Source organism: Mytilus edulis, unplaced genomic scaffold, assembly GCF_963676685.1.
Source record: "Mytilus edulis unplaced genomic scaffold, xbMytEdul2.2 SCAFFOLD_133, whole genome shotgun sequence".
Lineage (NCBI taxonomy): Eukaryota > Metazoa > Mollusca > Bivalvia > Mytilida > Mytilidae > Mytilus > Mytilus edulis.
In genome coordinates this window covers 1-72,089 of record NW_027269032.1, presented here as the reverse complement: position 1 = coordinate 72,089, position 72,089 = coordinate 1, and the positions used below count along the sequence as shown (strand labels likewise).

At 31.8% G+C, this 72,089-nt stretch overlaps 1 protein-coding gene across 1 annotated transcript; it reads right to left on the bottom strand.

The window, feature by feature from the left end:
- Positions 1-60,222: 60,222 nt before the first annotated feature.
- Positions 60,223-61,710, bottom strand: LOC139509406 (uncharacterized; the record flags this gene model as incomplete). The annotated part of the gene is made up of 2 exons (XM_071296155.1): positions 61,284-61,710; positions 60,223-60,464 (listed from the first exon to the last, which is right to left on the bottom strand). Coding segments are annotated over exons 1-2 (669 nt in total), but the record flags the coding sequence as incomplete, so codon positions are not given.
- Between the last annotated feature and the right edge of the window lie 10,379 nt (positions 61,711-72,089).

Sequence of the window (72,089 nt, the reverse complement as noted above, 5' to 3'; positions counted from 1 at the left end):
AGTTTTTTTAAGATTTGTCAACTCTTTCTATCCTATTAGGTCCGAGACCACAATTGTCGTCCCTTGATTTTCGTTGTTCACGAATATAGTCCCTAGTGTTAACAGTGGGTTACTTGCCAATAATTTTTATACCTCTTCCAAATTTATTTCTCCATGTTTAATGCCTCAAATTGTAAGTAGGGGGGTGAAATTACACTGTAAAAAAATTTGGGTCCAGAATTTTACAGAAAAGTAGTGATTTGGTCCAGCTGAAAAAGGTTAAAAATTAGCACTTCGGAAGCTGTCAAAAGATTTCAAGACACCCTAAACACAAAATTGTCCATATTTTGAGTTAGAGGCGATGAAGTTTTCTATAATTTTGATATAATTTGTCCCAAAAGTAGTACAACACACTGTAAAAATTTCATTGAGAAAGCGCAGGTGGGAATTTTTTAATTTTCATTTATGTTCTAAAAGAAATGCACTACGAATTAATTGTGTTCTCGGACCTAAGAGGTGAAGTCTGTAAATATAGAATCTGTACTTTGGCATCTTCCCTAAATGATTTGGTGGTGTCAATTTGTCAAATAGCATGAAACTAAAGGATTTAAACTTTTATTTAATAGAATATCTGCAAAAATGACCAATTTTGGCATTTTATCGTCAAAATAGGCATTTCAAGGCTTTTTCAATACTGATGCATACATGGCATCCTGACTTTCTATCTGACAGGCTTTCATGTGTCAATACTTGTGTTTCTATGCCTTTATCTAGTTCTTTTACTTGTTTTTGAACTCAGAATCTACAGAAAAGAAGATTATCTCAGACAATATGTACAAAATGTGTTGTATAAATGACCCTTGTCTAACGCCCTGTTTGGATGAAGTCAAAAGTGGGGTTCTTGGTACATAAAATTTGAAGTCCACAATAAAGACCTCACTAAATTTGTATCAAAAGCACTTTACAATGTCTATTGTACCTGTTCCATCTCACATAATATCTTTCTTTTCTTCTGTAGGATAGCAAGTGGTTTAAATATAAGCCTGTTGAGACTAAAATTACAATCAAGTTTTTCATTAAAAAGGCAAAAATCTTTGTATCAGACCATACTGTCTGTAAGAAAAGTTAATTGCAAGAGCCTTTTTGTGCTCAGATTTGTTGTATCATATCACATGAGTATAGAAATGATAAAAAAGACACAATTTTTTATTTCTTATAGCCTCAATATGCATTTTTTAATGTAAATATGTGGCACGGCCTAAATTGACCCTTATTTTTTTCCAGTCTTACTTGGCTTAAGACCCTTTTAAACTAATATGATATGTTATTTGTGACTTTTCTTTCCATTTAAAGTACATTCAATACATATGTAAGGATTATTTATAACCAAAAAGCTTCACAAATTTAAAATTGCTGGAAAATATTACATCTTCATGTAAGGCCCCCTTTCATTGAAAAACCTCAATGTTTAGGCCCAGGCTGATATAAATTTGACTTTTGAATAATTATGCTAACTCTGATAAATCAAATGAGTACTCTATTGCTTTTAGTACATAATAAATGATATATTAGGGCATTTAAAAAGTATTTTTTTGCAATATTTTAATTTTCAAAGCCCAAAATGTTGATAGTTGAAATTATTCAATTTTAACGTCAAAATTTAACACGCAAAGATGAGTATAGAATTTAACATATTGTCTATAATATATATCCTATTGTTACGAAACTTTGCAAGTAGTGTTATAATTTATTAAGCTTTGGTCATACCAAGTTTTTTTAAGATTTGTCAACTCTTTCTATCCTATTAAATAGGTCCGAGACCACAATTGTCGTCCCTTGATTTTCGTTGTTCACGAATATAGTCCCTAGTGTTAACAGTGGGTTACTTGCCAATAATTTTTATACCTCTTCCAAATTTATTTCTCCATGTTTAATGCCTCAAATTGTAAGTAGGGGGGTGAAATTACACTGTAAAAAAATTTGGGTCCAGAATTTTACAGAAAAGTAGTGATTTGGTCCAGCTGAAAAAGGTTAAAAATTAGCACTTCGGAAGCTGTCAAAAGATTTCAAGACACCCTAAACACAAAATTGTCCATATTTTGAGTTAGAGGCGATGAAGTTTTCTATAATTTTGATATAATTTGTCCCAAAAGTAGTACAACACACTGTAAAAATTTCATTGAGAAAGCGCAGGTGGGAATTTTTTAATTTTCATTTATGTTCTAAAAGAAATGCACTACGAATTAATTGTGTTCTCGGACCTAAGAGGTGAAGTCTGTAAATATAGAATCTGTACTTTGGCATCTTCCCTAAATGATTTGGTGGTGTCAATTTGTCAAATAGCATGAAACTAAAGGATTTAAACTTTTATTTAATAGAATATCTGCAAAAATGACCAATTTTGGCATTTTATCGTCAAAATAGGCATTTCAAGGCTTTTTCAATACTGATGCATACATGGCATCCTGACTTTCTATCTGACAGGCTTTCATGTGTCAATACTTGTGTTTCTATGCCTTTATCTAGTTCTTTTACTTGTTTTTGAACTCAGAATCTACAGAAAAGAAGATTATCTCAGACAATATGTACAAAATGTGTTGTATAAATGACCCTTGTCTAACGCCCTGTTTGGATGAAGTCAAAAGTGGGGTTCTTGGTACATAAAATTTGAAGTCCACAATAAAGACCTCACTAAATTTGTATCAAAAGCACTTTACAATGTCTATTGTACCTGTTCCATCTCACATAATATCTTTCTTTTCTTCTGTAGGATAGCAAGTGGTTTAAATATAAGCCTGTTGAGACTAAAATTACAATCAAGTTTTTCATTAAAAAGGCAAAAATCTTTGTATCAGACCATACTGTCTGTAAGAAAAGTTAATTGCAAGAGCCTTTTTGTGCTCAGATTTGTTGTATCATATCACATGAGTATAGAAATGATAAAAAAGACACAATTTTTTATTTCTTATAGCCTCAATATGCATTTTTTAATGTAAATATGTGGCACGGCCTAAATTGACCCTTATTTTTTTCCAGTCTTACTTGGCTTAAGACCCTTTTAAACTAATATGATATGTTATTTGTGACTTTTCTTTCCATTTAAAGTACATTCAATACATATGTAAGGATTATTTATAACCAAAAAGCTTCACAAATTTAAAATTGCTGGAAAATATTACATCTTCATGTAAGGCCCCCTTTCATTGAAAAACCTCAATGTTTAGGCCCAGGCTGATATAAATTTGACTTTTGAATAATTATGCTAACTCTGATAAATCAAATGAGTACTCTATTGCTTTTAGTACATAATAAATGATATATTAGGGCATTTAAAAAGTATTTTTTTGCAATATTTTAATTTTCAAAGCCCAAAATGTTGATAGTTGAAATTATTCAATTTTAACGTCAAAATTTAACACGCAAAGATGAGTATAGAATTTAACATATTGTCTATAATATATATCCTATTGTTACGAAACTTTGCAAGTAGTGTTATAATTTATTAAGCTTTGGTCATACCAAGTTTTTTTAAGATTTGTCAACTCTTTCTATCCTATTAAATAGGTCCGAGACCACAATTGTCGTCCCTTGATTTTCGTTGTTCACGAATATAGTCCCTAGTGTTAACAGTGGGTTACTTGCCAATAATTTTTATACCTCTTCCAAATTTATTTCTCCATGTTTAATGCCTCAAATTGTAAGTAGGGGGGTGAAATTACACTGTAAAAAAATTTGGGTCCAGAATTTTACAGAAAAGTAGTGATTTGGTCCAGCTGAAAAAGGTTAAAAATTAGCACTTCGGAAGCTGTCAAAAGATTTCAAGACACCCTAAACACAAAATTGTCCATATTTTGAGTTAGAGGCGATGAAGTTTTCTATAATTTTGATATAATTTGTCCCAAAAGTAGTACAACACACTGTAAAAATTTCATTGAGAAAGCGCAGGTGGGAATTTTTTAATTTTCATTTATGTTCTAAAAGAAATGCACTACGAATTAATTGTGTTCTCGGACCTAAGAGGTGAAGTCTGTAAATATAGAATCTGTACTTTGGCATCTTCCCTAAATGATTTGGTGGTGTCAATTTGTCAAATAGCATGAAACTAAAGGATTTAAACTTTTATTTAATAGAATATCTGCAAAAATGACCAATTTTGGCATTTTATCGTCAAAATAGGCATTTCAAGGCTTTTTCAATACTGATGCATACATGGCATCCTGACTTTCTATCTGACAGGCTTTCATGTGTCAATACTTGTGTTTCTATGCCTTTATCTAGTTCTTTTACTTGTTTTTGAACTCAGAATCTACAGAAAAGAAGATTATCTCAGACAATATGTACAAAATGTGTTGTATAAATGACCCTTGTCTAACGCCCTGTTTGGATGAAGTCAAAAGTGGGGTTCTTGGTACATAAAATTTGAAGTCCACAATAAAGACCTCACTAAATTTGTATCAAAAGCACTTTACAATGTCTATTGTACCTGTTCCATCTCACATAATATCTTTCTTTTCTTCTGTAGGATAGCAAGTGGTTTAAATATAAGCCTGTTGAGACTAAAATTACAATCAAGTTTTTCATTAAAAAGGCAAAAATCTTTGTATCAGACCATACTGTCTGTAAGAAAAGTTAATTGCAAGAGCCTTTTTGTGCTCAGATTTGTTGTATCATATCACATGAGTATAGAAATGATAAAAAAGACACAATTTTTTATTTCTTATAGCCTCAATATGCATTTTTTAATGTAAATATGTGGCACGGCCTAAATTGACCCTTATTTTTTTCCAGTCTTACTTGGCTTAAGACCCTTTTAAACTAATATGATATGTTATTTGTGACTTTTCTTTCCATTTAAAGTACATTCAATACATATGTAAGGATTATTTATAACCAAAAAGCTTCACAAATTTAAAATTGCTGGAAAATATTACATCTTCATGTAAGGCCCCCTTTCATTGAAAAACCTCAATGTTTAGGCCCAGGCTGATATAAATTTGACTTTTGAATAATTATGCTAACTCTGATAAATCAAATGAGTACTCTATTGCTTTTAGTACATAATAAATGATATATTAGGGCATTTAAAAAGTATTTTTTTGCAATATTTTAATTTTCAAAGCCCAAAATGTTGATAGTTGAAATTATTCAATTTTAACGTCAAAATTTAACACGCAAAGATGAGTATAGAATTTAACATATTGTCTATAATATATATCCTATTGTTACGAAACTTTGCAAGTAGTGTTATAATTTATTAAGCTTTGGTCATACCAAGTTTTTTTAAGATTTGTCAACTCTTTCTATCCTATTAAATAGGTCCGAGACCACAATTGTCGTCCCTTGATTTTCGTTGTTCACGAATATAGTCCCTAGTGTTAACAGTGGGTTACTTGCCAATAATTTTTATACCTCTTCCAAATTTATTTCTCCATGTTTAATGCCTCAAATTGTAAGTAGGGGGGTGAAATTACACTGTAAAAAAATTTGGGTCCAGAATTTTACAGAAAAGTAGTGATTTGGTCCAGCTGAAAAAGGTTAAAAATTAGCACTTCGGAAGCTGTCAAAAGATTTCAAGACACCCTAAACACAAAATTGTCCATATTTTGAGTTAGAGGCGATGAAGTTTTCTATAATTTTGATATAATTTGTCCCAAAAGTAGTACAACACACTGTAAAAATTTCATTGAGAAAGCGCAGGTGGGAATTTTTTAATTTTCATTTATGTTCTAAAAGAAATGCACTACGAATTAATTGTGTTCTCGGACCTAAGAGGTGAAGTCTGTAAATATAGAATCTGTACTTTGGCATCTTCCCTAAATGATTTGGTGGTGTCAATTTGTCAAATAGCATGAAACTAAAGGATTTAAACTTTTATTTAATAGAATATCTGCAAAAATGACCAATTTTGGCATTTTATCGTCAAAATAGGCATTTCAAGGCTTTTTCAATACTGATGCATACATGGCATCCTGACTTTCTATCTGACAGGCTTTCATGTGTCAATACTTGTGTTTCTATGCCTTTATCTAGTTCTTTTACTTGTTTTTGAACTCAGAATCTACAGAAAAGAAGATTATCTCAGACAATATGTACAAAATGTGTTGTATAAATGACCCTTGTCTAACGCCCTGTTTGGATGAAGTCAAAAGTGGGGTTCTTGGTACATAAAATTTGAAGTCCACAATAAAGACCTCACTAAATTTGTATCAAAAGCACTTTACAATGTCTATTGTACCTGTTCCATCTCACATAATATCTTTCTTTTCTTCTGTAGGATAGCAAGTGGTTTAAATATAAGCCTGTTGAGACTAAAATTACAATCAAGTTTTTCATTAAAAAGGCAAAAATCTTTGTATCAGACCATACTGTCTGTAAGAAAAGTTAATTGCAAGAGCCTTTTTGTGCTCAGATTTGTTGTATCATATCACATGAGTATAGAAATGATAAAAAAGACACAATTTTTTATTTCTTATAGCCTCAATATGCATTTTTTAATGTAAATATGTGGCACGGCCTAAATTGACCCTTATTTTTTTCCAGTCTTACTTGGCTTAAGACCCTTTTAAACTAATATGATATGTTATTTGTGACTTTTCTTTCCATTTAAAGTACATTCAATACATATGTAAGGATTATTTATAACCAAAAAGCTTCACAAATTTAAAATTGCTGGAAAATATTACATCTTCATGTAAGGCCCCCTTTCATTGAAAAACCTCAATGTTTAGGCCCAGGCTGATATAAATTTGACTTTTGAATAATTATGCTAACTCTGATAAATCAAATGAGTACTCTATTGCTTTTAGTACATAATAAATGATATATTAGGGCATTTAAAAAGTATTTTTTTGCAATATTTTAATTTTCAAAGCCCAAAATGTTGATAGTTGAAATTATTCAATTTTAACGTCAAAATTTAACACGCAAAGATGAGTATAGAATTTAACATATTGTCTATAATATATATCCTATTGTTACGAAACTTTGCAAGTAGTGTTATAATTTATTAAGCTTTGGTCATACCAAGTTTTTTTAAGATTTGTCAACTCTTTCTATCCTATTAGGTCCGAGACCACAATTGTCGTCCCTTGATTTTCGTTGTTCACGAATATAGTCCCTAGTGTTAACAGTGGGTTACTTGCCAATAATTTTTATACCTCTTCCAAATTTATTTCTCCATGTTTAATGCCTCAAATTGTAAGTAGGGGGGTGAAATTACACTGTAAAAAAATTTGGGTCCAGAATTTTACAGAAAAGTAGTGATTTGGTCCAGCTGAAAAAGGTTAAAAATTAGCACTTCGGAAGCTGTCAAAAGATTTCAAGACACCCTAAACACAAAATTGTCCATATTTTGAGTTAGAGGCGATGAAGTTTTCTATAATTTTGATATAATTTGTCCCAAAAGTAGTACAACACACTGTAAAAATTTCATTGAGAAAGCGCAGGTGGGAATTTTTTAATTTTCATTTATGTTCTAAAAGAAATGCACTACGAATTAATTGTGTTCTCGGACCTAAGAGGTGAAGTCTGTAAATATAGAATCTGTACTTTGGCATCTTCCCTAAATGATTTGGTGGTGTCAATTTGTCAAATAGCATGAAACTAAAGGATTTAAACTTTTATTTAATAGAATATCTGCAAAAATGACCAATTTTGGCATTTTATCGTCAAAATAGGCATTTCAAGGCTTTTTCAATACTGATGCATACATGGCATCCTGACTTTCTATCTGACAGGCTTTCATGTGTCAATACTTGTGTTTCTATGCCTTTATCTAGTTCTTTTACTTGTTTTTGAACTCAGAATCTACAGAAAAGAAGATTATCTCAGACAATATGTACAAAATGTGTTGTATAAATGACCCTTGTCTAACGCCCTGTTTGGATGAAGTCAAAAGTGGGGTTCTTGGTACATAAAATTTGAAGTCCACAATAAAGACCTCACTAAATTTGTATCAAAAGCACTTTACAATGTCTATTGTACCTGTTCCATCTCACATAATATCTTTCTTTTCTTCTGTAGGATAGCAAGTGGTTTAAATATAAGCCTGTTGAGACTAAAATTACAATCAAGTTTTTCATTAAAAAGGCAAAAATCTTTGTATCAGACCATACTGTCTGTAAGAAAAGTTAATTGCAAGAGCCTTTTTGTGCTCAGATTTGTTGTATCATATCACATGAGTATAGAAATGATAAAAAAGACACAATTTTTTATTTCTTATAGCCTCAATATGCATTTTTTAATGTAAATATGTGGCACGGCCTAAATTGACCCTTATTTTTTTCCAGTCTTACTTGGCTTAAGACCCTTTTAAACTAATATGATATGTTATTTGTGACTTTTCTTTCCATTTAAAGTACATTCAATACATATGTAAGGATTATTTATAACCAAAAAGCTTCACAAATTTAAAATTGCTGGAAAATATTACATCTTCATGTAAGGCCCCCTTTCATTGAAAAACCTCAATGTTTAGGCCCAGGCTGATATAAATTTGACTTTTGAATAATTATGCTAACTCTGATAAATCAAATGAGTACTCTATTGCTTTTAGTACATAATAAATGATATATTAGGGCATTTAAAAAGTATTTTTTTGCAATATTTTAATTTTCAAAGCCCAAAATGTTGATAGTTGAAATTATTCAATTTTAACGTCAAAATTTAACACGCAAAGATGAGTATAGAATTTAACATATTGTCTATAATATATATCCTATTGTTACGAAACTTTGCAAGTAGTGTTATAATTTATTAAGCTTTGGTCATACCAAGTTTTTTTAAGATTTGTCAACTCTTTCTATCCTATTAGGTCCGAGACCACAATTGTCGTCCCTTGATTTTCGTTGTTCACGAATATAGTCCCTAGTGTTAACAGTGGGTTACTTGCCAATAATTTTTATACCTCTTCCAAATTTATTTCTCCATGTTTAATGCCTCAAATTGTAAGTAGGGGGGTGAAATTACACTGTAAAAAAATTTGGGTCCAGAATTTTACAGAAAAGTAGTGATTTGGTCCAGCTGAAAAAGGTTAAAAATTAGCACTTCGGAAGCTGTCAAAAGATTTCAAGACACCCTAAACACAAAATTGTCCATATTTTGAGTTAGAGGCGATGAAGTTTTCTATAATTTTGATATAATTTGTCCCAAAAGTAGTACAACACACTGTAAAAATTTCATTGAGAAAGCGCAGGTGGGAATTTTTTAATTTTCATTTATGTTCTAAAAGAAATGCACTACGAATTAATTGTGTTCTCGGACCTAAGAGGTGAAGTCTGTAAATATAGAATCTGTACTTTGGCATCTTCCCTAAATGATTTGGTGGTGTCAATTTGTCAAATAGCATGAAACTAAAGGATTTAAACTTTTATTTAATAGAATATCTGCAAAAATGACCAATTTTGGCATTTTATCGTCAAAATAGGCATTTCAAGGCTTTTTCAATACTGATGCATACATGGCATCCTGACTTTCTATCTGACAGGCTTTCATGTGTCAATACTTGTGTTTCTATGCCTTTATCTAGTTCTTTTACTTGTTTTTGAACTCAGAATCTACAGAAAAGAAGATTATCTCAGACAATATGTACAAAATGTGTTGTATAAATGACCCTTGTCTAACGCCCTGTTTGGATGAAGTCAAAAGTGGGGTTCTTGGTACATAAAATTTGAAGTCCACAATAAAGACCTCACTAAATTTGTATCAAAAGCACTTTACAATGTCTATTGTACCTGTTCCATCTCACATAATATCTTTCTTTTCTTCTGTAGGATAGCAAGTGGTTTAAATATAAGCCTGTTGAGACTAAAATTACAATCAAGTTTTTCATTAAAAAGGCAAAAATCTTTGTATCAGACCATACTGTCTGTAAGAAAAGTTAATTGCAAGAGCCTTTTTGTGCTCAGATTTGTTGTATCATATCACATGAGTATAGAAATGATAAAAAAGACACAATTTTTTATTTCTTATAGCCTCAATATGCATTTTTTAATGTAAATATGTGGCACGGCCTAAATTGACCCTTATTTTTTTCCAGTCTTACTTGGCTTAAGACCCTTTTAAACTAATATGATATGTTATTTGTGACTTTTCTTTCCATTTAAAGTACATTCAATACATATGTAAGGATTATTTATAACCAAAAAGCTTCACAAATTTAAAATTGCTGGAAAATATTACATCTTCATGTAAGGCCCCCTTTCATTGAAAAACCTCAATGTTTAGGCCCAGGCTGATATAAATTTGACTTTTGAATAATTATGCTAACTCTGATAAATCAAATGAGTACTCTATTGCTTTTAGTACATAATAAATGATATATTAGGGCATTTAAAAAGTATTTTTTTGCAATATTTTAATTTTCAAAGCCCAAAATGTTGATAGTTGAAATTATTCAATTTTAACGTCAAAATTTAACACGCAAAGATGAGTATAGAATTTAACATATTGTCTATAATATATATCCTATTGTTACGAAACTTTGCAAGTAGTGTTATAATTTATTAAGCTTTGGTCATACCAAGTTTTTTTAAGATTTGTCAACTCTTTCTATCCTATTAGGTCCGAGACCACAATTGTCGTCCCTTGATTTTCGTTGTTCACGAATATAGTCCCTAGTGTTAACAGTGGGTTACTTGCCAATAATTTTTATACCTCTTCCAAATTTATTTCTCCATGTTTAATGCCTCAAATTGTAAGTAGGGGGGTGAAATTACACTGTAAAAAAATTTGGGTCCAGAATTTTACAGAAAAGTAGTGATTTGGTCCAGCTGAAAAAGGTTAAAAATTAGCACTTCGGAAGCTGTCAAAAGATTTCAAGACACCCTAAACACAAAATTGTCCATATTTTGAGTTAGAGGCGATGAAGTTTTCTATAATTTTGATATAATTTGTCCCAAAAGTAGTACAACACACTGTAAAAATTTCATTGAGAAAGCGCAGGTGGGAATTTTTTAATTTTCATTTATGTTCTAAAAGAAATGCACTACGAATTAATTGTGTTCTCGGACCTAAGAGGTGAAGTCTGTAAATATAGAATCTGTACTTTGGCATCTTCCCTAAATGATTTGGTGGTGTCAATTTGTCAAATAGCATGAAACTAAAGGATTTAAACTTTTATTTAATAGAATATCTGCAAAAATGACCAATTTTGGCATTTTATCGTCAAAATAGGCATTTCAAGGCTTTTTCAATACTGATGCATACATGGCATCCTGACTTTCTATCTGACAGGCTTTCATGTGTCAATACTTGTGTTTCTATGCCTTTATCTAGTTCTTTTACTTGTTTTTGAACTCAGAATCTACAGAAAAGAAGATTATCTCAGACAATATGTACAAAATGTGTTGTATAAATGACCCTTGTCTAACGCCCTGTTTGGATGAAGTCAAAAGTGGGGTTCTTGGTACATAAAATTTGAAGTCCACAATAAAGACCTCACTAAATTTGTATCAAAAGCACTTTACAATGTCTATTGTACCTGTTCCATCTCACATAATATCTTTCTTTTCTTCTGTAGGATAGCAAGTGGTTTAAATATAAGCCTGTTGAGACTAAAATTACAATCAAGTTTTTCATTAAAAAGGCAAAAATCTTTGTATCAGACCATACTGTCTGTAAGAAAAGTTAATTGCAAGAGCCTTTTTGTGCTCAGATTTGTTGTATCATATCACATGAGTATAGAAATGATAAAAAAGACACAATTTTTTATTTCTTATAGCCTCAATATGCATTTTTTAATGTAAATATGTGGCACGGCCTAAATTGACCCTTATTTTTTTCCATCTTACTTGGCTTAAGACCCTTTTAAACTAATATGATATGTTATTTGTGACTTTTCTTTCCATTTAAAGTACATTCAATACATATGTAAGGATTATTTATAACCAAAAAGCTTCACAAATTTAAAATTGCTGGAAAATATTACATCTTCATGTAAGGCCCCCTTTCATTGAAAAACCTCAATGTTTAGGCCCAGGCTGATATAAATTTGACTTTTGAATAATTATGCTAACTCTGATAAATCAAATGAGTACTCTATTGCTTTTAGTACATAATAAATGATATATTAGGGCATTTAAAAAGTATTTTTTTGCAATATTTTAATTTTCAAAGCCCAAAATGTTGATAGTTGAAATTATTCAATTTTAACGTCAAAATTTAACACGCAAAGATGAGTATAGAATTTAACATATTGTCTATAATATATATCCTATTGTTACGAAACTTTGCAAGTAGTGTTATAATTTATTAAGCTTTGGTCATACCAAGTTTTTTTAAGATTTGTCAACTCTTTCTATCCTATTAGGTCCGAGACCACAATTGTCGTCCCTTGATTTTCGTTGTTCACGAATATAGTCCCTAGTGTTAACAGTGGGTTACTTGCCAATAATTTTTATACCTCTTCCAAATTTATTTCTCCATGTTTAATGCCTCAAATTGTAAGTAGGGGGGTGAAATTACACTGTAAAAAAATTTGGGTCCAGAATTTTACAGAAAAGTAGTGATTTGGTCCAGCTGAAAAAGGTTAAAAATTAGCACTTCGGAAGCTGTCAAAAGATTTCAAGACACCCTAAACACAAAATTGTCCATATTTTGAGTTAGAGGCGATGAAGTTTTCTATAATTTTGATATAATTTGTCCCAAAAGTAGTACAACACACTGTAAAAATTTCATTGAGAAAGCGCAGGTGGGAATTTTTTAATTTTCATTTATGTTCTAAAAGAAATGCACTACGAATTAATTGTGTTCTCGGACCTAAGAGGTGAAGTCTGTAAATATAGAATCTGTACTTTGGCATCTTCCCTAAATGATTTGGTGGTGTCAATTTGTCAAATAGCATGAAACTAAAGGATTTAAACTTTTATTTAATAGAATATCTGCAAAAATGACCAATTTTGGCATTTTATCGTCAAAATAGGCATTTCAAGGCTTTTTCAATACTGATGCATACATGGCATCCTGACTTTCTATCTGACAGGCTTTCATGTGTCAATACTTGTGTTTCTATGCCTTTATCTAGTTCTTTTACTTGTTTTTGAACTCAGAATCTACAGAAAAGAAGATTATCTCAGACAATATGTACAAAATGTGTTGTATAAATGACCCTTGTCTAACGCCCTGTTTGGATGAAGTCAAAAGTGGGGTTCTTGGTACATAAAATTTGAAGTCCACAATAAAGACCTCACTAAATTTGTATCAAAAGCACTTTACAATGTCTATTGTACCTGTTCCATCTCACATAATATCTTTCTTTTCTTCTGTAGGATAGCAAGTGGTTTAAATATAAGCCTGTTGAGACTAAAATTACAATCAAGTTTTTCATTAAAAAGGCAAAAATCTTTGTATCAGACCATACTGTCTGTAAGAAAAGTTAATTGCAAGAGCCTTTTTGTGCTCAGATTTGTTGTATCATATCACATGAGTATAGAAATGATAAAAAAGACACAATTTTTTATTTCTTATAGCCTCAATATGCATTTTTTAATGTAAATATGTGGCACGGCCTAAATTGACCCTTATTTTTTTCCAGTCTTACTTGGCTTAAGACCCTTTTAAACTAATATGATATGTTATTTGTGACTTTTCTTTCCATTTAAAGTACATTCAATACATATGTAAGGATTATTTATAACCAAAAAGCTTCACAAATTTAAAATTGCTGGAAAATATTACATCTTCATGTAAGGCCCCCTTTCATTGAAAAACCTCAATGTTTAGGCCCAGGCTGATATAAATTTGACTTTTGAATAATTATGCTAACTCTGATAAATCAAATGAGTACTCTATTGCTTTTAGTACATAATAAATGATATATTAGGGCATTTAAAAAGTATTTTTTTGCAATATTTTAATTTTCAAAGCCCAAAATGTTGATAGTTGAAATTATTCAATTTTAACGTCAAAATTTAACACGCAAAGATGAGTATAGAATTTAACATATTGTCTATAATATATATCCTATTGTTACGAAACTTTGCAAGTAGTGTTATAATTTATTAAGCTTTGGTCATACCAAGTTTTTTTAAGATTTGTCAACTCTTTCTATCCTATTAGGTCCGAGACCACAATTGTCGTCCCTTGATTTTCGTTGTTCACGAATATAGTCCCTAGTGTTAACAGTGGGTTACTTGCCAATAATTTTTATACCTCTTCCAAATTTATTTCTCCATGTTTAATGCCTCAAATTGTAAGTAGGGGGGTGAAATTACACTGTAAAAAAATTTGGGTCCAGAATTTTACAGAAAAGTAGTGATTTGGTCCAGCTGAAAAAGGTTAAAAATTAGCACTTCGGAAGCTGTCAAAAGATTTCAAGACACCCTAAACACAAAATTGTCCATATTTTGAGTTAGAGGCGATGAAGTTTTCTATAATTTTGATATAATTTGTCCCAAAAGTAGTACAACACACTGTAAAAATTTCATTGAGAAAGCGCAGGTGGGAATTTTTTAATTTTCATTTATGTTCTAAAAGAAATGCACTACGAATTAATTGTGTTCTCGGACCTAAGAGGTGAAGTCTGTAAATATAGAATCTGTACTTTGGCATCTTCCCTAAATGATTTGGTGGTGTCAATTTGTCAAATAGCATGAAACTAAAGGATTTAAACTTTTATTTAATAGAATATCTGCAAAAATGACCAATTTTGGCATTTTATCGTCAAAATAGGCATTTCAAGGCTTTTTCAATACTGATGCATACATGGCATCCTGACTTTCTATCTGACAGGCTTTCATGTGTCAATACTTGTGTTTCTATGCCTTTATCTAGTTCTTTTACTTGTTTTTGAACTCAGAATCTACAGAAAAGAAGATTATCTCAGACAATATGTACAAAATGTGTTGTATAAATGACCCTTGTCTAACGCCCTGTTTGGATGAAGTCAAAAGTGGGGTTCTTGGTACATAAAATTTGAAGTCCACAATAAAGACCTCACTAAATTTGTATCAAAAGCACTTTACAATGTCTATTGTACCTGTTCCATCTCACATAATATCTTTCTTTTCTTCTGTAGGATAGCAAGTGGTTTAAATATAAGCCTGTTGAGACTAAAATTACAATCAAGTTTTTCATTAAAAAGGCAAAAATCTTTGTATCAGACCATACTGTCTGTAAGAAAAGTTAATTGCAAGAGCCTTTTTGTGCTCAGATTTGTTGTATCATATCACATGAGTATAGAAATGATAAAAAAGACACAATTTTTTATTTCTTATAGCCTCAATATGCATTTTTTAATGTAAATATGTGGCACGGCCTAAATTGACCCTTATTTTTTTCCAGTCTTACTTGGCTTAAGACCCTTTTAAACTAATATGATATGTTATTTGTGACTTTTCTTTCCATTTAAAGTACATTCAATACATATGTAAGGATTATTTATAACCAAAAAGCTTCACAAATTTAAAATTGCTGGAAAATATTACATCTTCATGTAAGGCCCCCTTTCATTGAAAAACCTCAATGTTTAGGCCCAGGCTGATATAAATTTGACTTTTGAATAATTATGCTAACTCTGATAAATCAAATTAGTACTCTATTGCTTTTAGTACATAATAAATGATATATTAGGGCATTTAAAAAGTATTTTTTTGCAATATTTTAATTTTCAAAGCCCAAAATGTTGATAGTTGAAATTATTCAATTTTAACGTCAAAATTTAACACGCAAAGATGAGTATAGAATTTAACATATTGTCTATAATATATATCCTATTGTTACGAAACTTTGCAAGTAGTGTTATAATTTATTAAGCTTTGGTCATACCAAGTTTTTTTAAGATTTGTCAACTCTTTCTATCCTATTAGGTCCGAGACCACAATTGTCGTCCCTTGATTTTCGTTGTTCACGAATATAGTCCCTAGTGTTAACAGTGGGTTACTTGCCAATAATTTTTATACCTCTTCCAAATTTATTTCTCCATGTTTAATGCCTCAAATTGTAAGTAGGGGGGTGAAATTACACTGTAAAAAAATTTGGGTCCAGAATTTTACAGAAAAGTAGTGATTTGGTCCAGCTGAAAAAGGTTAAAAATTAGCACTTCGGAAGCTGTCAAAAGATTTCAAGACACCCTAAACACAAAATTGTCCATATTTTGAGTTAGAGGCGATGAAGTTTTCTATAATTTTGATATAATTTGTCCCAAAAGTAGTACAACACACTGTAAAAATTTCATTGAGAAAGCGCAGGTGGGAATTTTTTAATTTTCATTTATGTTCTAAAAGAAATGCACTACGAATTAATTGTGTTCTCGGACCTAAGAGGTGAAGTCTGTAAATATAGAATCTGTACTTTGGCATCTTCCCTAAATGATTTGGTGGTGTCAATTTGTCAAATAGCATGAAACTAAAGGATTTAAACTTTTATTTAATAGAATATCTGCAAAAATGACCAATTTTGGCATTTTATCGTCAAAATAGGCATTTCAAGGCTTTTTCAATACTGATGCATACATGGCATCCTGACTTTCTATCTGACAGGCTTTCATGTGTCAATACTTGTGTTTCTATGCCTTTATCTAGTTCTTTTACTTGTTTTTGAACTCAGAATCTACAGAAAAGAAGATTATCTCAGACAATATGTACAAAATGTGTTGTATAAATGACCCTTGTCTAACGCCCTGTTTGGATGAAGTCAAAAGTGGGGTTCTTGGTACATAAAATTTGAAGTCCACAATAAAGACCTCACTAAATTTGTATCAAAAGCACTTTACAATGTCTATTGTACCTGTTCCATCTCACATAATATCTTTCTTTTCTTCTGTAGGATAGCAAGTGGTTTAAATATAAGCCTGTTGAGACTAAAATTACAATCAAGTTTTTCATTAAAAAGGCAAAAATCTTTGTATCAGACCATACTGTCTGTAAGAAAAGTTAATTGCAAGAGCCTTTTTGTGCTCAGATTTGTTGTATCATATCACATGAGTATAGAAATGATAAAAAAGACACAATTTTTTATTTCTTATAGCCTCAATATGCATTTTTTAATGTAAATATGTGGCACGGCCTAAATTGACCCTTATTTTTTTCCAGTCTTACTTGGCTTAAGACCCTTTTAAACTAATATGATATGTTATTTGTGACTTTTCTTTCCATTTAAAGTACATTCAATACATATGTAAGGATTATTTATAACCAAAAAGCTTCACAAATTTAAAATTGCTGGAAAATATTACATCTTCATGTAAGGCCCCCTTTCATTGAAAAACCTCAATGTTTAGGCCCAGGCTGATATAAATTTGACTTTTGAATAATTATGCTAACTCTGATAAATCAAATGAGTACTCTATTGCTTTTAGTACATAATAAATGATATATTAGGGCATTTAAAAAGTATTTTTTTGCAATATTTTAATTTTCAAAGCCCAAAATGTTGATAGTTGAAATTATTCAATTTTAACGTCAAAATTTAACACGCAAAGATGAGTATAGAATTTAACATATTGTCTATAATATATATCCTATTGTTACGAAACTTTGCAAGTAGTGTTATAATTTATTAAGCTTTGGTCATACCAAGTTTTTTTAAGATTTGTCAACTCTTTCTATCCTATTAGGTGAAGTCTGTAAATATAGAATCTGTACTTTGGCATCTTCCCTAAATGATTTGGTGGTGTCAATTTGTCAAATAGCATGAAACTAAAGGATTTAAACTTTTATTTAATAGAATATCTGCAAAAATGACCAATTTTGGCATTTTATCGTCAAAATAGGCATTTCAAGGCTTTTTCAATACTGATGCATACATGGCATCCTGACTTTCTATCTGACAGGCTTTCATGTGTCAATACTTGTGTTTCTATGCCTTTATCTAGTTCTTTTACTTGTTTTTGAACTCAGAATCTACAGAAAAGAAGATTATCTCAGACAATATGTACAAAATGTGTTGTATAAATGACCCTTGTCTAACGCCCTGTTTGGATGAAGTCAAAAGTGGGGTTCTTGGTACATAAAATTTGAAGTCCACAATAAAGACCTCACTAAATTTGTATCAAAAGCACTTTACAATGTCTATTGTACCTGTTCCATCTCACATAATATCTTTCTTTTCTTCTGTAGGATAGCAAGTGGTTTAAATATAAGCCTGTTGAGACTAAAATTACAATCAAGTTTTTCATTAAAAAGGCAAAAATCTTTGTATCAGACCATACTGTCTGTAAGAAAAGTTAATTGCAAGAGCCTTTTTGTGCTCAGATTTGTTGTATCATATCACATGAGTATAGAAATGATAAAAAAGACACAATTTTTTATTTCTTATAGCCTCAATATGCATTTTTTAATGTAAATATGTGGCACGGCCTAAATTGACCCTTATTTTTTTCCAGTCTTACTTGGCTTAAGACCCTTTTAAACTAATATGATATGTTATTTGTGACTTTTCTTTCCATTTAAAGTACATTCAATACATATGTAAGGATTATTTATAACCAAAAAGCTTCACAAATTTAAAATTGCTGGAAAATATTACATCTTCATGTAAGGCCCCCTTTCATTGAAAAACCTCAATTTTTAGGCCCAGGCTGATATAAATTTGACTTTTGAATAATTATGCTAACTCTGATAAATCAAATGAGTACTCTATTGCTTTTAGTACATAATAAATGATATATTAGGGCATTTAAAAAGTATTTTTTTGCAATATTTTAATTTTCAAAGCCCAAAATGTTGATAGTTGAAATTATTCAATTTTAACGTCAAAATTTAACACGCAAAGATGAGTATAGAATTTAACATATTGTCTATAATATATATCCCTATTGTTACGAAACTTTGCAAGTAGTGTTATAATTTATTAAGCTTTGGTCATACCAAGTTTTTTTAAGATTTGTCAACTCTTTCTATCCTATTAGGTCCGAGACCACAATTGTCGTCCCTTGATTTTCGTTGTTCACGAATATAGTCCCTAGTGTTAACAGTGGGTTACTTGCCAATAATTTTTATACCTCTTCCAAATTTATTTCTCCATGTTTAATGCCTCAAATTGTAAGTAGGGGGGTGAAATTACACTGTAAAAAAATTTGGGTCCAGAATTTTACAGAAAAGTAGTGATTTGGTCCAGCTGAAAAAGGTTAAAAATTAGCACTTCGGAAGCTGTCAAAAGATTTCAAGACACCCTAAACACAAAATTGTCCATATTTTGAGTTAGAGGCGATGAAGTTTTCTATAATTTTGATATAATTTGTCCCAAAAGTAGTACAACACACTGTAAAAATTTCATTGAGAAAGCGCAGGTGGGAATTTTTTAATTTTCATTTATGTTCTAAAAGAAATGCACTACGAATTAATTGTGTTCTCGGACCTAAGAGGTGAAGTCTGTAAATATAGAATCTGTACTTTGGCATCTTCCCTAAATGATTTGGTGGTGTCAATTTGTCAAATAGCATGAAACTAAAGGATTTAAACTTTTATTTAATAGAATATCTGCAAAAATGACCAATTTTGGCATTTTATCGTCAAAATAGGCATTTCAAGGCTTTTTCAATACTGATGCATACATGGCATCCTGACTTTCTATCTGACAGGCTTTCATGTGTCAATACTTGTGTTTCTATGCCTTTATCTAGTTCTTTTACTTGTTTTTGAACTCAGAATCTACAGAAAAGAAGATTATCTCAGACAATATGTACAAAATGTGTTGTATAAATGACCCTTGTCTAACGCCCTGTTTGGATGAAGTCAAAAGTGGGGTTCTTGGTACATAAAATTTGAAGTCCACAATAAAGACCTCACTAAATTTGTATCAAAAGCACTTTACAATGTCTATTGTACCTGTTCCATCTCACATAATATCTTTCTTTTCTTCTGTAGGATAGCAAGTGGTTTAAATATAAGCCTGTTGAGACTAAAATTACAATCAAGTTTTTCATTAAAAAGGCAAAAATCTTTGTATCAGACCATACTGTCTGTAAGAAAAGTTAATTGCAAGAGCCTTTTTGTGCTCAGATTTGTTGTATCATATCACATGAGTATAGAAATGATAAAAAAGACACAATTTTTTATTTCTTATAGCCTCAATATGCATTTTTTAATGTAAATATGTGGCACGGCCTAAATTGACCCTTATTTTTTTCCAGTCTTACTTGGCTTAAGACCCTTTTAAACTAATATGATATGTTATTTGTGACTTTTCTTTCCATTTAAAGTACATTCAATACATATGTAAGGATTATTTATAACCAAAAAGCTTCACAAATTTAAAATTGCTGGAAAATATTACATCTTCATGTAAGGCCCCCTTTCATTGAAAAACCTCAATGTTTAGGCCCAGGCTGATATAAATTTGACTTTTGAATAATTATGCTAACTCTGATAAATCAAATGAGTACTCTATTGCTTTTAGTACATAATAAATGATATATTAGGGCATTTAAAAAGTATTTTTTTGCAATATTTTAATTTTCAAAGCCCAAAATGTTGATAGTTGAAATTATTCAATTTTAACGTCAAAATTTAACACGCAAAGATGAGTATAGAATTTAACATATTGTCTATAATATATATCCTATTGTTACGAAACTTTGCAAGTAGTGTTATAATTTATTAAGCTTTGGTCATACCAAGTTTTTTTAAGATTTGTCAACTCTTTCTATCCTATTAGGTCCGAGACCACAATTGTCGTCCCTTGATTTTCGTTGTTCACGAATATAGTCCCTAGTGTTAACAGTGGGTTACTTGCCAATAATTTTTATACCTCTTCCAAATTTATTTCTCCATGTTTAATGCCTCAAATTGTAAGTAGGGGGGTGAAATTACACTGTAAAAAAATTTGGGTCCAGAATTTTACAGAAAAGTAGTGATTTGGTCCAGCTGAAAAAGGTTAAAAATTAGCACTTCGGAAGCTGTCAAAAGATTTCAAGACACCCTAAACACAAAATTGTCCATATTTTGAGTTAGAGGCGATGAAGTTTTCTATAATTTTGATATAATTTGTCCCAAAAGTAGTACAACACACTGTAAAAATTTCATTGAGAAAGCGCAGGTGGGAATTTTTTAATTTTCATTTATGTTCTAAAAGAAATGCACTACGAATTAATTGTGTTCTCGGACCTAAGAGGTGAAGTCTGTAAATATAGAATCTGTACTTTGGCATCTTCCCTAAATGATTTGGTGGTGTCAATTTGTCAAATAGCATGAAACTAAAGGATTTAAACTTTTATTTAATAGAATATCTGCAAAAATGACCAATTTTGGCATTTTATCGTCAAAATAGGCATTTCAAGGCTTTTTCAATACTGATGCATACATGGCATCCTGACTTTCTATCTGACAGGCTTTCATGTGTCAATACTTGTGTTTCTATGCCTTTATCTAGTTCTTTTACTTGTTTTTGAACTCAGAATCTACAGAAAAGAAGATTATCTCAGACAATATGTACAAAATGTGTTGTATAAATGACCCTTGTCTAACGCCCTGTTTGGATGAAGTCAAAAGTGGGGTTCTTGGTACATAAAATTTGAAGTCCACAATAAAGACCTCACTAAATTTGTATCAAAAGCACTTTACAATGTCTATTGTACCTGTTCCATCTCACATAATATCTTTCTTTTCTTCTGTAGGATAGCAAGTGGTTTAAATATAAGCCTGTTGAGACTAAAATTACAATCAAGTTTTTCATTAAAAAGGCAAAAATCTTTGTATCAGACCATACTGTCTGTAAGAAAAGTTAATTGCAAGAGCCTTTTTGTGCTCAGATTTGTTGTATCATATCACATGAGTATAGAAATGATAAAAAAGACACAATTTTTTATTTCTTATAGCCTCAATATGCATTTTTTAATGTAAATATGTGGCACGGCCTAAATTGACCCTTATTTTTTTCCAGTCTTACTTGGCTTAAGACCCTTTTAAACTAATATGATATGTTATTTGTGACTTTTCTTTCCATTTAAAGTACATTCAATACATATGTAAGGATTATTTATAACCAAAAAGCTTCACAAATTTAAAATTGCTGGAAAATATTACATCTTCATGTAAGGCCCCCTTTCATTGAAAAACCTCAATTTTTAGGCCCAGGCTGATATAAATTTGACTTTTGAATAATTATGCTAACTCTGATAAATCAAATGAGTACTCTATTGCTTTTAGTACATAATAAATGATATATTAGGGCATTTAAAAAGTATTTTTTTGCAATATTTTAATTTTCAAAGCCCAAAATGTTGATAGTTGAAATTATTCAATTTTAACGTCAAAATTTAACACGCAAAGATGAGTATAGAATTTAACATATTGTCTATAATATATATCCTATTGTTACGAAACTTTGCAAGTAGTGTTATAATTTATTAAGCTTTGGTCATACCAAGTTTTTTTAAGATTTGTCAACTCTTTCTATCCTATTAGGTGAAGTCTGTAAATATAGAATCTGTACTTTGGCATCTTCCCTAAATGATTTGGTGGTGTCAATTTGTCAAATAGCATGAAACTAAAGGATTTAAACTTTTATTTAATAGAATATCTGCAAAAATGACCAATTTTGGCATTTTATCGTCAAAATAGGCATTTCAAGGCTTTTTCAATACTGATGCATACATGGCATCCTGACTTTCTATCTGACAGGCTTTCATGTGTCAATACTTGTGTTTCTATGCCTTTATCTAGTTCTTTTACTTGTTTTTGAACTCAGAATCTACAGAAAAGAAGATTATCTCAGACAATATGTACAAAATGTGTTGTATAAATGACCCTTGTCTAACGCCCTGTTTGGATGAAGTCAAAAGTGGGGTTCTTGGTACATAAAATTTGAAGTCCACAATAAAGACCTCACTAAATTTGTATCAAAAGCACTTTACAATGTCTATTGTACCTGTTCCATCTCACATAATATCTTTCTTTTCTTCTGTAGGATAGCAAGTGGTTTAAATATAAGCCTGTTGAGACTAAAATTACAATCAAGTTTTTCATTAAAAAGGCAAAAATCTTTGTATCAGACCATACTGTCTGTAAGAAAAGTTAATTGCAAGAGCCTTTTTGTGCTCAGATTTGTTGTATCATATCACATGAGTATAGAAATGATAAAAAAGACACAATTTTTTATTTCTTATAGCCTCAATATGCATTTTTTAATGTAAATATGTGGCACGGCCTAAATTGACCCTTATTTTTTTCCAGTCTTACTTGGCTTAAGACCCTTTTAAACTAATATGATATGTTATTTGTGACTTTTCTTTCCATTTAAAGTACATTCAATACATATGTAAGGATTATTTATAACCAAAAAGCTTCACAAATTTAAAATTGCTGGAAAATATTACATCTTCATGTAAGGCCCCCTTTCATTGAAAAACCTCAATTTTTAGGCCCAGGCTGATATAAATTTGACTTTTGAATAATTATGCTAACTCTGATAAATCAAATGAGTACTCTATTGCTTTTAGTACATAATAAATGATATATTAGGGCATTTAAAAAGTATTTTTTTGCAATATTTTAATTTTCAAAGCCCAAAATGTTGATAGTTGAAATTATTCAATTTTAACGTCAAAATTTAACACGCAAAGATGAGTATAGAATTTAACATATTGTCTATAATATATATCCTATTGTTACGAAACTTTGCAAGTAGTGTTATAATTTATTAAGCTTTGGTCATACCAAGTTTTTTTAAGATTTGTCAACTCTTTCTATCCTATTAAATAGGTCCGAGACCACAATTGTCGTCCCTTGATTTTCGTTGTTCACGAATATAGTCCCTAGTGTTAACAGTGGGTTACTTGCCAATAATTTTTATACCTCTTCCAAATTTATTTCTCCATGTTTAATGCCTCAAATTGTAAGTAGGGGGGTGAAATTACACTGTAAAAAAATTTGGGTCCAGAATTTTACAGAAAAGTAGTGATTTGGTCCAGCTGAAAAAGGTTAAAAATTAGCACTTCGGAAGCTGTCAAAAGATTTCAAGACACCCTAAACACAAAATTGTCCATATTTTGAGTTAGAGGCGATGAAGTTTTCTATAATTTTGATATAATTTGTCCCAAAAGTAGTACAACACACTGTAAAAATTTCATTGAGAAAGCGCAGGTGGGAATTTTTTAATTTTCATTTATGTTCTAAAAGAAATGCACTACGAATTAATTGTGTTCTCGGACCTAAGAGGTGAAGTCTGTAAATATAGAATCTGTACTTTGGCATCTTCCCTAAATGATTTGGTGGTGTCAATTTGTCAAATAGCATGAAACTAAAGGATTTAAACTTTTATTTAATAGAATATCTGCAAAAATGACCAATTTTGGCATTTTATCGTCAAAATAGGCATTTCAAGGCTTTTTCAATACTGATGCATACATGGCATCCTGACTTTCTATCTGACAGGCTTTCATGTGTCAATACTTGTGTTTCTATGCCTTTATCTAGTTCTTTTACTTGTTTTTGAACTCAGAATCTACAGAAAAGAAGATTATCTCAGACAATATGTACAAAATGTGTTGTATAAATGACCCTTGTCTAACGCCCTGTTTGGATGAAGTCAAAAGTGGGGTTCTTGGTACATAAAATTTGAAGTCCACAATAAAGACCTCACTAAATTTGTATCAAAAGCACTTTACAATGTCTATTGTACCTGTTCCATCTCACATAATATCTTTCTTTTCTTCTGTAGGATAGCAAGTGGTTTAAATATAAGCCTGTTGAGACTAAAATTACAATCAAGTTTTTCATTAAAAAGGCAAAAATCTTTGTATCAGACCATACTGTCTGTAAGAAAAGTTAATTGCAAGAGCCTTTTTGTGCTCAGATTTGTTGTATCATATCACATGAGTATAGAAATGATAAAAAAGACACAATTTTTTATTTCTTATAGCCTCAATATGCATTTTTTAATGTAAATATGTGGCACGGCCTAAATTGACCCTTATTTTTTTCCAGTCTTACTTGGCTTAAGACCCTTTTAAACTAATATGATATGTTATTTGTGACTTTTCTTTCCATTTAAAGTACATTCAATACATATGTAAGGATTATTTATAACCAAAAAGCTTCACAAATTTAAAATTGCTGGAAAATATTACATCTTCATGTAAGGCCCCCTTTCATTGAAAAACCTCAATTTTTAGGCCCAGGCTGATATAAATTTGACTTTTGAATAATTATGCTAACTCTGATAAATCAAATGAGTACTCTATTGCTTTTAGTACATAATAAATGATATATTAGGGCATTTAAAAAGTATTTTTTTGCAATATTTTAATTTTCAAAGCCCAAAATGTTGATAGTTGAAATTATTCAATTTTAACGTCAAAATTTAACACGCAAAGATGAGTATAGAATTTAACATATTGTCTATAATATATATCCTATTGTTACGAAACTTTGCAAGTAGTGTTATAATTTATTAAGCTTTGGTCATACCAAGTTTTTTTAAGATTTGTCAACTCTTTCTATCCTATTAGGTGAAGTCTGTAAATATAGAATCTGTACTTTGGCATCTTCCCTAAATGATTTGGTGGTGTCAATTTGTCAAATAGCATGAAACTAAAGGATTTAAACTTTTATTTAATAGAATATCTGCAAAAATGACCAATTTTGGCATTTTATCGTCAAAATAGGCATTTCAAGGCTTTTTCAATACTGATGCATACATGGCATCCTGACTTTCTATCTGACAGGCTTTCATGTGTCAATACTTGTGTTTCTATGCCTTTATCTAGTTCTTTTACTTGTTTTTGAACTCAGAATCTACAGAAAAGAAGATTATCTCAGACAATATGTACAAAATGTGTTGTATAAATGACCCTTGTCTAACGCCCTGTTTGGATGAAGTCAAAAGTGGGGTTCTTGGTACATAAAATTTGAAGTCCACAATAAAGACCTCACTAAATTTGTATCAAAAGCACTTTACAATGTCTATTGTACCTGTTCCATCTCACATAATATCTTTCTTTTCTTCTGTAGGATAGCAAGTGGTTTAAATATAAGCCTGTTGAGACTAAAATTACAATCAAGTTTTTCATTAAAAAGGCAAAAATCTTTGTATCAGACCATACTGTCTGTAAGAAAAGTTAATTGCAAGAGCCTTTTTGTGCTCAGATTTGTTGTATCATATCACATGAGTATAGAAATGATAAAAAAGACACAATTTTTTATTTCTTATAGCCTCAATATGCATTTTTTAATGTAAATATGTGGCACGGCCTAAATTGACCCTTATTTTTTTCCAGTCTTACTTGGCTTAAGACCCTTTTAAACTAATATGATATGTTATTTGTGACTTTTCTTTCCATTTAAAGTACATTCAATACATATGTAAGGATTATTTATAACCAAAAAGCTTCACAAATTTAAAATTGCTGGAAAATATTACATCTTCATGTAAGGCCCCCTTTCATTGAAAAACCTCAATTTTTAGGCCCAGGCTGATATAAATTTGACTTTTGAATAATTATGCTAACTCTGATAAATCAAATGAGTACTCTATTGCTTTTAGTACATAATAAATGATATATTAGGGCATTTAAAAAGTATTTTTTTGCAATATTTTAATTTTCAAAGCCCAAAATGTTGATAGTTGAAATTATTCAATTTTAACGTCAAAATTTAACACGCAAAGATGAGTATAGAATTTAACATATTGTCTATAATATATATCCTATTGTTACGAAACTTTGCAAGTAGTGTTATAATTTATTAAGCTTTGGTCATACCAAGTTTTTTTAAGATTTGTCAACTCTTTCTATCCTATTAAATAGGTCCGAGACCACAATTGTCGTCCCTTGATTTTCGTTGTTCACGAATATAGTCCCTAGTGTTAACAGTGGGTTACTTGCCAATAATTTTTATACCTCTTCCAAATTTATTTCTCCATGTTTAATGCCTCAAATTGTAAGTAGGGGGGTGAAATTACACTGTAAAAAAATTTGGGTCCAGAATTTTACAGAAAAGTAGTGATTTGGTCCAGCTGAAAAAGGTTAAAAATTAGCACTTCGGAAGCTGTCAAAAGATTTCAAGACACCCTAAACACAAAATTGTCCATATTTTGAGTTAGAGGCGATGAAGTTTTCTATAATTTTGATATAATTTGTCCCAAAAGTAGTACAACACACTGTAAAAATTTCATTGAGAAAGCGCAGGTGGGAATTTTTTAATTTTCATTTATGTTCTAAAAGAAATGCACTACGAATTAATTGTGTTCTCGGACCTAAGAGGTGAAGTCTGTAAATATAGAATCTGTACTTTGGCATCTTCCCTAAATGATTTGGTGGTGTCAATTTGTCAAATAGCATGAAACTAAAGGATTTAAACTTTTATTTAATAGAATATCTGCAAAAATGACCAATTTTGGCATTTTATCGTCAAAATAGGCATTTCAAGGCTTTTTCAATACTGATGCATACATGGCATCCTGACTTTCTATCTGACAGGCTTTCATGTGTCAATACTTGTGTTTCTATGCCTTTATCTAGTTCTTTTACTTGTTTTTGAACTCAGAATCTACAGAAAAGAAGATTATCTCAGACAATATGTACAAAATGTGTTGTATAAATGACCCTTGTCTAACGCCCTGTTTGGATGAAGTCAAAAGTGGGGTTCTTGGTACATAAAATTTGAAGTCCACAATAAAGACCTCACTAAATTTGTATCAAAAGCACTTTACAATGTCTATTGTACCTGTTCCATCTCACATAATATCTTTCTTTTCTTCTGTAGGATAGCAAGTGGTTTAAATACAAGCCTGTTGAGACTAAAATTACAATCAAGTTTTTCATTAAAAAGGCAAAAATCTTTGTATCAGACCATACTGTCTGTAAGAAAAGTTAATTGCAAGAGCCTTTTTGTGCTCAGATTTGTTGTATCATATCACATGAGTATAGAAATGATAAAAAAGACACAATTTTTTATTTCTTATAGCCTCAATATGCATTTTTTAATGTAAATATGTGGCACGGCCTAAATTGACCCTTATTTTTTTCCAGTCTTACTTGGCTTAAGACCCTTTTAAACTAATATGATATGTTATTTGTGACTTTTCTTTCCATTTAAAGTACATTCAATACATATGTAAGGATTATTTATAACCAAAAAGCTTCACAAATTTAAAATTGCTGGAAAATATTACATCTTCATGTAAGGCCCCCTTTCATTGAAAAACCTCAATTTTTAGGCCCAGGCTGATATAAATTTGACTTTTGAATAATTATGCTAACTCTGATAAATCAAATGAGTACTCTATTGCTTTTAGTACATAATAAATGATATATTAGGGCATTTAAAAAGTATTTTTTTGCAATATTTTAATTTTCAAAGCCCAAAATGTTGATAGTTGAAATTATTCAATTTTAACGTCAAAATTTAACACGCAAAGATGAGTATAGAATTTAACATATTGTCTATAATATATATCCTATTGTTACGAAACTTTGCAAGTAGTGTTATAATTTATTAAGCTTTGGTCATACCAAGTTTTTTTAAGATTTGTCAACTCTTTCTATCCTATTAGGTCCGAGACCACAATTGTCGTCCCTTGATTTTCGTTGTTCACGAATATAGTCCCTAGTGTTAACAGTGGGTTACTTGCCAATAATTTTTATACCTCTTCCAAATTTATTTCTCCATGTTTAATGCCTCAAATTGTAAGTAGGGGGGTGAAATTACACTGTAAAAAAATTTGGGTCCAGAATTTTACAGAAAAGTAGTGATTTGGTCCAGCTGAAAAAGGTTAAAAATTAGCACTTCGGAAGCTGTCAAAAGATTTCAAGACACCCTAAACACAAAATTGTCCATATTTTGAGTTAGAGGCGATGAAGTTTTCTATAATTTTGATATAATTTGTCCCAAAAGTAGTACAACACACTGTAAAAATTTCATTGAGAAAGCGCAGGTGGGAATTTTTTAATTTTCATTTATGTTCTAAAAGAAATGCACTACGAATTAATTGTGTTCTCGGACCTAAGAGGTGAAGTCTGTAAATATAGAATCTGTACTTTGGCATCTTCCCTAAATGATTTGGTGGTGTCAATTTGTCAAATAGCATGAAACTAAAGGATTTAAACTTTTATTTAATAGAATATCTGCAAAAATGACCAATTTTGGCATTTTATCGTCAAAATAGGCATTTCAAGGCTTTTTCAATACTGATGCATACATGGCATCCTGACTTTCTATCTGACAGGCTTTCATGTGTCAATACTTGTGTTTCTATGCCTTTATCTAGTTCTTTTACTTGTTTTTGAACTCAGAATCTACAGAAAAGAAGATTATCTCAGACAATATGTACAAAATGTGTTGTATAAATGACCCTTGTCTAACGCCCTGTTTGGATGAAGTCAAAAGTGGGGTTCTTGGTACATAAAATTTGAAGTCCACAATAAAGACCTCACTAAATTTGTATCAAAAGCACTTTACAATGTCTATTGTACCTGTTCCATCTCACATAATATCTTTCTTTTCTTCTGTAGGATAGCAAGTGGTTTAAATATAAGCCTGTTGAGACTAAAATTACAATCAAGTTTTTCATTAAAAAGGCAAAAATCTTTGTATCAGACCATACTGTCTGTAAGAAAAGTTAATTGCAAGAGCCTTTTTGTGCTCAGATTTGTTGTATCATATCACATGAGTATAGAAATGATAAAAAAGACACAATTTTTTATTTCTTATAGCCTCAATATGCATTTTTTAATGTAAATATGTGGCACGGCCTAAATTGACCCTTATTTTTTTCCAGTCTTACTTGGCTTAAGACCCTTTTAAACTAATATGATATGTTATTTGTGACTTTTCTTTCCATTTAAAGTACATTCAATACATATGTAAGGATTATTTATAACCAAAAAGCTTCACAAATTTAAAATTGCTGGAAAATATTACATCTTCATGTAAGGCCCCCTTTCATTGAAAAACCTCAATTTTTAGGCCCAGGCTGATATAAATTTGACTTTTGAATAATTATGCTAACTCTGATAAATCAAATGAGTACTCTATTGCTTTTAGTACATAATAAATGATATATTAGGGCATTTAAAAAGTATTTTTTTGCAATATTTTAATTTTCAAAGCCCAAAATGTTGATAGTTGAAATTATTCAATTTTAACGTCAAAATTTAACACGCAAAGATGAGTATAGAATTTAACATATTGTCTATAATATATATCCTATTGTTACGAAACTTTGCAAGTAGTGTTATAATTTATTAAGCTTTGGTCATACCAAGTTTTTTTAAGATTTGTCAACTCTTTCTATCCTAAGAGGTGAAGTCTGTAAATATAGAATCTGTACTTTGGCATCTTCCCTAAATGATTTGGTGGTGTCAATTTGTCAAATAGCATGAAACTAAAGGATTTAAACTTTTATTTAATAGAATATCTGCAAAAATGACCAATTTTGGCATTTTATCGTCAAAATAGGCATTTCAAGGCTTTTTCAATACTGATGCATACATGGCATCCTGACTTTCTATCTGACAGGCTTTCATGTGTCAATACTTGTGTTTCTATGCCTTTATCTAGTTCTTTTACTTGTTTTTGAACTCAGAATCTACAGAAAAGAAGATTATCTCAGACAATATGTACAAAATGTGTTGTATAAATGACCCTTGTCTAACGCCCTGTTTGGATGAAGTCAAAAGTGGGGTTCTTGGTACATAAAATTTGAAGTCCACAATAAAGACCTCACTAAATTTGTATCAAAAGCACTTTACAATGTCTATTGTACCTGTTCCATCTCACATAATATCTTTCTTTTCTTCTGTAGGATAGCAAGTGGTTTAAATATAAGCCTGTTGAGACTAAAATTACAATCAAGTTTTTCATTAAAAAGGCAAAAATCTTTGTATCAGACCATACTGTCTGTAAGAAAAGTTAATTGCAAGAGCCTTTTTGTGCTCAGATTTGTTGTATCATATCACATGAGTATAGAAATGATAAAAAAGACACAATTTTTTATTTCTTATAGCCTCAATATGCATTTTTTAATGTAAATATGTGGCACGGCCTAAATTGACCCTTATTTTTTTCCAGTCTTACTTGGCTTAAGACCCTTTTAAACTAATATGATATGTTATTTGTGACTTTTCTTTCCATTTAAAGTACATTCAATACATATGTAAGGATTATTTATAACCAAAAAGCTTCACAAATTTAAAATTGCTGGAAAATATTACATCTTCATGTAAGGCCCCCTTTCATTGAAAAACCTCAATTTTTAGGCCCAGGCTGATATAAATTTGACTTTTGAATAATTATGCTAACTCTGATAAATCAAATGAGTACTCTATTGCTTTTAGTACATAATAAATGATATATTAGGGCATTTAAAAAGTATTTTTTTGCAATATTTTAATTTTCAAAGCCCAAAATGTTGATAGTTGAAATTATTCAATTTTAACGTCAAAATTTAACACGCAAAGATGAGTATAGAATTTAACATATTGTCTATAATATATATCCTATTGTTACGAAACTTTGCAAGTAGTGTTATAATTTATTAAGCTTTGGTCATACCAAGTTTTTTTAAGATTTGTCAACTCTTTCTATCCTAAGAGGTGAAGTCTGTAAATATAGAATCTGTACTTTGGCATCTTCCCTAAATGATTTGGTGGTGTCAATTTGTCAAATAGCATGAAACTAAAGGATTTAAACTTTTATTTAATAGAATATCTGCAAAAATGACCAATTTTGGCATTTTATCGTCAAAATAGGCATTTCAAGGCTTTTTCAATACTGATGCATACATGGCATCCTGACTTTCTATCTGACAGGCTTTCATGTGTCAATACTTGTGTTTCTATGCCTTTATCTAGTTCTTTTACTTGTTTTTGAACTCAGAATCTACAGAAAAGAAGATTATCTCAGACAATATGTACAAAATGTGTTGTATAAATGACCCTTGTCTAACGCCCTGTTTGGATGAAGTCAAAAGTGGGGTTCTTGGTACATAAAATTTGAAGTCCACAATAAAGACCTCACTAAATTTGTATCAAAAGCACTTTACAATGTCTATTGTACCTGTTCCATCTCACATAATATCTTTCTTTTCTTCTGTAGGATAGCAAGTGGTTTAAATATAAGCCTGTTGAGACTAAAATTACAATCAAGTTTTTCATTAAAAAGGCAAAAATCTTTGTATCAGACCATACTGTCTGTAAGAAAAGTTAATTGCAAGAGCCTTTTTGTGCTCAGATTTGTTGTATCATATCACATGAGTATAGAAATGATAAAAAAGACACAATTTTTTATTTCTTATAGCCTCAATATGCATTTTTTAATGTAAATATGTGGCACGGCCTAAATTGACCCTTATTTTTTTCCAGTCTTACTTGGCTTAAGACCCTTTTAAACTAATATGATATGTTATTTGTGACTTTTCTTTCCATTTAAAGTACATTCAATACATATGTAAGGATTATTTATAACCAAAAAGCTTCACAAATTTAAAATTGCTGGAAAATATTACATCTTCATGTAAGGCCCCCTTTCATTGAAAAACCTCAATTTTTAGGCCCAGGCTGATATAAATTTGACTTTTGAATAATTATGCTAACTCTGATAAATCAAATGAGTACTCTATTGCTTTTAGTACATAATAAATGATATATTAGGGCATTTAAAAAGTATTTTTTTGCAATATTTTAATTTTCAAAGCCCAAAATGTTGATAGTTGAAATTATTCAATTTTAACGTCAAAATTTAACACGCAAAGATGAGTATAGAATTTAACATATTGTCTATAATATATATCCTATTGTTACGAAACTTTGCAAGTAGTGTTATAATTTATTAAGCTTTGGTCATACCAAGTTTTTTTAAGATTTGTCAACTCTTTCTATCCTATTAGGTCCGAGACCACAATTGTCGTCCCTTGATTTTCGTTGTTCACGAATATAGTCCCTAGTGTTAACAGTGGGTTACTTGCCAATAATTTTTATACCTCTTCCAAATTTATTTCTCCATGTTTAATGCCTCAAATTGTAAGTAGGGGGGTGAAATTACACTGTAAAAAAATTTGGGTCCAGAATTTTACAGAAAAGTAGTGATTTGGTCCAGCTGAAAAAGGTTAAAAATTAGCACTTCGGAAGCTGTCAAAAGATTTCAAGACACCCTAAACACAAAATTGTCCATATTTTGAGTTAGAGGCGATGAAGTTTTCTATAATTTTGATATAATTTGTCCCAAAAGTAGTACAACACACTGTAAAAATTTCATTGAGAAAGCGCAGGTGGGAATTTTTTAATTTTCATTTATGTTCTAAAAGAAATGCACTACGAATTAATTGTGTTCTCGGACCTAAGAGGTGAAGTCTGTAAATATAGAATCTGTACTTTGGCATCTTCCCTAAATGATTTGGTGGTGTCAATTTGTCAAATAGCATGAAACTAAAGGATTTAAACTTTTATTTAATAGAATATCTGCAAAAATGACCAATTTTGGCATTTTATCGTCAAAATAGGCATTTCAAGGCTTTTTCAATACTGATGCATACATGGCATCCTGACTTTCTATCTGACAGGCTTTCATGTGTCAATACTTGTGTTTCTATGCCTTTATCTAGTTCTTTTACTTGTTTTTGAACTCAGAATCTACAGAAAAGAAGATTATCTCAGACAATATGTACAAAATGTGTTGTATAAATGACCCTTGTCTAACGCCCTGTTTGGATGAAGTCAAAAGTGGGGTTCTTGGTACATAAAATTTGAAGTCCACAATAAAGACCTCACTAAATTTGTATCAAAAGCACTTTACAATGTCTATTGTACCTGTTCCATCTCACATAATATCTTTCTTTTCTTCTGTAGGATAGCAAGTGGTTTAAATATAAGCCTGTTGAGACTAAAATTACAATCAAGTTTTTCATTAAAAAGGCAAAAATCTTTGTATCAGACCATACTGTCTGTAAGAAAAGTTAATTGCAAGAGCCTTTTTGTGCTCAGATTTGTTGTATCATATCACATGAGTATAGAAATGATAAAAAAGACACAATTTTTTATTTCTTATAGCCTCAATATGCATTTTTTAATGTAAATATGTGGCACGGCCTAAATTGACCCTTATTTTTTTCCAGTCTTACTTGGCTTAAGACCCTTTTAAACTAATATGATATGTTATTTGTGACTTTTCTTTCCATTTAAAGTACATTCAATACATATGTAAGGATTATTTATAACCAAAAAGCTTCACAAATTTAAAATTGCTGGAAAATATTACATCTTCATGTAAGGCCCCCTTTCATTGAAAAACCTCAATTTTTAGGCCCAGGCTGATATAAATTTGACTTTTGAATAATTATGCTAACTCTGATAAATCAAATGAGTACTCTATTGCTTTTAGTACATAATAAATGATATATTAGGGCATTTAAAAAGTATTTTTTTGCAATATTTTAATTTTCAAAGCCCAAAATGTTGATAGTTGAAATTATTCAATTTTAACGTCAAAATTTAACACGCAAAGATGAGTATAGAATTTAACATATTGTCTATAATATATATCCTATTGTTACGAAACTTTGCAAGTAGTGTTATAATTTATTAAGCTTTGGTCATACCAAGTTTTTTTAAGATTTGTCAACTCTTTCTATCCTAAGAGGTGAAGTCTGTAAATATAGAATCTGTACTTTGGCATCTTCCCTAAATGATTTGGTGGTGTCAATTTGTCAAATAGCATGAAACTAAAGGATTTAAACTTTTATTTAATAGAATATCTGCAAAAATGACCAATTTTGGCATTTTATCGTCAAAATAGGCATTTCAAGGCTTTTTCAATACTGATGCATACATGGCATCCTGACTTTCTATCTGACAGGCTTTCATGTGTCAATACTTGTGTTTCTATGCCTTTATCTAGTTCTTTTACTTGTTTTTGAACTCAGAATCTACAGAAAAGAAGATTATCTCAGACAATATGTACAAAATGTGTTGTATAAATGACCCTTGTCTAACGCCCTGTTTGGATGAAGTCAAAAGTGGGGTTCTTGGTACATAAAATTTGAAGTCCACAATAAAGACCTCACTAAATTTGTATCAAAAGCACTTTACAATGTCTATTGTACCTGTTCCATCTCACATAATATCTTTCTTTTCTTCTGTAGGATAGCAAGTGGTTTAAATATAAGCCTGTTGAGACTAAAATTACAATCAAGTTTTTCATTAAAAAGGCAAAAATCTTTGTATCAGACCATACTGTCTGTAAGAAAAGTTAATTGCAAGAGCCTTTTTGTGCTCAGATTTGTTGTATCATATCACATGAGTATAGAAATGATAAAAAAGACACAATTTTTTATTTCTTATAGCCTCAATATGCATTTTTTAATGTAAATATGTGGCACGGCCTAAATTGACCCTTATTTTTTTCCAGTCTTACTTGGCTTAAGACCCTTTTAAACTAATATGATATGTTATTTGTGACTTTTCTTTCCATTTAAAGTACATTCAATACATATGTAAGGATTATTTATAACCAAAAAGCTTCACAAATTTAAAATTGCTGGAAAATATTACATCTTCATGTAAGGCCCCCTTTCATTGAAAAACCTCAATTTTTAGGCCCAGGCTGATATAAATTTGACTTTTGAATAATTATGCTAACTCTGATAAATCAAATGAGTACTCTATTGCTTTTAGTACATAATAAATGATATATTAGGGCATTTAAAAAGTATTTTTTTGCAATATTTTAATTTTCAAAGCCCAAAATGTTGATAGTTGAAATTATTCAATTTTAACGTCAAAATTTAACACGCAAAGATGAGTATAGAATTTAACATATTGTCTATAATATATATCCTATTGTTACGAAACTTTGCAAGTAGTGTTATAATTTATTAAGCTTTGGTCATACCAAGTTTTTTTAAGATTTGTCAACTCTTTCTATCCTATTAGGTCCGAGACCACAATTGTCGTCCCTTGATTTTCGTTGTTCACGAATATAGTCCCTAGTGTTAACAGTGGGTTACTTGCCAATAATTTTTATACCTCTTCCAAATTTATTTCTCCATGTTTAATGCCTCAAATTGTAAGTAGGGGGGTGAAATTACACTGTAAAAAAATTTGGGTCCAGAATTTTACAGAAAAGTAGTGATTTGGTCCAGCTGAAAAAGGTTAAAAATTAGCACTTCGGAAGCTGTCAAAAGATTTCAAGACACCCTAAACACAAAATTGTCCATATTTTGAGTTAGAGGCGATGAAGTTTTCTATAATTTTGATATAATTTGTCCCAAAAGTAGTACAACACACTGTAAAAATTTCATTGAGAAAGCGCAGGTGGGAATTTTTTAATTTTCATTTATGTTCTAAAAGAAATGCACTACGAATTAATTGTGTTCTCGGACCTAAGAGGTGAAGTCTGTAAATATAGAATCTGTACTTTGGCATCTTCCCTAAATGATTTGGTGGTGTCAATTTGTCAAATAGCATGAAACTAAAGGATTTAAACTTTTATTTAATAGAATATCTGCAAAAATGACCAATTTTGGCATTTTATCGTCAAAATAGGCATTTCAAGGCTTTTTCAATACTGATGCATACATGGCATCCTGACTTTCTATCTGACAGGCTTTCATGTGTCAATACTTGTGTTTCTATGCCTTTATCTAGTTCTTTTACTTGTTTTTGAACTCAGAATCTACAGAAAAGAAGATTATCTCAGACAATATGTACAAAATGTGTTGTATAAATGACCCTTGTCTAACGCCCTGTTTGGATGAAGTCAAAAGTGGGGTTCTTGGTACATAAAATTTGAAGTCCACAATAAAGACCTCACTAAATTTGTATCAAAAGCACTTTACAATGTCTATTGTACCTGTTCCATCTCACATAATATCTTTCTTTTCTTCTGTAGGATAGCAAGTGGTTTAAATATAAGCCTGTTGAGACTAAAATTACAATCAAGTTTTTCATTAAAAAGGCAAAAATCTTTGTATCAGACCATACTGTCTGTAAGAAAAGTTAATTGCAAGAGCCTTTTTGTGCTCAGATTTGTTGTATCATATCACATGAGTATAGAAATGATAAAAAAGACACAATTTTTTATTTCTTATAGCCTCAATATGCATTTTTTAATGTAAATATGTGGCACGGCCTAAATTGACCCTTATTTTTTTCCAGTCTTACTTGGCTTAAGACCCTTTTAAACTAATATGATATGTTATTTGTGACTTTTCTTTCCATTTAAAGTACATTCAATACATATGTAAGGATTATTTATAACCAAAAAGCTTCACAAATTTAAAATTGCTGGAAAATATTACATCTTCATGTAAGGCCCCCTTTCATTGAAAAACCTCAATGTTTAGGCCCAGGCTGATATAAATTTGACTTTTGAATAATTATGCTAACTCTGATAAATCAAATGAGTACTCTATTGCTTTTAGTACATAATAAATGATATATTAGGGCATTTAAAAAGTATTTTTTTGCAATATTTTAATTTTCAAAGCCCAAAATGTTGATAGTTGAAATTATTCAATTTTAACGTCAAAATTTAACACGCAAAGATGAGTATAGAATTTAACATATTGTCTATAATATATATCCTATTGTTACGAAACTTTGCAAGTAGTGTTATAATTTATTAAGCTTTGGTCATACCAAGTTTTTTTAAGATTTGTCAACTCTTTCTATCCTATTAAATAGGTCCGAGACCACAATTGTCGTCCCTTGATTTTCGTTGTTCACGAATATAGTCCCTAGTGTTAACAGTGGGTTACTTGCCAATAATTTTTATACCTCTTCCAAATTTATTTCTCCATGTTTAATGCCTCAAATTGTAAGTAGGGGGGTGAAATTACACTGTAAAAAAATTTGGGTCCAGAATTTTACAGAAAAGTAGTGATTTGGTCCAGCTGAAAAAGGTTAAAAATTAGCACTTCGGAAGCTGTCAAAAGATTTCAAGACACCCTAAACACAAAATTGTCCATATTTTGAGTTAGAGGCGATGAAGTTTTCTATAATTTTGATATAATTTGTCCCAAAAGTAGTACAACACACTGTAAAAATTTCATTGAGAAAGCGCAGGTGGGAATTTTTTAATTTTCATTTATGTTCTAAAAGAAATGCACTACGAATTAATTGTGTTCTCGGACCATTTACCTTACTTTCCGTTTTATGGATATAGTATACAATACCAAAAAAAAAAAACAAATAATAATTACTCATAAAAGTTAAATACTAAAATGGTATGAAATAATTAAGGTTCATCATAACAAATGGACAAATATGGCCGTATTTTCACCTCTAAACTTTCAAACTTTCAAACTTTATTAATCAAACTCAGACGCAGTAACTGCGCTACAGGAGCATCACATGTGTATAGTATATTATAATAAGATGACAGAATGAGTATAGAAATTATCTTACATGTATATATTTAACTATATGATTTCAAGTTATTTGAACTTATACAAATGTATTACATATACAAAGTAAATATAGGTAGTAGCATTACCGTATATATATATATTATAATTATTAACACATATTTCAAAGGTAATACACAAGTTCATCATGTTCATGCTTCAACTTTGTTTTGAGTGAAACTAAACTACTCAGTGTACAGACTTACCTGTAAAGTTTGGAAAGTTTTAAGGCCTGGCATCCACTAGCCTGGGATCCGGCCCAATCTAGCTGCGCGTCGTAAGGGCCAGGTGGGGAACAAATACCATGTGATCGATTCAGTGCCAGTTGACTCTGAATCTAAAGTGAGGCTGAATAAATATTTGCATAAATTTTGATGTTTGATGTAAACCAGCACAATTGGAATCCAATTGACACCTTGGACATGTGAAATCTTAAACTTTTAACTTTCTCACCAGGCGATTGCTGATAAGAATTAACCCTTTTCTGCTTACTAATTATCATCATACTACTAATTAGATATGATAACACTATACATCAATTCATAAAGAAAAATAATTACAGTCTAATTTTTACTAATTGATGTTAAAAAAGAATTGATTGGATACAGATGTAAAACAAACATTGAGGACAAAATTAGTATTAACCATCCACTAGATATATAAAAGTTAAATGTATTTTGTGCTTCTAAAAGATAAAATCGTTTTTGGATTTTGATGGGCATTTTTTTTCCTTCCTGCAGAAGATGTAAAAATAAACAAACACCTGAATTACTTTGATACTGTCCACTCAGATAAACTCTTTAACTCACCTATAAATGTGTAGATATCTATTGTCCATGCCAGACAATCAAAACAAGACAAACCAGTTCTTACCTGAGATGGAACATCTCAAAGTTATATCCCAACTTTGTTTATTTTTATACCTTCTCAGGATGGAAAAAAAATGCCCAGTAAAATCCAAGAAAGATTTCATCTTTCTGATATGCAAAATACATCTAACTTTTATATATCTAGTGGATGCTAGGCCTTTAAACTTTCCAAACTGCATAGGTAAGTCTGCACACAGAGTAATTTTTTAGTTGAAAATACGGCCATATTTGTCCATTTGTTATGATGAACCTTAATAGAAATATAATAATTATTTTTTATAAACATTTGTTTTGTAGGATGCAAGAATTTATTTAGATTTAATTTTTATGTTTCCTTTACAAATGAATATTTAAAAATACCAAAGCAGAGTATATTGTCATATCCTGATTTCAATCATTGTTAGTTTTTTTCAGAAACATAAATACAGAATATATTTCGTATATATTTCTTTGATTCCGATTGAATTAAATACTTTTGATAAGAATATTATCTTTCTGTTTTCTGATCTAATATTAATACTTTAACCAGAATGTTCTCTCCCGTAAGTCTATGATGAAATACACAGTATCCCGTGGTTACATCTTCAAGCATAATTAGTTTACATGTTATCGAGTCAACAGACCACCTTATAATTGACCCAGATACACACAGTGTACAGCGGTCCTTTTAAAACAAATATAATTGCGTCGTCAAGGGACATCAAGGGACCATATCAAAGACGTAGATAACAACCTGTTAAGACCTGTATAAATGATTGAAAAATTTCGAGACCTTCCGAGAATTTTATTCTGACTTCCGGCCGAGAGATATCGAGTGGCCCATAGACACATCCAAAACTCGCCAATATATAAGCATGAACCCCTCAGGGGGTTCATGCAAAAATTTGTGGATGAAAACACCACCGGGAACACAAGGAAAGATAACAGACGAGAGAATAAGCATATAATATATATGAACTGTATTTAATCTTTGTACCATATATTTCTGATAGATTTTCCCACCTTTCCACATATTTTCAAGCTGGAAAATGTGACCTATTCTATCGGCACGTGCTATCACCTCTGAGATTGTCAATGTTACAACAATATCATACTTTCCTTTAAAATTCAGACTTGTGAAAATGTAATTATAAATATTGAATGCTTCTTTTTGTAACTTCATAGGGTTGTAAAATTGTTGACAGTGCACACATTTTTAGAATGAAGCGCTTCCGCACTTCATACAAAATGTACTTCGGTCAACGTGTTTACACCCCAATGAAGTTACAAAAATAAACATTCAATTCTTAAATAAAATACAATTGTACTGGACAAAAAAGACCCTTTATCGGAAGATTTATATCTCTACCATATTTTGGCAATCCATCCATTTAAATAATGTATATGTAACAACATTTTTTAGTAAGTTTGGTTCAGAGCAAGTTGAAGACAAGTCCTCTTGGTGCGGAATTGTCTCCCGCTGTGTTGAAGATCCATTGAGGGCTGCGCTTGCGCGGTTTTCAGCATTTTGGTCCGGTTGTTGTCTCTTTAAAACATTCCACGTTTCCATTCTCAATTTTTTCTACTAGGTAATTTGTATTTTAGTTGTCAAAAGTTATCCTTATATAGATATAATTATATATACTAGAACACACCCGCGAAACCGCTGACATTTAGAGCTTGGTTGAAAGTATGTAAACTGTTGTAGGAAGATTTTTGTTTACAGATTTTATGTCTGGAGAATTTCAGAAAAGGTATCAAAAGTCATAGGTACTTGGATACAGGACAATTTTTTTAAAGTTCTGTCCCTTTTCTCCAAAGTCCGTTTTTTTTTTGTTTTTTTTTTCTGTTAAATTCCATTATTTTCGCATTTCGTTATACTATGATCATACCAACTATTCCAGTCATAATTACGTTCGATAACTCTGCATGTTACTATTTTAATTAGGATTATGTAAAATTTACTGGTTACCCGATGAATGATTTAAAGAAAATTAAACAATATATTTATTTCACCTTGGTTATTTAATATCCATATTCGAGGTCTTTTTTTATAAATATAAAATAATATCGTAATAAATTTCATCGAGAACACTAATTAATCTACATTGGTATTATTATTATTTAATAAATAAATTTGGTGCATTTACTGTCTTCTGATTGGTTAAAATTATTAGTTTAATTTTCAATGTTGTCAATTTTTATGGCGACACGCCCACTCCGCTGACGTTGTGTATTCATACGTCAACATGTATGTACGTTGTTATTGTTAATATACATAATATAAAAAGTTCTTTGAGCTTTATTTTTGATAGAAATTTAATTATAATGAATGGCAATAATTTATTTTGAATTTATTGAACCATAAAATTAATTTTTGACTCTTCACATTGAATAATCCGCGAAGCGGATTATGTAAAATGTGAAGAGTCAAAAATTAATTTTATGGTTCAATAAATTCAAAATAAATAATAGCCATTCATTAATTATTTAGGTATTGTCAAAACTTACATCGTGATTAGGTGCCATGTTTATTTTCGATCTTTGATCAAGTTGATGTTATGACTTAATTAGTATCTCCTTTAGCTAGCTATGCCCTTGACTATCATTATAGTGACTATAACATGTCATATTTAATTGCAATGTAAACAGTGAAATTAAATTGAATTATGTGCATGTACAAAATAAGTGTCGAACATCGTCCACGTTAACTCGAATAATTCAAGCCCTTTCCGTGTCCGATTTTCTCCCACACGAGGGCTTGAACTCCTTATGATCTTTGGCCGCGTCGCCTGCTCTCTGTGAGAGAGAGCCAATCGGCGGCGATCAGGATAATGAGTCTGCGCAACTGTCTTGTAATTGTCTTACCAAACACGTGTGTTCAATTAACACAAATCCGATAATAATAAATTAACATCAATTAACATCAGTTTACATCATTTAACATCAATTAACATCCGGAACTCCTCCTTCTTTAGCTGCCAACTTAGTAAAAAATTCCAATATTGCATAGCGGTGTGAATTTTCCGGTTGACGGTCTTTATCAAGGAAGACGTTCAGGCGTTAATGTAGCCTTCGTAGATCAGCGGAATGTAACGACTGAATTATTCGGGTTACGTCCACGTTTGAAAATTATTTAGTCTCCATTTTTTTTTCAAAATTTCATAAAATAAACACCATGTAACAGCTTTATCAAAAGGAACCAATGTTTGATTCTATGCTGCTTTAAGGAAAGACAATGACTGAAAACGCGAGCATCCAACGGTTATTTGATTTTCAATGTAACAATCTTACAAAATATATTTTTACCAAGTCGTCCCACGCTGTCAATGAGGTCGCCATCTTGAAAAATAATACCAGATTTTCTGAAAATGACTGATTTTCAAATCAATTTGGAAGGGACAAGATAAAAAATTAAACTATTGCATAAACGATATTTCAAATATTTATGAATACAGTAATAAGCACATATTCTCACAATTATTCCATCTGTTTTGTTTAAATCGCAATTTAAGGTTTAACACGACAGAAAATCCAATATTTATCGGAGTTGGATGATTAACAGTGTGATCTTATCGAGGCAACAAGACAAATTTTCAAAAGCATTTGGAAGGGAGAAGACCAAAATCTAAACTTTTTCAAAAGGCATAAATATATTTCTTAATATATGAGGAATAACTATATATTCCCACACTTTTTGTATCATGAACTTAAAGTACTTTATTTTATCGATTCTTGAAAGCCCCTCTGCATTTCTATACATTTTACTTGGGCTTAATACGGGTGATGTGTGATGTCAAAGTCACGTGGTGACTGCTATAGTTGGATATGGTTTATTATGAATATATAATTTGCTATAAACTATCAATTCCAAGTGGGTTCTCCACGGCGATCACTGCTATATTAGAGAGAGTCTCTATAAACGCGAAAATACTTGTTTTGTACCCGAGTACATCTTATATGAAAATTATGTGCAAGTTTAAAACCGGAATTCTTGTATGACTTAAAAGTTTGTATGATGACGGAAACAATATCCGGACGCCTTTAGGTGTTGGACCAACATTTAAATATCCGTATCTGTTCAAACATATTTTGCAATTTTCACAGCTTTCTAAATATTTTACCTTAAGTTTAAAAGAGAGGCGAAAGATACTAGAGGGACAGTCAAACTCATAAATCGAAAATAAACTGACGACGCCATGGCTAAAAATGAAAAAGACAGACAGACAAACAATAGTATACATGACACAACATAGAAATCTAAAGAATACGCAACACGGACCCCACCAAAAACTAGGGGTGATCTCAAGTGCTCCGGAAGGGTAAGCAGATCCAGATTAAACCAATCATACCAATATTTCGGACCTAATTTCTATTTCAAAAAACAACGGCAGACATTATCTGTTAACAAAACTATGTTCATTACCGGTTAATAAGTTAAATAAAATTTTGGAGGATTGCAACACAATTTTATATAGCAGTCCTAAGTATGAAATTGTTCAAATTATTATGGCATATTGTTATTCTAAACTTTTTCCCAAAATTGATCGCCCTGAAGATCATAAAAACATTTATTAAAATAAAGTATGTCAATAAAGGTTTTGATTTTGTAAATATTGCCGGTATATTTAACGACCATTCTGTTAAAGAACAAATTCCTGGATATTTTGACAATACTGAGCTACCTCTTATTTGTTACAAGAAATCTACCCGGAAATTTGTGTTTAATTATAGTCAACTGTGTAAAGATGTTAATATCAGTGAAAATACACCTACTTCATGTAATTGTAGTACCTCCGAATATATTTATGGACCCATTTCCCATGTTATAACAGGAGATCTTAACATCGTTCAAGACCGAGAGTTAAAATCATTCCTCAGTAAAGGACCTAAATATCGTCCCCCGTCAATTATTAATTGGAATGAGTGTCGTAATATCATCCACGACTCACTCCATACTTACTGTATGAAATGGATAAAACGGGAAAAAGCTGACAAAAAATCTTTGGACTCTTTTTTTAATTCAGTAATGAAGATAGTTGATATACGTATTCAACATTTAAAAGAACATTTTACTATTAACAATAACCACAAAAAACCTATTTCTCGTATCAAACATAAACTAAAAGAACTAGCCAAGAAATTTGTTTTTGTCCCGGCCGATAAAGCTGCTAATAATATTATTATTGTTTGACGTAAATTTTACATTGAGGGTCTGAAAAAAGAAATCACCAATTCACCAACATTCCAACTGACTCCATTTTCAGAAAACGACATCTGTAACAAACATAAACTTTTAGCTACCGCTTTACAAGCAGAGCCAAATACAATGAAAGTCCCAACTATGTACTGGCTTCCGAAGCTACACAAAACACCTTACAAATATAGATTTATTTCGTCTTCAAGCCATTGTTCCACTACTAAATTGTCTATTCTTCTTACCAGCACACTTGGTACAATTAAAAACCTGATAATAAATTGTTCAAATAAGGCCTTCGAAAATAGTGGAATTAATTACATTTGGAGTGTCAAGAACTCGTTGGAAGTACTTGATAAATTGCATGCTTATATTGGTGATTTTAAATCTGTTCAAAGTTTTGATTTTTCTACCCTGTATACCACATTGCCTCACATTCTCATTAAGAAAAAATTCACACACCTAATTAAATGGGCATTTAAAAAGTCAGAATGTGAATATATATGTTCAAACTCTTTTTGTTCGCTTTGGGGATTCCGTATATCGTCAGATTATTGGAATTCCAATGGGGACTAACTGTGCACAACTTATTGCGGACCTGTTTTTGTATTGCTATGAGTTACAATTTATGACAAAAATAAGCAAAGACCCATCGAAACAACATCTGATAAACAAATTTAATAATACTTTTAGATATTTGGATGATATTTTTGCTCTCAATAATGACGACTTCAGTATGTATACTAAAGAAATTTATCCTGTTGAATTTACTTTAAATAAAGCTAATACTAACAATGACCAATGCCCTTTCCTCGATCTTGATATCTATATCACTAACGGAAAGCTGAATACTAAAATTTATGATAAAAGAGATGATTTTTCATTTCCTATCGTTAATTATCCATTTTTAGATGGTGACGTTCCCTTGTCACCATCTTACGGTGTTTATATATCTCAACTTGTACGATTCGCTCGTGTATGTAACAATGTTTTAGATTTTAACGAGAGAAATTTATGTATTACTGAAAAATTATTACACCAGGGTTTTCGATACATCACAAACTAGTCAAAACATTTACTAAATTTTATCATCGGTATAAGGACATCATTCGTAAATATAGCTCAACATGCAGACTTCTTATACGTTCAGGTATTTCACATCCAATTTTTTATGGAAATATTCTTTATAAAGCACAAAGGTGTCAGTATTCACCTCAAAAACTAACAAAACCTTTGAATAGACTTATTAAGAAGGGATATAGTTACGATACTGTGTTGTCAGGTCATTAAAGATTGCATATTTTGGCGTTAATATTTATTCACTTATAGGGTCTTTTCATCGGAACTAAACACATTTATTCAAAAACCAGTTGTTGGCATGACACGGGTTATGTTCTTCTCATATATGTTATGATGGTATGATACTAAACCCCTAACGGGAAGGATTGTGCCTGATGTTCATATGATGAAATCATAATCTTTCAGTCAGTTTAATTGAAGTCTGGAGCTGGCATGTCAGTTAACTGCTAGTAGTCTGTTGTTATTTATGTATTATTGTCATTTTGTTTATTTTCTTTGGTTACATCTTCTGACATCAGACTCGGACTTCTCTTGAACTGAATTTTAACGTGCGTATTGTTATGCGTTTACTTTTCTACATTGGCTAGAGGTATAGGGGGAGGGTTGAGATCTCACAAACATGTTTAATCCCGCCGCATTTTTGCGCCTGTCCCAAGTCAGGAGCCTCTGGCCTTTGTTAGTCTTGTATTATTTTAATTTTAGTTTCTTGTGTACAATTTGGAAATTAGTATGGCGTTCATTATCACTGAACTAGTATATATTTGTTTAGGGGCCAGTTGAAGGACGCCTCCGGGTGCGGGAATTTCTCGCTACATTGAAGACCTGTTGGTGACCTTCTGCTGTTGTGTTTTTTTTTCTATGGTCGGGTTGTTGTCTCTTTGGCACATTCCCTATTTCCATTCTCAATTTTAACTTCATAGAAACCAGGTATATCCTGAATTGTACATGTATCAGCTTTCTGCATGCCAATTTTCAACATACATTTAAAGCCTTCTAAGAAAAAAACTAACCTTCAAAAAGAGATTCTCCAAAAATAACCCCTTCATTGTTTTATACTGTGGAGCACATTAATCTTCAATTCGATGCAGATTATTAAGAGTCGTGGTTTTGATGGGGTTTACATAATAGAGAATAATGGACCAATATTTCAGAATAGTGGGCCAATACAAAAATAAGAAACAGAAAAAAATATGTCAAACAAGAATGTGTCCCAAGTACACGGATCCCTCATCCGCACTATCATTTTCTATGTTAGGTGGACCGTGAAAATGGGGAAAAAATCTCTAATTTAGCATTAAAATAAGAAAGATCATATCATGGGGAAAAAATCTCTAATTTAGCATTAAAATAAGAAAGATCATATCATAGGGAAAATGTTTACTAAGTTTAAAGTTGATTGGATTTCAACTTCATCAAAAACAACCTAGAACAAAACCTTTAACCTGAAGCAGGATAGAAGAACGGACGGACGAACAGACCAGAAAACATAATGCCCATAAATGGGGCATTAAAATTTAAAAAAAAAAAAAGAGAAAAATATGCAGAACAAGAATGTGTCCCCAGTACACGGATGCCCCGCTCGCACTATCATTTTCTATGTTCAGTGGACCGTGAAATTGGGCTATAAACTATAATTTGGCATTAAAATTAGAAAGATCTTATCATAGGGAACATGTCACTGTGTACTAAGTTTCAAGTTTATTGGACTTCAACTTCATCAAAAACTTCCTTGACCAAAAGCTTTAACCTGAAGCGAGACAGACGGACGGACGGACGGACGGACGAACGGTACGACGGATGAACGGACGGACGAACGAACGAACGGACGCACTGACCAGAAAACATAATGCCCTACTACTATCGTAGTAATTCAATTTTGCTTGAAAAATAAACAGAAGAAAAATAACAAAACATAATAAATTCTGATATCTTTTTGCACATTGTACAGTTAATAATCGCTCTTTTGAACCACTTTAAGATAGGTATAACCGATATCATATTCATTGGTTATGTATCAATAGTGCGCAAAATGTAATATCGTTCATAAAAAACGGGCTATTGGTACTTTACGGAACGGAACGGAACGGAACGGAACGGAAAGGAATTTCATTTAAGGTATCCAAAGGGGGCATTTATCAAAATTTCGAAAAATCTTTAAAACAAAACAAACTTTAAAATTTCTGTGTTTTACGGTTTTCCATATACAAATAACACAAATGTATATTTAATCTCATCTTCACAGGTGAAATGTGTAATAATGTATAACATCGGGAAATATTCTGTAGATGAATATGTCGGATTGTCCTGATAAATTATCATGAAATTAGCGCATTTGCAAGTCATGCATTATGATATCTAGACTGACCTCACGTCGTCCTTGATTAGAGACAGTGATCAAAATGAATCTGATTTAAACTTTTTAATTTATTTTTCCGTTCCGTTCCGTTCCGCAAAGTACCAATTGCTCTGAGGAATTGGTATTTAACGGAAAAAACGGAAACAGACATCTTTAATGTAATTAAAGCAGTATGATAAAAAAAAATTGTCTGACACCTCTTTTTGCATGAGTGGTATGTGTTTTAGATAGCATTTTCGACTTGATCAATAATAAAAAATTTAACACGAAGGCAGGTTACACAAAAAGTCTTTCTCCTTCCATCGGTAATTATATTTTAAAAAAGAGGCCTTCAACAGCCCGTTCCGACGATGATTAGAGACAGTGATCCAGTTGAATCTGATGTAAACTTTTTAATTTATTTTTCCGTCCCGTTCCGCAAAGTACCAATTGCTCTGAGGAATTGGTATTTAACGGAAAAAACGGAAACAGACATCTTTAATGAAATTAAAGCAGTATGATAAAAAAAATTGTCTGACACCTCTTTTTGCATGAGTGGTATGTGTTTTAGATAGCATTTTCGACTTGATCAATAATAAAAAATTTAACACAAAGGCAGGTTACACAAAAAGTCTTTCTCCTTCCATCGGTAATTATATTTTAAAAAAGGGGCCTTCAACAGCCCGTTCCGACGATGATTAGAGACAGTGATCAATTTGAATCTGATGTAAACTTTTTAATTTATTTTTCCGTTCCGTTCCGTTCCGCAAAGTACCAATTGCTCTGAGGAATTGGTATTTAAGGGAAAAAACGGAAACAGACATCTTTAATGTAATTAAAGCAGTATGATAAAAAAAAATTGTCTGACACCTCTTTTTGCATGAGTGGTATGTGTTTTAGATAGCATTTTCGACTTGATCAATAATAAAAAATTTAACACAAAGGCAGGTTACACAAAAAGTCTTTCTCCTTCCATCGGTAATTATATTTTAAAAAAGAGGCCTTCAACAGCCCGTTCCGACGATGATTAGAGACAGTGATCAAGTTGAATCTGATGTAAACTTTTTAATTTATTTTTCCGTTCCGTTCCGTTCCGCAAAGTACCAATTGCTCTGAGGAATTGGTATTTAACGGAAAAAACGGAAACAGACATCTTTAATGAAATTAAAGCAGTATGATAAAAAAAATTGTCTGACACCTCTTTTTGCATGAGTGGTATGTGTTTTAGATAGCATTTTCGACTTGATCAATAATAAAAAATTTAACACAAAGGCAGGTTACACAAAAAGTCTTTCTCCTTCCATCGGTAATTATATTTTAAAAAAGGGGCCTTCAACAGCCCGTTCCGACGATGATTAGAGACAGTGATCAATTTGAATCTGATGTAAACTTTTTAATTTATTTTTCCGTTCCGTTCCGTTCCGCAAAGTACCAATTGCTCTGAGGAATTGGTATTTAACGGAAAAAACGGAAACAGACATCTTTAATGTAATTAAAGCAGTATGATAAAAAAAAATTGTCTGACACCTCTTTTTGCATGAGTGGTATGTGTTTTAGATAGCATTTTCGACTTGATCAATAATAAAAAATTTAACACAAAGGCAGGTTACACAAAAAGTCTTTCTCCTTCCATCGGTAATTATATTTTAAAAAAGAGGCCTTCAACAGCCCGTTCCGACGATGATTAGAGACAGTGATCAAGTTGAATCTGATGTAAACTTTTTAATTTATTTTTCCGTTCCGTTCCGTTCCGCAAAGTACCAATTGCTCTGAGGAATTGGTATTTAACGGAAAAAACGGAAACAGACATCTTTAATGTAATTAAAGCAGTATGATGAAAAAAATTGTCTGACACCTTTTTTTGCATGAGTGGTATGTGTTTTAGATAGCATTTTCGACTTGATCAATAATAAAAAATTTAACACAAAGGCAGGTTACACAAAAAGTCTTTCTCCTTCCATCGGTAATTATACTTTAAAAAAGAGGCCTTTAACAGCCCGTTCCGACGATGATTAGAGACAGTTATCAAGTTTATATGATCTTTAGGGACGGACCATTTAACTTGCAGAGGGGGAGGCATGCGCGCATTTTATTTTTATTTTTGGGAAGTGGCGCGACAAATTATTTTTTTCAAATTTAACATTATTTTTTATGGTAAATATCCTCTGTCAAAATTTTTTTTCTCCCTTTGCTGGCCAAATTATTTATTTTCTCTATTCAGAATCAACATATTTATTTACGAAAAAAAACATTAAATCAATTTTCAATAAGGCTCTCTATAGACACAATATTAACAACATGAATAAACATAATCTACTACTACGGGTTTTTTTTTTAACGACCTTGACAAAAGCCCTTGCACGGTTGATATAAACCAAATCAATCTAGCAATACACAATGATGAATAATAGTATAAATATTAAATTACATAAACAAATACATGAACAAAACGGATTACATGATAGTGTTTTGAGTTTTATTGTTAAAATATATAATGATTTGTAAGTATACTTGAATGACGATACATTTTTTTGATTTTTTGATTTCTTTGGATAGTGAATTCCACACCTTTTGACCACTAAAAGAAAAGCTTGGTTTGTATAATTCTGTATTTGATTTTGGAACAATACAATTATCTGAAAATGAGAGTCGAGTACTGTATGAATGTTTGCTATTTGTAGTTACAATAAGATTTGACAAGTATTGGGGTACCAATCCATTGTTTTATTCATACATTAATAAGGACTTGTGGTATAATATTCTATTACATGTATTTACTGGAATTATTCCAGATTCTTTAAAAAGTTCAACAGATGGTTTTTGAAAATCGTGTTCATTTAAAATAATTCTAGCTTCCCTTTTTTGTAATTTAAGCAAACTGTCGATTAAAAATGTGTTACAGTTGCCCCATATTGAACAACAGTAGTCAAAATTTGGAAGAATGTATGCATTATAAAATAAAATTCTTGCATTATGATTTAAATATTTCTTGATCCTTTTTAGTAGAGCTAAAGGAAGAATTTACCTTAAAGTTTTTAATAACATATTTGATATGATCAGACCAAGACAGAGTTGCGTCCACAAAAATACCAAGGACTTGTTCACGCTGACTTTCATTTATATATTGATTATTAATGAAGATATTAAAAGGTTCATTACACATGACAGAAAGTTTGTGTTTTGAACATAAACACATTTTCTTTGTTTTGGATACATTGATTAACATTTTGTTTTCATCACACCAATGAGAAATATTTTCTAACACAGTATTTAGTGTCTGGCTATACAACTTTTGTTTTTACCAGTAACAGAAATAGTACTATCATCAGCCAAAAGATCACTGTTATGATTTGGATTACACAAAGGCAAAAAATTAATGAATAATAAGAATAATATGGGACCTTAAACGAACCCTTGAGGTAAACCTGTTTTTACTTTTAATACACCTGAAAAAGTATTTGAAATGTATACAACCTGCTGTCTATCAGTTAGATATGAAGTAAGCCAGTGCAGTGAAGAATAAGAAAATCTGTATTTTTGTAATTTCTGGAGGAGCAGTTTATGATGAAGAACATCAGAAGCTTTACAAAGATCCAGAAATACTGCTCCTACTAATTCGCCTTCATCAATTGCTTTTAACCATTTATCTAACAAAGTTGTCATGGCAGTTTGACAGGAATGGTTCGAACGAAAACCTGATTGCAGGACATACAACAGATTATATGTGTCCGTATAGTTCATTAAATAAGTTTTTACGTGTCTCTCAAGTATTTTAGATACTAATTGTAAAAATGCAATTGGTCTGTAATTAAATACATCATTTTTTAACATTTATTTTCAAAAACTGGTATGACTTTAGCTAGTTTGAATAATGATGGATAAACTGATTTTTTAATGCTTGAATTAAAAATTTGACATAAGGGAACTGAAATAAGATGAGAAGTAATTTTTAAAAACTTTGCACTGATATTATCAAGACTGCTTTTATTACATTACAGATGCCTGTTTCCGTCCGATTTCGTTAAATACCAATTCCTCAGAGCAATTGGTATTTTGCGGAACGGAACGGAAATCAGATTCAACTTGATCACTGTTTCTAATCATCTTCGGAAGGCCCCTTTTTTAATTTATAATTACCAATGGAAGTAGAAAGACCTTTTGTCTAACCTGTCTTTGTGTTATTTTTTATACGTCCGTCAATTTTGACGGGACGTATTATGGTATACAAATGTCCAGTGTCCGTCCGTCCGTCCGTCTGTCCGTCTGTCCGGTGTAAACATGTCGCACCGTAACTTGAGAACGACTTATCCAAATTTCATGAAACTTAACATAGTTGTTTCTTATGATGGTAAAATGATCTGTATACTTTTTTGTGAAAATAAGATTACAACTTTTTGAGTTACGGCACTTTGTAACTAAAACAGGGGTGTGTTTTTTTCACATGTCGCACCGTATCTCAAAAACGATTCTTGATTATGGCTTAAAACTTTAAATACTTCTTAGTTATATTAATCTTAATATCGGTATACTTTTTGGTGATGATTCAAAATTTCATTTTTGAGTTATTGAGTATTTTGTAAAAAAAAAAAGGGGGGGGGTTTACATGTCGCACCATATCTCAAAAACGATTTATGATTATTGCTTAAAACTTTACACACTTCTTTGATATATTAATCTAAAGATCTGTATACTTTTTGGTGATGATTCATTTTTATATTTTCGAGTTATTGAGTTTTTTGTAAAAAAAGAGTTTTTTTTTTGACATGTTGCGCTGTATCTCTATTGCTTAAAACTTAACAGGCTAATGTTGCGTCGGGTTTCCAAATACATCTTGTACAATCTTCCTATTGAGCGGGAATAAGGAATGAGTCAGGATATACTAAGCATGACATCCTGTACAACCCTGTGTTATTCAAAAAAGATTTATGTTTTTTTCACAAGACGACGGGCGTATCATGCGCTCATGACGCAGCTGTTTATTTAAATATTGATCAAGTCGAAATGCTATCTAAAACACTTATCACTCATTCAAAAAAGAAGGGTCTGACTTGTTTTTATCATACTGCTTTAATTACATTAAAGATGTCTGTTTCCGTTTTTTCCGTTAAATACCAATTCCTCAGAGCAATTGGTACTTTGCGGAACGGAACGGAACGGAAAAATAAATTAAAAAGTTTACATCAGATTCAACTTGATCACTGTCTCTAATCATCGTCGGAACGGGCTGTTAAAGGCCTCTTTTTTAAAGTATAATTACCGATGGAAGGAGAAAGACTTTTTGTGTAACCTGCCTTTGTGTTAAATTTTTTATTATTGATCAAGTCGAAAATGCTATCTAAAACACATACCACTCATGCAAAAAAAGGTGTCAGACAATTTTTTTATCATACTGCTTTAATTACATTAAAGATGTCTGTTTCCGTTTTTTCCGTTAAATACCAATTCCTTAGAGCAATTGGTACTTTGCGGAACGGAACGGAACGGGAAAATAAATTAAAAAGTTTACATCAGATTCAACTTGATCACTGTCTCTAATCATCGTCGGAACGGGCTGTTGAAGGCCTCTTTTTTAAAATATAATTACCGATGGAAGGAGAAAGACTTTTTGTGTAACCTGCCTTTGTGTTAAATTTTTTATTATTGATCAAGTCGAAAATGCTATCTAAAACACATACCACTCATGCAAAAAGAGGTGTCAGACAATTTTTTTTTTTTATCATACTGCTTTAATTACATTAAAGATGTCTGTTTCCGTTTTTTCCGTTAAATACCAATTCCTCAGAGCAATTGGTACTTTGCGGAACGGAACGGAACGGAAAAATAAATTAAAAACTTTACATCAGATTCAACTTGATCACTGTCTCTAATCATCGTCGGAACGGGCTGTTGAAGGCCTCTTTTTTAAAATATAATTACCGATGGAAGGAGAAAGACTTTTTGTGTAACCTGCCTTCGTGTTAATTTTTTTTATTATTGATCAAGTCGAAAATGCTATCTAAAACACATACCACTCATGCAAAAAGAGGTGTCAGACAATTTTTTTTATCATACTGCTTTAATTACATTAAAGATGTCTGTTTCCGTTTTTTCCGTTAAATACCAATTCCTCAGAGCAATTGGTACTTTGCGGAACGGAACGGAACGGAAAAATAAATTAAAAAGTTTACATCAGATTCAAATTGATCACTGTCTCTAATCATCGTCGGAACGGGCTGTTGAAGGCCTCTTTTTTAAAATATAATTACCGATGGAAGGAGAAAGACTTTTTGTGTAACCTGCCTTCGTGTTAATTTTTTTATTATTGATCAAGTCGAAAATGCTATCTAAAACACATACCACTCATGCAAAAAGAGGTGTCAGACAATTTTTTTTATCATACTGCTTTAATTACATTAAAGATGTCTGTTTCCGTTTTTTCCGTTAAATACCAATTCCTCAGAGCAATTGGTACTTTGCGGAACGGAACGGAACGGAAAAATAAATTAAAAAGTTTAAATCAGATTCAACTTGATCACTGTCTCTAATCATCGTCGGAACGGGCTGTTGAAGGCCTCTTTTTTAAAATATAATTACCGATGGAAGGAGAAAGACTTTTTGTGTAACCTGCCTTTGTGTTAAATTTTTTATTATTGATCAAGTCGAAAATGCTATCTAAAACACATACCACTCATGCAAAAAGAGGTGTCAGACAATTTTTTTTATCATACTGCTTTAATTACATTAAAGATGTCTGTTTCCGTTTTTTCCGTTAAATACCAATTCCTCAGAGCAATTGGTACTTTGCGGAACGGAACGGAACGGAAAAATAAATTAAAAAGTTTACATCAGATTCAAATTGATCACTGTCTCTAATCATCGTCGGAACGGGCTGTTGAAGGCCTCTTTTTTAAAATATAATTACCGATGGAAGGAGAAAGACTTTTTGTGTAACCTGCCTTCGTGTTAATTTTTTTATTATTGATCAAGTCGAAAATGCTATCTAAAACACATACCACTCATGCAAAAAGAGGTGTCAGACAATTTTTTTTATCATACTGCTTTAATTACATTAAAGATGTCTGTTTCCGTTTTTTCCGTTAAATACCAATTCCTCAGAGCAATTGGTACTTTGCGGAACGGAACGGAACGGAAAAATAAATTAAAAAGTTTAAATCAGATTCAACTTGATCACTGTCTCTAATCATCGTCGGAACGGGCTGTTGAAGGCCTCTTTTTTAAAATATAATTACCGATGGAAGGAGAAAGACTTTTTGTGTAACCTGCCTTTGTGTAAAATTTTTTATTATTGATCAAGTCGAAAATGCTATCTAAAACACATACCACTCATGCAAAAAGAGGTGTCAGACAATTTTTTTTTATCATACTGCTTTAATTACATTAAAGATGTCTGTTTCCGTTTTTTCCGTTAAATACCAATTCCTCAGAGCAATTGGTACTTTGCGGAACGGAACGGAACGGAAAAATAAATTAAAAAGTTTACATCAGATTCAACTTGATCACTGTCTCTAATCATCGTCGGAACGGGCTGTTGAAGGCCCCTTTTTTAAAATATAATTACCGATGGAAGGAGAAAGACTTTTTGTGTAACCTGCCTTTGTATTAAATTTTTTATTATTGATCAAGTCGAAAATGCTATCTAAAACACATACCACTCATGCAAAAAGAGGTGTCAGACAATTTTTTTTTATCATACTGCTTTAATTACATTAAAGATGTCTGTTTCCGTTTTTTCCGTTAAATACCAATTCCTCAGAGCAATTGGTACTTTGCGGAACGGAACGGAACGGAAAAATAAATTAAAAACTTTACATCAGATTCAACTTGATCACTGTCTCTAATCATCGTCGGAACGGGCTGTTGAAGGCCCCTTTTTTAAAATATAATTACCGATGGAAGGAGAAAGACTTTTTGTGTAACCTGCCTTTGTGTTAAATTTTTTATTATTGATCAAGTCGAAAATGCCATCTAAAACACATACCACTCATGCAAAAAGAGGTGTCAGACAATTTTTTTTATCATACTGCTTTAATTACATTAAAGATGTCTGTTTCCGTTTTTTCCGTTAAATACCAATTCCTCAGAGCAATTGGTACTTTGCGGAACGGAACGGAACGGAAAAATAAATTAAAAAGTTTACATCAGATTCAACTTGATCACTGTCTCTAATCATCGTCGGAACGGGCTGTTGAAGGCCTCTTTTTTAAAATATAATTACCGATGGAAGGAGAAAGACTTTTTGTGTAACCTGCCTTCGTGTTAATTTTTTTTATTATTGATCAAGTCGAAAATGCTATCTAAAACACATACCACTCATGCAAAAAGAGGTGTCAGACAATTTTTTTTATCATACTGCTTTAATTACATTAAAGATGTCTGTTTCCGTTTTTTCCGTTAAATACCAATTCCTCAGAGCAATTGGTACTTTGCGGAACGGAACGGAACGGAACGGAAAAATAAATTAAAAAGTTTAAATCAGATTCATTTTGATCACTGTCTCTAATCAAGGACGACGTGAGGTCAGTCTAGATATCATAATGCATGACTTGCAAATGCGTTAATTTCATGATAATTTATCAGGACAATCCGACATATTCATCTACAGAATATTTCCCGATGTTATACATTATTACACATTTCACCTGTGAAGATGAGATTAAGTATACATTTGTGTTATTTGTATATGGAAAACCGTAAAACACAGAAATTTTAAAGTTTGTTTTGTTTTAAAGATTTTTCGAAATTTTGATAAATGCCCCCTTTGGATACCTTAAATGAAATTCCTTTCCGTTCCGTTCCGTTCCGTAAAGTACCAATAGCCTAAAAAACGTACATAAAAACAGCACACAATATTATACTGGGCGTTCTATTTGCTGATTGTGTGAGAAAAGTGAACGAGATATAAAAACACGTCTGACCCCGCCAAACGTGACGCGCATGTATACCTGGCATCTCGCCATTTTGTTTGGTAGTCTTAGTTTTTCTTCTTTTTTCTTTGTCTCGTCTCTATTGTACTGATGTCAGAATCATGCACTCGGGGAGCGGAAAGTTTTTCTTAGAATTTGTTGACCTCTATGTGACGTTTGAATGTGTCTGTGACGTAAAGCTAGTCCCACTTTCACTTTAATTACTAGTTTTAATATATATACACAACACATTTGTCATAACACATATATACCACACCTGTACTTTCACTTTTAGATAGTTTATTTTACATGGAATATAAAATGAAAATTGAATCTTTAAAAACAAATATATAGACAATAACTGTTTAGTGTCTTTAAATATTAGCTGTATTTGTACGAGGCTAGGAAACAAGGTGTATGCGAGCTTTTAGCGAGCTACTACACCTGTTTCGAGCCGAGTACAAATACAGCTGATATTTAAAGACACTAAACAGTTATTGTCTTTATCCTGCAATTAATTCTGTATCTATTGTTTGTGTTTTGAAAGACACAAAAAACTTACATCTTTAGCATTTATTTTCGATTTGTAATCCCTTGAGGCCCGCGTAGTATATCAAAATCACACATTACGCTAAGACGGGTTCGCAAAAAAGAATCTTGAATGGTTAAGAAATAATTGATGCCAGCTATACTTTATTGTAGTTTTAACATGGGTAGGCATTATATTCTTGATTATTTTTGCCAGAGCGATAGCGAGGGCTAAAATAACACGAATATAATGCCTACCCATGTTAAAACTAAAATAAAGTATAGCTGGCATCAATTATTTCGATTCTGATTAGGACAATTACGGTAATTTCTATGTTCGGTGTATGTAGGGTGTACAGTATTTGTGTAGGCTCTTCCATCAACCTTCCTGACGATTTTTATCCAACTAGTTCAAACCAGTTTAATTTCGCAAAGTTGTAAGTTTGTAAAATTCAAAATTGAAACAGAAATTATCAAATTTATTAACTTAAACAATATTTGTATCACAATATAACAGAAAAGTTATACATTCAACGTCTTTTTCTTTGAAATCAATTTCTGACACGCACATTTTCTTTTCAAGTCAGTTGTCAATGGTGGTGGATGCACAAGGAGAATCGGGTAGGTCGATCTTTATTTACTTAATTAATTGTAAATGTTCCGCCGGTTATTGTAGCATTGGTAAATATGTTCACATCTGATAGAGGATTCCTTGATAAAGTTTTGCTGACATTCGAGACTCGGCAGGAGGGGCCCTTTGACAGAAATTCATTTATACTTGCGGTTAAGTCCAAATAATTGCGACGATTTCAAATTCTGTATTACATGATGATTAAAATTAATACTGAGTGACAATCTTGTTGCATTTATAAAATGAATTGGAAACCTTGGTGGTATATTGGTAATTGCGCCTATTTTTTTTATAGGAGAATGGGGTTCGATTCCCTGCTAGGGTCAATCCATTTTTCATAAATATTACACAATTTTGTCATTTCAGTACAACAGTTATAATTAATAACCTATACTTATTTTATATTTTATCGTCAGATCATCTGTTTCAATGAAATTATTATATACATACCTTTTAACAGGATAGATGAAACGTGTTTTTCAGAGGGAGGGGTTTTGAAGTTAGAACAGCCAACATGAACGTTGCGGTATCTAGGTCAAATATGTCAATTTCGAATTGTAATACATTTTTGTCATTGTAAAAGTATTAGTAACAAAATGTGTATCATTTTAGTGTTTGAAAGTGTCCCAAGTTAATGAAATACATTAAATGCGTATACCAATTTGATAAAATTCATTTTTCTGCCGTAGTCAATATACGCATGTGTAAACTAATTTTATTGGATAATAAAGTATGGTTTCTTTACAAAGCTAAAGAAGCACGTCATATTAGAATCAACAATAATACATCGCTCAAGGTGAATAATTATCTATTTTAACATAACAACTAATTTCAGCAGTAAAAACAAATAACAAAACATTGTCAAATTTAAAACAGAAGTGTACGAGTTGTCCTAAGCTTCAGACTTGACATTCACTTAACATGCATGCTGAAATTGACATGGTTGATTTTGTAACTCAATCATACACATTCAAGTTTTGAAATCAACAATTGTCATCGTCATTGGAATGCAACTGGAATACACATTCTGAGGTCACACAGGTTCAAACAATACTCAGTCCGGCAGTGGGCGGAGTTTTAAAGCGATATCTGTATAGTATACAGATACAGCATAGCGATATCTGTAGGGCTGTATCTGTGTAGTAGGACACCCAATTGCAGGATAAAAGTTTCTATTCTTTGTTACCATATTTTTCCCATACCGTTAATATAGTGTAAATTATTGAGAAAAAAAAATTGAGAGTTGATAAATTGATAAATAAGGCAGCAACCATTTGATTTTCTGGGGGGGGGGGGGGGGGGGGGGGGGGGCTATGGTTTTTTTTTTGGGAAAAAAAGTTTGTTTCCAGTTTTTGGAGAAAAAAATAATTTGTTTTTGATTCTGAGAAAAAAAAATTGTTTGTTTCACCCTCAGCTGCCACTATATGTAATGCTAAAATTGAAAGAAAAAAATTGTTTTCGACTTGTCGCAAAAAAAAAATAGATTGTTTTTTGCCACAGGCGAAAAAAAAATTTGTCCAGAAAAAAAACCATAGCCCCCCCCCCCCCCCCAGAAAATCAAATGGTTGCTGCCTAAATATGTTCGCGCATTGCGAACTCAGAAAAAATCCACAACCCCCATTCCCCATTCTGAAGTTGAATGGTTGCTCCCTAAATGAAAAATAACTACTATGAAGTTTCCCAGTGACCTTATCTCAAAACCAATGTGGAGTAAGGGATCTACCATTTGATTCTTAAAAGGGGGGGGGGCCTAGGATGTAATTTGAATAAAAAGGCAGGACGGGAGTTTTGAGAAATAAAAAAAGGCACGATATAACACTTTGCAAAAAAAGAGGCAGGATGATAATTTATGTTAAAAAAAAAGTAAACTAATTGAAAAGGCAGGACGAAGAGAATGAAAAATAAAAAGGCAGGACATATATTACAAATTTAAAAATGAAGGACAACATTTTTCATCTTAGCCCTCCCCCTAAAACCAAATGATAGCTACCTAAGATGAAAACATACAGCGATTTAATTATATGTTGAGACGATTTTAGCAATGCTATGATAGTACATGAAGTGTCTGAAGTTGTTTCACCACGGTTAGGGAGCATAATTATTTCCCAAAAATCTCAAGCAAGAATTTTCTACCCGCTTCTTTGATTGTTGTCCATCATACCAAACCAATTTTGTATATCTGTCCGTGTTTTGTACTTTAAATCCATTTTTAATGAAAGTATATGTGAACTCTGTTTCAAATTGTGCTTTTAGTGTAAGAGCCATCCTGCAAATGATGAACGACCATATTGTTCACTTAAAATATTACCATTACCAGCTAATGTCGAATGAACGCGCACAAATACGGAATCTCCTTTATTAATTTGCGTAACAACGGTTCCACTCACGGAAACGTCATTACTATGACCTATTCGAAGGTAGCTAGACCCGAAGACAACATTATTTACCAAAATTTCGGTGGAATGTCCAGCTTCGTACATGCGAGTAACCCATGTGAACACGTAGATCCCAGCTGTTGGTGCGGTAAAGATCCCCGTCACTGCATTGTAGCCATTTCCAGCATTTGTCTTTGCAACATCGTATATTAGGGTATGATGAGTGCTAGGGTTGGATTCATGAGTAGATAAATACGCATAGAATGCGACAACATGCTCGTTTGTAATTTCATTTGAAGGCAAAAGTAACCGACCTGAAAAAAAGAAATAAAAGACACTCAAAGTTTGTTGTTATTTAGATTTTATAACTTTTGTTATATATTACAGATTATAACCTATATAAACAAAATAGTATATCGTGACAATTCAAAACAAAACACCAATCTACACACGGTTCGTGTAGCCATGTCTGTTGTTATCATGTGTATTTCACAGATGTAAGGCACATTTCTGTGCATTTCAGTGCTCTTTAACTGTGTTCTTTATTTTTTCATTTGCACTTTTTGATTCGCTGATGATTTTTTACATTTAAACACTGATCCAAAGACTTCGCATTCATTCTTCTAAAAAAATTATGTAGGCTAAGCCCTTTCTTGTTTTATCGCAATTGGTGATGTTTATGCAGTATCCTGGATATCTTTTATACAAACAGAACACCGCGGCCGCATGCGTGTTTAATAATATGCATGCGAGTTCTTTTAATTATTCTTTTATAGCCTGTTCAATGCATCTAACTTATTTCTTCATAAAATGTGTAACATCGAAGCAATGAAGTCTCATGTTGTGGTCCGAATATATATCATTTTTCAAATCTTCAATCTTCAATTTCATAACGTCAAAATGATATTTTAATTTGTTGTTACTTTGATTTCTGAAATATTCTCTTGTGGACTAAAGTTTCTTTTTACTAACAACCCTATTCATTTGAACTTTATGCATGACAATCGTACCGAACGATTATGGAAATGTTGGTTGCCAAACGTTCAGTGGCAAATATTTCATGCATGTTTCAGATGAACCATACTGAACGATTTACTGTATTAGAATGATGAGAACATTGATTAAAAACTTACCTTTTCGAGAAATTGCATGTGTTTTAACCATTCCTTTGTACGAACCAGTTAATCCACCATCATCGTATGTTTTTTCGTGTTTATCTGAACCAGTGGGAGAGCTAGAATTATCGTTTTTAACGACACCACTTCTCTGATTTGAATTGTTTCCAACACAATTATTTTCAAATATTTTTAAGCGACGTTCGATTTTTCTGCGATATTTTATTTCGGTTTCCTTATCTGTCGTCAATTTCTGAATATTTTTTCTTTGGTTATTAATTGTTCGCTCAAGATCTGATATTCGATCATTTTGTCCATGAACTGTCTCCCGCAAAGCTACCAATTCTTTATAAACAGTGTTTACATCTATGACATCGTCATCTATATTGCCATTAACATAGCTAATTGTAAGAGCAGTACAACAAAATATTATTACATGAAACATTGTCTTAAATAAGTGCAAATTGTGGTGCTTATTTTATCTTGAAAATTCACTACAACTGAATGTCACGATAAGGAAGCGCTGTTCAACTTCTTATAATCATGAACAATTTGCAAAGATAGCGAGGTGTCTAAATATGTACAATTCCCATACTAAGGTTCATTTTATTTAGTTAGTCCTGAAAATGACTTACAACCGGGTTGACAACCTACAAGAATATTAATCCACCACTTTTTATACATAAGGAAGTGCTTGTACAAATGTACCAAATTAGAAATATGACAATAGTTTTCGGCCATTCGTTTGATGTGTTTGAACTGTTGATTTTGCCATTTGATAAGGAACTATCCGTTTCAATTTTATTTGGTGTTCGGTATTTTTGTCAATATATTTTCGATACAACGAAAATTGTACAGACCAATTCAATATTGCAGTCCACAAATAATCTACAAACCATTTATTTATTGAAAACGTAAAAAACATTACCGAGCCATTCATATTTAAAGATGAGGCGAATGAGACTGATAAACATAGAATTAACTCTCATCATTGCAACCTAATGACTTATGAATTACTAGTAGCGCTCCATTCATTACTAAATAAATCCCAAAACAATGCAATGTAAAAATTTAAACTATATATACATATATATCCTCAAGGAGCCTGTATAACTTGGAGAAATCCTTTTGCGCTATAAATGCGTCCTTTTGCGCCACAAATTTTTATTATCCAATGCTACGTTTGTGACACCTGTTTTAAAATTACAAAGTACTATCATTCAGACATTTGCGCCAAAAATAAAATTGACGATTGCCGCTGACCAATTAAAAGAAAAATTGTCTTGCCTCCTTCTTATCCGGACTTGGGACCGAAAGTTTACACTGGCGGAGTTAGAGAGCCATTTTAATTCATTTTTAATAGAAAACTTTAAAGAAAAGAAAATATAATCATCAGCACATTGAAGATATCCTCCAAATATAGACACAGGTCTATTTGAAGGGCCCTGGTTGTTCTTATTTAACATAGACATGTGTAGGTACTTGATTGTATCATATGACTGGTATCCGTTTCATCAGACTGAATCCAGATTAAACGTCACGACCTAGCTGTTGACCTCTATCGAAATCAAGCCTTTGTTATTTTTCATGGTTTAACTCATTTTCCTGGTTGTTCTTCTGGAAAAAATGGCTGCAAATGATTATAGAATGCAACAATTCATGGATGCCGAGGCACAGAAGCAAAGATTCCAAGTGCTGGTGCACAATATAAACGATAGGTGTTGGGACATGTGCGTAGACAAAACCGGACAGAAACTGGAATCAAAAACAGAAGCATGTTTACGTAACTGTGTTGACAGATTCATTGATACTTCGAACTTTGTAGTCAATAGAATGGAAACTAGTTCAACAGCATCAACCCAAAGGACAGGAATGGAATAAGATCTCTTTTTATAGTGGTGTAAATCTGAAGGACTGAATGACATGCATGAACGATATATAGACTGTTAGAAATTCTACACATTATCATTACAGGTCTAGTTGCCAGACTGAGAGATGTGATGTTTTGAAAAACACGAACATCTTACAAACTTTTAACATATTTTCTGTGTTTTGTGACAGATGGGTTTTTAGTTTTCATTTTGCATTTGTGAATTTTGAGACAATTGCATAAAATATTGATGATAGATAATGATAAAAAAAAAATGTTGTACAATGTATTTTTGAAAAGAAAGAAATCCTAACATTTCTGTATAGTTATAGTTTAAACAAGGTTGTAAATTAATCTGGAGTAACAGCATATAATCAGTTTGTAAAGAGGGGGGGATCCTCCATTTATAGTTTTGACTGTCTGACTGGTCCATTGATATCAGATCTGTTTATTTTGAAATAGTCTTATTTAAAGGTATAAAAAATAGATGTATATTATACTGTATATGGTAAGAATATGTAAAAAAAAAAAAACACTCTGACACACAAATGGCTTCCACTTCCTTCTACTAGATTGTGTATATGAGAAATTCATTTTGAAATTGACAAAAAAATCCATATTAAATAATGTTGAAAGTCTTTATGTATATCATTTTTATTTATGTATCTTACATGTCTTATTTTCATTTTATCCTTTTTTTCACTCATATTAAATTGATATATCCTATATAAGGAATAAAGATATTTGTATTTCGTTATTGCATTTTTTGTTATATATGCTCTGTTTGTTGTTAGGGTGTGTCAGGCAAACGTGCAGTGTCTAAAATGCATAGGTTGCAATCATATTTGTTTTTCACAAGTTTCATTATGTTTTGTTTTTGTTTGGGGTGGGGGTTGTGTGTACTGTGTTACCTGAGCACAACTTAAAGCATGTGATAAATACTTTACGATACTTTAGTTTAGGAATGCAGCACTTTTTAAAGACAATTAAAGCTGTATAGAATTGATACTTTTAAAAAAAAATGGTCCAATACACCAGTTAAAAAATGTATCTACATGTACATGTATGGCATCGCTGTAAATATTCACATCTTTATCTTGGACTTTTAGTTTTATCATTGCCATTTGGCAATTATACTAGTACTTCATTATCATTATTATCTCCTTAATTGTCATATTATTGGAATTCCCACCAGTGACCACGGTGACCACAAACTTGTCTTAAAAGCATTTTACTTCAATTTTCAATTTTGTTTTGGTTTCTGCTTCACCGGTTTTGTCTCATTTGTTGTTTAGGATTTGATTCTCAGCCATGATAAATAAAAAATCTTAAAATTCATAGGCGGAAGTGCCCCCCCCCCTTTCGTGGGAAAAATTTGTTTGATTATACAGGGCTACATTGAAGCATGACTGGAGCGGGCCCCTTAGGAAAAGTTCTGGATCCGCCACTGAAATCGAAAGTTGCAATGCTGTACATTAATGTTAAATCAGCTGAATAACAAAGGAAAAGATGTGGGTAAAAAGTTACATCTTAGAAAAAAATGAACAAAATATTAGGAAGTGAGAAAAAAAGTACGAACAAGAATGTGTCCGCAATACACGGATGTCCCACTCACACTATCATTTTCAATGTTTAGTGGACCGTGAAATTGGGTTCACAAATCTAGTTTGGAATGTGTACTAAGTTTCAAGTTGATTGTACTTCAACTTTATTAGAAACTACCTTGACCAAAAACTTAAACTGAAAACTCGCACTTTCCATGTTCAGTGGGCCATGCAATTGGGGTCAAAAATCTAATTTGGCATTTTAATTTGAAAGACCATATATAATAGGGAACATGTATACTAAGTTTCAAGTTGATTGGACTTCGACTTCATAAAAAAAATCCTTGACCGAAAACTTTAACCTGAAGTGGGACACGAACGAACGGACGTACGGACCAGAAAATTCAAACTATCGTAGGTGGGGCATAAAAATGGATTTGAAATATGAGCATCCACGTGTCACCACCCTCGTCAAAATTTGGTTGATTTATATCCTGAATGAGGGTCTGGATGGGGGTCTGTTATATTGTAAACATTTAATTTTCACCCCTTTTTCTCTAATCTTAAAAAAAATAACCCCTTTTTTCTCTAATCTTTAAAAAATTAACGCCTTTGTTCTCTAATCTTCCATTTTTTTGCCCGTTATTCTCTAATCTTCATTTTTTAAGGGCATTATTTTTGGCAAGACTTTCCATTTTTGTCGATAGCGATCCTACATTCCGTCTGAGCGTCGTCGTCGGTGGCGTCCACACATATCCACCAGAGGTTATTTTTTTTAATTTTAATAATTTTCTTAACTTATCCTGGATTTCTACCAAAAACGAACAGAAATAAAATTGAGAATGGAAATGGGGAATGTGCCAAAGAGACAACAACCCGACCATAGAAAAAAAACATCAGCAGATGGTCACCAAACAAATATATACTAGTTCAGTGAAAATGAACGCCATACTAATTTCCAAATTGTACACAAGAAACTAAAATTAAAATTATACAAGACTAATAAAGGCCAGAGGCTCCTGACTTGGGACAGGCGCAAAAATGCGGCGGGGTTAAACATGTTTGTGAGATCTCAACCCTCCCCCTATACCTCTAGCCAATGTAGAAAAGTAAACGCATAACAATACGCACATTAAAATTCAGTTCAAGAGAAGTCCGAGTCTGATGTCAGAAGATGTAACCAAAGAAAATAAACAAAATGACAATAATACATAAATAACAACAGACTACTAGCAGTTAACTGACATGCCAGCTCCAGACTTCAATTAAACTGATTGAAAGATTATGATTTCATCATATGAACGTCATCAGGCACAATCCTTCCCGTTAGGGGTTTAGTATCATACCATCATAACATATATGAGAAGAACATAACCCGTGTCATGCCAACAACTGGTTTTTGAATAAATGTGTTTAGTTCCGATGCAAAGACCCTATAAGCGAATCAATATTAACGCCAAAATATGCAATCTTTAATGACCTGACAACAGTATCGTAACTATATCCCTTCTTAAGTCTATTCAAAGGTTTTGTTAGTTTTTGAGGTGAATACTGACACCTTTGTGCTTTATAAAGAATATTTCCATAAAAAATTGGATGTGAAATACCTGAACGTATAAGAAGTCTGCATGTTGAGCTATATTTACGAATGATGTCCTTATATACCGATGACAAAATTTAGTAAATGTTTTGACTAGTTTGTGATATCGAAAACCCTGGTGTAATAATTTTTCAGTAATACATAAATTTCTCTCGTTAAAATCTAAAACATTGTTACATACACGAGCGAATCGTACAAGTTAAGATATATAAACACCGTATTAAAGATGGTGACAAGGGAACATCACCATCTAAAAGTGGATAATTAACGATAGGAAATGAAAAATCATCTCTTTTATCATAAATTTTAGTATTCAGCTTTCCGTTAGTGAAGCTTTTGTTTATGATCAAAAGAAAGTTTTCAGAAATAAATTTTGAAAGAAACAAAATCTAGCTGTTTATCCATATTTTACTTAAAAAATGGACTTAGTTTCAATGCCAGTTAATATTACATTCAATCTGTGGTAAAAGTATTTAATAATTTAATAACTTTCTTAAATTATCATGGATTTGAACCAAACTTGGACAGAAGCTTTTTTATAATCAAAAGCTAGTATCTAGAAGCAAATTTTGTAAACATTTATTTCCTATTTTCCCGCGTATAAATCATTAAATGAACTTTTAAATCATTTATTAGATTCATAAACCATCCTGGATTTTTACCAAACTTGGCCACAAGCTTCCTACAATCAGACGGTAGTATCTAGAGGAAATTTTTTATTATTTTCACCATTTTTTTTTTTGTTGTTGTTGAGCCTGTACATGCTACTAACAGCAGAAGCTGGCGAGACATTGGCCTCCGTGGAACCCTTTCAAATTTGCAATTATACAATACAATAAACGAAAAACAAATATGATTTACAGCAATACAATAACTGTTCCGGACCATATGAGTTTTTGGACCATACGCGTATAAACGGGCCGGACCATATAAGTATTTGGACCATATAGGTATATTTTTCAATAATATGCATGAGAAAACTTTATAAAATAACAATGATTGCTACATGCAATTGTATTATTTACAATCCAAATAACATTAAATATTGATGCCAAAGCTAGTTTTCATCGCTAATTGTCATCTTGCATGGATGCGTAGGATGATATTTACGTCCACACAGTACCATAGCTTTACTTAGGTCCTTGGTCATTCCGATGTGTCTACGGTGAAAAAGCTCTGGATCTCCAATATCGTAACATGACTTAAGTACATCATATCACCAGATAACTTTACAAAATAAACTAGTGTCCTTGCCGGTGACGTCATTCATTTTATTTTTACAAAATACGTATAAGTCTAAAAAATTATGAATATTGCACTGCTAATGCTAATTATATTAAGTTTCAAAAGTAAGCAATTTATTAGATTCTTTATCCTGTCGACCTTTACGTCAGGTTATAGTAAAACAGTTGACTTTTTGTGTAACAGTTCATTAATATATTTTTGGAAGTTATCATCCCAGGTCGACACTCGTAATAACATATCGGTAATGAAACAAGAGGCTCTCAAGAGCCTGAATAGCTCACCTGGTAAACAATGCCTTCGGCCATGTTTTTTTGACGAAATAGAAAATAAAACACAAACTTTATTTTATACACCCTACTGATCATTCAAAGTTTGGTTGAATTTGGTTGAGTAGTTTTAGAGGAGAAGATTTTTTAAAGTTAGCAAATATGATGAACAAATTGTGAAAAATTGTCATTAAAGGACAATAACCCCTTAAGGGGTCAATTGACAATTTTGGTCATATTAATTTATAACGTATTTGTAGATCTTACTTTGCTGATCATTTTTGCTGTGTACAGTTTATCTTTATCTATAATAATATTCAAGATAATGACCAAAAACTGCAAAATTTCCTAATTCATCTGAAAATTTCAGGGCTGATAGATCTTGACCTAATGAACATTTTTACCCCCATGTTGACCAGATTTGCTTTAAATGCTTTAGTTTTTGAGATATAAGCCAAAAACTGCATTTGACCCCTATGTTCTATTTTAATTAACGGCGGCCATGTTTTTTGACGGATCAAAAATCGAAGCACAAACTTTGTGCAGGATAATCAAACTTTTAAGGAACAATCATGCTAAGTTTCATCCAAATCCATTCAGTAGTTTCAGAGGAGAAGATGTTTGAAAAATTGTTAACGACGACAGACGACGACGACGGACGCCAAGTGATGAGAAAAGCTCACGTTTCCTTTTAGGAAAGGTGAGCTAAAAACTGTAAATTTCCTTAAAATTACTAATTCAGGGGCAGCAATCTAGCAACGTGTCGTCCGATCCATCTGAATATTTCAGGGCAGATAGATTTTGACCTGATAAACAATTCAACCACAGTCAGATTTGATCTTAATGCTTTGGATTTTGACATTTTACCCCTATGTTCTACTTTTAGCCGTGGCAGCCATCTTGTTTGGATGGCCGGGTCACCGGACACATTTTTTAAACTAGATACCCAAAAGATGATTGTGGCCAAGTTTGGATTAATTTAGCCCAGTAGTTTCAGAGGAGAAGATTTTTGTAAAAGATTACTAAGATTTACGAAAAATGGTTAAAAATTGACTATAAAGGGCAATAACTCCTAAAGGGGTCAACTGACCATTTCGGTCATGCTGACTTATTTGTAAATCTAACTTTGCTAAACATTATTGCTGTTTACAGTTTATCTCTATCTATAATAATATTCGAGATAATAACCAAAACAGCAAAATTTCCTTAAAATTACCAATTCAGGGGCAGCAACCCAACAATGGGTTGTCCAATTCATCTGAAAATTTCAGGGCAGATAGATCTTGACCTGATAAACAATTTAACCTCTGTCTAGATTTGCTCTTAATGCTTTGGTTTTTGAGTTATAAGCCAAAAACTGCATTTTACCCCTATGTTCTATTTTTAGCCATGGCGGCCATTTTGGTTGGTTGTCCAGGTCACCGGACACAATTTTCAAACTAGATACCCCAATGATGGTTGTGGCCAAGTTTAGTTCAATTTGGCCCAGTAGTTTCAGAGGAGAAGATTTTTGTAAAAGATAACTAAGATTTATGAAAAATGGTTAAGAATTGACTATAAAGGGCAATAACTCCTAAAGGGGTCAACTGACCATTTCAGTCATGTTGACACATTTTAGGTCTTACTTTGCTGAACTTTTTTGCTGTGTACAGTTTATCTCTACCTATAATAATATTCATGATAATAACCAAAAACAGCAAAATTTCCTTAAAATTTCCAATTCAGGGGCAGCAACCCAACAACGGGTTGTCCGATTCATCCGAAAATTTCAGGGCAGATAGATCTTGACCTGATAATCAATTTTATTCTGTCAGATTTGCTCTTAATGCTTCGGTTTTTGAGTTATAAGCCAAAAACTGCATTTGACCCCTATGTTCTATTTTTAGCAATGTCAACCATGTTTGTTGATAGATCAAAACTTCGGATACAATTTAAAAACTAGATACCCTAAGGAACATTCAGTTAAAGTTTGGAAGTATTTGGCCTAGTAGTTTTAGAGGAGAAGATTCTTGAAATAGTTTACGACGACAGACGACGACAGACGACGGACGACGACGGACGCCAAATGATGGCATAAGCTCACTTGGCCCTTCGGGCCATGTGAGCTAAAAATGTGTTTACTATAGTTTTGACTAGTGATGGAATTTACCGTGTGAAACTGCTTAATTTATTTTGTTAATCTTGTTATTACTAATTTTTAATGAAAAATGACCTTTGGTAGTGGCTTTTTAATAACGTGACTAGAAGGGTTATATAAGAGGTATACCTGTTAATTACCCCGACCATACGCGTATGGTCCAAATACTCATATGGAACGGAACATAACCACTGAATTACAGGATCCTGGCTCGGGACAGGCATATATACAAAATGCATCTGGTTTAAATAGTTTGTCTGGCGACATACCCCCACCTTTTCTAATCGATACAGACACAACTAACAAAAACAGAAAATTACCGATCTGGGAGTACTCGCAGTTACTGAAAGCTAGTTCAAAGCCATTAACAAATGATAAACAATACTCTGTATCTCAGTGACCATTACACATCCAACATTTAAAGGAATTAGCGTAAAGACTTAATTTATATAGCCATGGAAGGGCCATGAATATACATATATGTATATAACAAAAATATTTAGTCAGGTTATACGGTACCCTTTCATGAATCTGACCTACCAAATTAGACTATTTACCGGATTTGTCATAACATGAGCAATACGACGGGTGCCACATATGGAGCAGGATCTGCTTACCCTTCCGGAGCACCTGAGATCACCCCTAGTTTTTGATGAGGCTCGTGTTGCTTATGATCTTTAGTTTTCTATGTTGTGTCATGTGTACTATTGTTTGTCTGTTTATCTTTTCATTTTTAGCCATGGCGTTGTCAGTTTATTTTCGATTTATGAGTTTGACTCTGGTATCTTTCGTCCCTCTTTTATAGGTATTGCTAACCTTTCATAATAAGGTTATTTCAGGATCTGGCGACAAGTTTACTCATATCGTAGTAAATTAAACCTGTTTCACAACGTCTCCGTGAGTTTAACATTTGTTTGTCAATTTTTCTAACCAGTGATTTAAAGGATGGTAAACAGACAGTAAATTTTAAAACTGCAAGGATCACTACGATTTGTTTTACCATTATTGACTATATGACAGATCGATCTGAATAATTGTTTACAGCATCGATAATGTAGAAGATTTGTAGAAAGAAAATTGTTCCACTTATCATATAATGGTAAACATTATATAAGTACACTTTCCGCAAAGTTGAAAGGGATTAATATAAGTTTCAATAACTTGTTTCCCAATCCACTATAAATAAATATGTTTAAACTAAACTAAAGTACAGTATTGTGTTTTTGTAAAGTTAAATCCGGCATTTAAATGAGGAACTTTCCACTGAATGTTTATACTGCTTATAATTGAAAGCAAAAATATTCCAACAAGAAGGGATACAACTTTCTGAAAATTTAAAGGATAAATGATGTACATTTTTCACATTTTCTGAAAATACTGTTGTCAATGTTTACCTATAATGTATGACCCGAGGGATTTTCAAACCTACTTCACGGTCAAAGGCTCAAATATTCACCGGCATGAATCACACTTGAGGAATAGATCAGTGAATATATATAAACAGCTGCGCCATGAGCGCATGATACGCCCGTCGGTTTGTGTGTAAGTTTTAAGCAATAATTCTAATCATAAATATAGTTTCTGAGATACAGCGCGACATGTGAAAACCCCCGTTTTTTTAAACCCTCAATAACTCTTAAATGAATCATCATCAAAAAGTATACAGATTTTGTAAATTAGATTAATATAACTAAGAAGTCTGTAAAGTTTTAAAGTCATGAACCGAGTGACCGGTGAAAAATAATGTTATTCCAATTCTTGAACCAATGCATACATATATCATCAACATGCATAACGGAAAACGATGTGGTTTGATAGAGAAAAAAGGCAAAAAATATAAGGAATAGAGAACACTGAATCAGTTGCTAAAACATATAAAGAATAACGAACAATCAGGTGCTAAAGAGAGGGAATAAAGGACCTAAAGAATAGAGGGAAATGTCATTAAAAATAAAGAATAGAGAAATGGGGAAACCCCTCCCCAAATCCAGACTCTGTCCAATCAAGATGAAAGTTCAGTACGTATCATACACAGTGTGCTAGCGTCCTAATACAATATATATACAGGGTAGAGTTTGAGACCAATACCGGAATTAACTGACCTTGTAATAGGTCACACTACCACACTGTTGTAACGAATTTATCTCTACGAATCTCAGCTA